The sequence below is a fragment of the Amborella trichopoda genome, chromosome 10 (assembly GCF_054954075.1).
Source record: "Amborella trichopoda isolate Santa Cruz 75 chromosome 10, AtrichopodaSantaCruz75HAP2 v2.0, whole genome shotgun sequence".
Lineage (NCBI taxonomy): Eukaryota > Viridiplantae > Streptophyta > Magnoliopsida > Amborellales > Amborellaceae > Amborella > Amborella trichopoda.
The window spans coordinates 40,110,962-40,166,278 of NC_142345.1; the positions used below are offsets into that span (position 1 = coordinate 40,110,962).

Here is a 55,317-nt window from a genome sequence, read left to right on the forward strand (position 1 = left end):
ATTTGTGTGACTCTTGATTTGGAAGATTCATAAGTGTATAGTGCATATAAACCTCTCAAACAATTTGTGTGACTCTTGATTTGGAATCACATGCATTTTGGCATTTTGGTCTGACAAGACTTTGGAATAACATACTTCTACTGTAATGAGTTTTTTTTTTACTTCTTTTTGTGCTACAAAAGCCTTTCAAGTATCTTTCTACAAAACTTCCAAGTAATTTGTAAAGCTAAAATCGAGAAAAGTGTGATTCGATTGGAAGATAAAATATATTAAGGTATTGGAGGAGACTGAATAGGCATATTCCTTTCAAAGTGATTTTTTTATTATTATTATATTGTATTGATCTTGTATCTTTATTTTGTATTTATCTTGTATTATTTAAATTTTTATTATATTATATTAGTAAAGAAATTTTATTTCTTTTGATGTTAAGTAAATTTAGAATTAGCAAAAAGAAAAATCACTAATTCGATTTTTTGGAAATTTCTTTATGTAGTCATATTTTGTAACTTGAAAATTTATGCTTTAGTAATTTTATGTGTTCTTTTCCCTCTCTTGGTGTCTTTTTTTTTTTTTTTTTATCATCTCACGATCCATATATCTCTCTCCCTCCAAATTCTACTCTCTCTATAGGATGTGGTTATATCTCTCTCCCTCCAAATTCTACTCTCTCTATAGAATGTGGTTTGCATGAGGTTGCAACCTTAAACAATCCAATTAAGGCGCACGCCATAATTTTATCATAAATATAATTTTGATATAAATTTTTTTTAGGATGGCTTATAATCTATTTTCATCTCTAGTTAAAACTTTTAAACTCTAAAAGTGGTTTAAATCAAGTAGATCTACAATCATATAAAAATCTTGAAAACAAACGGTCTAGATAATTGATTGCAAGATACACTATTTTGTGGGCTCCAAACCTTTTTTTTATTTCATATGTATACATCTCCATGTCGAGATGATCAATTAAAGGGTTTTCCAACTCCAAACAACCTTTTATGATGAATTTTTTTAAGTGCACCTTTAATTCTACATTTTAAGGTTGCAACCTTACATAAACTTTTACATATATGTATAGAGTAATGATCCTATAGGACCCTCCCCCACCCATGTATGTAAGACCCTAAAGGATCGTCATTAAAGTTAGCACGGATATTTAGAAAAGTTATCACATGGTGTGACTTTTTTATATATCTGTGCCAAATTTAATGGTGATCATTTGGGTTCCTACGCATATGGGTGGGGGGAGGTCCTATAAGATTATTTCTCATATATATATATATATATATATATGGATAATCTAAACTTTACAATCCTTCAAATTACAAAGGTTGAAGATAGGGAGAGTTGTGAACGGTTAACTCTATATATATATATATATATATATATATATATATATATATATATATATATATGAGTAATGATCCTATGAGACCCTCCCACACCCATGTGTATAGGATCACAGACGATCACCATTAAATTTGGCACTGATGTCTAGAAAAGTTATCATATGGGATATGACTTTTTTAAAGATCTGTGCCAAATTTAATAGTGATCCTTTGAGGTTCTACATACATGGGTGTGGGAGGGTCTCACAAAGTCATTTCCCTATATATGTATATATATGTTTAATTTCTATCTTATGTAATATGCAACTTTTTTTTAGAATTTACTGGAATTGACAATATCATCATCAATTTGGAAAGATTCCAATTCAAATCTTTCAAAATTCTCACCTTATTTTAAGGATGATAGACATCATTTCAACGATGATAAAGCACATCATAAAACGTTCACCAAGAAGACATGCAAACCTTGAAATGTTATCATTGAAAAGAATGATGAAGCACCACTAAAGAAGATATGAAAAGTTGGGTCTACAACGGCTCTTTATTGTGTTAAGTGATAACCATTGTGTTAGGTGATATTGTGTTAAGTAATAACCATTGTGTTAAGTGATAACTATTGTGTTACATGATAATTACTATTTAGGGTACTATTTACAATTACTACGTATTACTATTTACATGGGTATTTTTGAAATTCTCGTATTATTTTAGGGATATTTTAGAGTCTTAAATGTTTATTTAGATCTTATTTTGAAATTGGATTTCATATACTTATAAAATATTAAATGTGATATTTTGTTTAGGAAATATATTATGAAGTTTCTTCCTCTTTTGGTTTGATTTACGGTCATGTTCTTTCTCTCGTTTTATATATAGTAGATAATTAAAAAAGCTTTATTTCACAATTTGCCTATCAAAGTCAACCCTCAATTCCATAATCATAATTAAACCCTCAATGCCATAATCATAATTAAAGTGCCATCTCACAATCGCCCATCAAAGCCAACCTCAATGCCATAATTATGTCAGAAGATATCAACTTTTGATGAAAAGTGAGAGATTTCTACAAGGACAAAACATTGCTTATCTATATCTTTTGCAAATAAGCAGTGTCCCAAACATTCAATACTTACCGGTCAAGTGGAAATATTGAGGAATTTCATTTCCATCAAACAAAAAAAAAGCCACATATTCAAATTTCATACTAAGCTCTCTTGTACCATCCAATAAAGCTGGACGGTTGTGATTAGAAAATAGTGATAGTGTAGAGGCAAGCCCGCACGCTAACCACATCCTTATCTAAATAGCTTTGAGAGAGAGACTAATGTACATTGTACCCATATCTTTTGATTTAATTTCATAATCCCCATAAAAAAAAACAGATGATCATGCGTTAGAAGAATTGTAAATGAGTAAAATATTAAATAATTCGTGGGTATTATAATAATTTTTCTTTTTTTAATTGCTTTTAATGATTTGTATATGTGTTTAAAATTTGGGGATCCAAATCGAAAATCACCTAACCTGGATTGAGGATCATCCTGATTGTTCCATATCCCGTAATATATTGGGATCGGGCCGTGTCCCCCATTGACTCGCTAGTCCGAACCTAACCGTACAGGATCTTTGACGGCTGGCTCTATATGATTCTATCAGTATCTATCTAGTTCTGTCAGTGTTTGACGGTTGGCTCTATGTGATTCTATCAGTGTCTATCTGGTTCTATCAGTGTTTAATTTTTTAATGGCTCTATCCGGTTTTGTCAGTGTTTAAGTTCTTATAAATGAAGGGTGGTGACCCACCCATTTTTTCAAAAGGGTAATGATCCTACGAGACCCTCCTATACGAGACCCTCCTACACCTATGTGTGTAGGACCCAAAGGATCACCATTAAATTTGGCACAGATCTCTAGAAAAATTATTACATCAATGTAAGACTTGACGTTATCAATCGGTGTGAGACTTGACTTTTCTAGAGATCTGTACCAAATTTAATGGTGATTCCTTGAGGTCTTACACAGTCTCACAAAGTCATTTTCCTTTTCAAAATCTTATAAAAGAACCACCTACTAATGGAACCCAACCACTATTGTATGACACACGTATCAAGACATTCACAAATGGGCCAATGTCACCCAAGAGCCTAAGCCCAATAAGTTAGGCATCAAGTGAAGGAGCTTGAGGGTTTTATCCACGCTTCTCCTCCTATCTATGTTCGATGTGTCATAAATTTTTCTCAGCTCACCTCACTACAATTGCCCCAATAGTCTCGTTTCTCTCTCTCCCCCTTCCCAACCTAGGCGTCTCTCTCTATTAACAACCTCTCTATCTCTCTCTACTAACAACCTCTCTATTTTCTCTGTTGACAACATCTCTCTCTTTATTCAGTAGTACAAATAAATAATTTCATTAAAATTCTATCTCTCTCTACTAACAAAACTATTAAATTAATATAATAATAAAATAAATCAATTGAGTTAGAGAGATTCATTTTATTTTCATGTTGCATTTTAAACTTCATTTTGATTATAAAATAAATTTAATAGATAATAAACACTCAACATGAGATAGGTTATCAGTATTTACATATTTTTTACACAATAATGAAAAACCATAATGCAATTGCTACTATTTCTTTTAGAAACAAAAAAATTAGATTTTGAGACATTATAATATTTTTTAAAATTTTTCTCTTATCCAAATTGCCAATCCACTTATTTGATACGGTTTTTAAAGTGATCGATTCGGGTCACCAATCTGTTTTTTTTTTAACCTTGATTTATGCTATATGATGATGCTTTGGCATGAAAGGCAATGTCATGAATTTAAGATTATGAGTCTTTCCCTCCATGAATGCATGCATGCATGCATGTACTTCTTTATATATGTATAATGTGAATGCTGATGTATGAGCTCAAGCACAGTTTGAACACATAGAGTGGGGTTATCGAGACAAGGGAAATATAAAAACAATGAAGCCTTAAATTCCTCAAATGAATCTCCAATATGGTTTCCGATGTGAAAGTTTCCTTTTGACTTTAAACACTCTTGTCCATTATTTACAATTTTGTACATACATCTCAACCCATCTTTGTAAAAAGAAATCCAGCTCTTCAACCCATGGCAAGCAAGAAAATTCCGTGTCCCTTCCTTCTTGGTTGTGGTACTTAAAAAAAAAGAAAAAAAAAAAAAAAAGAATGAAAGAATCAAGCAAGGTTTTAAAAATCAGTGATCTAGATCAAAATTGCTTGATTTGGATTGGGAATCGTTCAGGCCCATATGTATCCTGCTGAATATTGGCAAACGGCTAGTTTTCCCATGAGCTAGCCGATTTTGGCTAATTCTCTGACAAAACCGGATGCAGTCCCACTTATTTTTAAATAAATTGTAATCCTTTTTATTCCCTTTTTAAATAAATAAAAATTGTTCGCCAGTTCACTAGCCGGATCGTGGATTTCCTGATGTGGCCCGGTTTTCTGGAGGGGTGATCCATCGAACGTGTTTTTAAACATAAGAATGGAGTAATGGAAATAATGGATTTTTAAATAGGATGAGATTTTGGTGCGTGCACCAACTGCAGTATCTTTCTAAAAATTCCTTAAAATTGACTTTAAATTTAAAATATTACAAGTAAATGATTTGACAATTGACCGCTATGAATATGAATCTAAAAAAATAGGAAAACTTATATAGCAATCCCTTAAAAGTTGAACTATTTAACATTTTACTCCGCATAATTCGATAAGCTTTCAAACCCTTTCTCATGTTATTTGATAGGTTATTTAAAATTTAATAAAAGAATGATGGGCAAGTTGAAATTAGTTCGAAAAATATAGGTAAGACATTGAATAGCCTTAGGTGTAGTTTGATAATTTTTTCAAAACATTAAATTAAAAATGTCAACCATTTTTTATCATTTATCTTTATTATTCTAAAATAATTTACTGTAAAGTTTCAATTTATTTTTTTAAATTCACAAATATGGTGTCAAATTATCAAGCTGTCAAATTTTGAATGCAAAAATCATCTTTAAGATAGATTTTAGGAAAGACATTGAATTTCAATAGGGCCTCATTTAAACTTCTCTCTTTGGAATATGTTAACTCAAGTTTGCATAATAATATGTCATTTGGCTTTATGCACCCATAAAATCCATCACCTTGTAAGTTGATTGAAAATTTGTAATTTCAATTTGCGGATATTACAAGGTGTATGCATTTGTGGGTTAAAAAAACAACAGCCAAGGTTGCTAAATGGCCATTGTCTAAAATGTTACTCCAATTCATGGTTGGGGTTGGCGTAGAAAATGAGGCCTTATTCTATTGGTTGCGGTTTGTATAGAGCCGAGGCTCTAAATAATCAAAGTAAAGCACAACACTAAATAGTGTTGAGAAATGTGGTTTCAATATTGGAAATCTTTGTGACAGCCTTCAAATATATTTTCAACTTTAATTATGAAATTTAAAGCTTCAAAAATTAGTATAGATCGAGCAGATCTATGAAAACTTGAAAATTGATGATCCAAAAATACATTACAAGATGCACTATTTTCAAAACTTGAAATCCGATTTTTTCTCATGTCCGTACATCTTGACGTCGAGATGATCAATTTATGATATTTGAGCATCAAAACAACCTCTTCTAGTGGAATTTTTAAGGTGGGCTCTAATTTGATTGTTTAGAGCCTTGGTTCTATATAAATTTTTTCCTATTCTATTTGATTATTAACTGATTTTTTTTTTTAAAAAAAAAGGGGCCTATTAATGACTATATATTTTAGCATCTTTTTTCCCTCTTTTTAGATGTTCTTTTGAAAGGACTGAAATTCCATGAGAGATGTTGAGTTTAACAATGCACCTATTTGATTCATCTATAGAGTTCCATGGGAGACTAGCACAAGGTTTTAGGCTGGGGCTCAAGTAGTTTTTCAGGATTGGATTCGCCAACGAATCGGTAAAAAGCTTGGTCTAATGGTTAAATTGGTTAGACTAGATTTTAGGGAAAAAAAATATTCGATAAAAATATAAAAAACACCATACGGCCAATAGGTTAATAAATAAATAAATAAATGAAATAAAATAAAATGTGAGAGGAAACAGAAGACGTACAAGGGGCACATTTCAGTTTTCCTCCTCTACGGCAAAAACTTTCCAAACCCTTTAGAATTATTAGAGCCATGTTTAAAAAGCAATATCTTAATAATAAAAATCTATTTGGGATCTAAATATCAAACCAATGATGTTTGGAAATACATTTAAGTAAAGAAATCTACTTGAGATGTCAGTGGGGTTTGGAAGCACTCTATATTATCTTAATTATTTAAAGAAAAAATATACAAATAAATCGTTTATTTTTAGTACAAGAATGTCACAATCACTATTGTCTTATAGGATGTCACAATCATTATTGTCGTACACGTTTTAAATCTGGTGGATGTAAGTGTATCCTTAACTAGAATCAAAGTTCAAAAATAATAAATTTCTCGGACTTGGTGAGATACCCCAAGCCATCCAAATTGGCATCTAATGGCCCGGAGTAATTGTGACCTCCTTGTAACAATTGTAAATGATCTCATAGTACCCTTTACTTAAAGAGCAAGCTCTCTATAATTCCCCTATAGCATAAAACTTATATACTTCCCCTTATCCAACCGTCCATATTGAATGGAAAGCTAAGATTGCCTCAATTACAATGTCACGTCTCTACACTATTTTGTTTTTAATTTTTTTTCTATAAACTATTTTGACACCAAATTTTGGACATCCAATCTTCTATTAAATTTGCACTAGCGAAAAATATTCAAGGGTATTTTGGTCATTATATTTTATCGAAAATTTATTTTTTATAGGTGCACCCCAATGAGAAGATGGCACATACCAATTTTCATATTCATACGATTTGTATAAAAAAAACTAAAAATAAAATGTCGAATCTAAGATCAAACGGTGAGTGGCTCTCTTGATCAAAATTAGACGGCTAGATGGTAGGAGAAACATAGATCTTTTATGTTGTAGGAGAAGTATAAAAACCTTTCCCTTAACCTTTCCCTTACTTAAAAAGCCTTATGATACTATTTTAAAATATTGGACCTTTTTAAAATATATTGTTGAATTTAGCTCTCCTATCTTTTGTTGAGGGGTAGATTGAATGTTTTGAGTCTCTTTATCTCTCATTTTACACATTCCCCCGCCCCACACCAACCCCCCCCCCCCCCCCGCCCCCGTGTTGTTTCTTCCCTCTTTCTCTTTTTCACTCTCTAAAATTAAAATTTTTAAGTTTTTATCTGTCCTATGTTCTCTCTCAAAAAAAACCTAACACATTATTTTCTTCTTCGCGCATCTCTCTCTAAACACCAAATCCATTTTTCTTCACTTTCACATTCTCTCTGTAGAACCAACCTCTTGACGGCCTCCTCAAGTATTCTCTCTGTAAAACTAAAACAAAAAACAAAAAGATAGAAAAATTGAAAGGGAAGAGATATCAAAGAAGAGTGAGAAATCATATCCTTGGGGTTTCTAATGGCATGATAGAATTTCTTTTTCTTTGGTTTCTCTTTCTTCTTCCTTGACTTTGGTTTTAAAGAGTAGGAAAGAATGCAAGAATAGGCAACATTTTTACAGAGAATGTGAAAGAAGGATAAAATAGGCTCATTTTCAGAGATGAGATAAAGAAGGCTTCTCTTGAATCCCATCTAAAAAAGAGATGAGATAAAAGAAGGCTTTAAGATTTTATTTTTAAAAGAAGGCAAATTGGTCCATTCTCCCCTATATACAAAGTTGGAAAGCTATAATGGAAAATAAATCTCATAAAATCTAATTTCTTAAAAAGAAATTCATAGAAGACCTTTTTCTTTTGGGGTGCGGTTCGTATAGAGCCTACGCTCTAAATAATTAAATTAAAGCCTATCTTCAAATAGTGTCGAGAAATGTGGTTTCAATACTAGAAATATTTGTGATAGCCTTAAAATATATTTTCATCTTTGTTTATAAAGTTTAAAGCTTTAAAAATAAAATAGTGTAGATCGACAGTTCTATGAAAATTTGAAAATCTTGAAAATTGACGGTCAAAAAATGCATTAAAAAATACACTTATTTCCAAAACTTGAAATCCATTTTTTTCTCAATACTGACCAAAAAAAAAGACAGGTAATGAAAGGACTAGACAAGGCCGAGAAAGGATAGGAAAAGCCAAGGAAGCAGAGAAAAACTTGACATCACCTTCAACAGCGAAGCGAGGCGAGGACCTTAACTGCTAAGAATGATTCTCAGGCCAAGCAAAAGAAACCATCTGCAAATGAAAGAAAGCTTTATATGGACACCAAGAGACTGGTTAGTTCAGCACGGTTGTAGAAAAGATGGGATTGAAGAGAAGTCTAAATGACTATTCCTTGTTTGTCAAGCAATCCGCATCAGGTATCATTGTTCTATTTGTTTATGCTTTTGTACATGAAGATTAGGGGATTTTGTTGAGATGAAAGTTTCTGATTATATAGAAGGTTCATCATAATATTGGGTTCTTCTTTCAACCATATTAGCTCATCTTATTAGTATATGGAGTAAGGCCGATAGTTACACTATTTCCTTATAGCCTTGAAAAGATTTCTTAGTCTGGATTCACTCTACTAGTGTTCTATTTTTTACTAGGGAGGCTTGAGATTTTATTTGAGATAAAGGATCATCAAAGCCTGTTTTTATGAGTTATTTGGTCTTCTAAATGTCATCCCAGAGCCCAATTGTTTTATTGGCTGGCTCTTCACAATTGCTTACCAATTGCATCTCTTTTGCAGCAACATGGTGTTAATTTGGATTATTTATTCCCTTTTTGTAGGAATAGTGATGAGAACCTTTGTTACCTATTGCTTCACTATGTGTTCTCGTAGGGTATATAGAGGTTGGTCACATGACGGTGTGGTAAGCGTTTCACCCCTGCTATTTTTGTTCTTAATATATTGAGAAGTCTATCTTCTTCACAACAATTCGGTTCTTATGGACAGAGCGCAGTAGGAGAATCTTTTAGTCAAAATTTACAAAAAGGGAACAAATTATTTAGTGTATTTCTTCTCATATCAAGGAGTTGGCAGACACAAAAAAAAGAGCTTTTCATTTGTCAGAAAGAGTAATCATTGAAAAGTTCAAGATTACATGGCAAAAGCAGGAACCTAAATCCAATATTTTGGTGGCATGATCATTCCCTGAACCCCAACAGTTTCAAATTGAATATTGATGGAGCTTCTTTGCATAATCCAAGATTAGCAGATGGTGGTGGTGATATCAGAGATAGCCATGGTGCTCTTGTTGCTTCATTTGCTAAGCCATTTGACAATGCCTCAAACAATTATGCAGAGTTTTTTGCTCTTGAATAATATCTTCATATAGCTATCTAGATTAATTGCTTTTCTCTCCAAGTTGAAAGCGATTCATTTTTATTTGTAAATGTCATTCATAATCGTTGTCATGCCCCATGGAGGTTACATACGGTTGCAGTTAATTTGCTCTACTCGTATATGTTCAATTTCCCACATTTATCATGAGGTCAACATGGCAGTTGATGCTCTTACTAAGAAAGTCTCTTTCAATTCTAGAGCTACTATTTGGGGCTCTCGACTGCCAGACTTTATTTTCTTGATTTTACTTCATGATTTGACACAATTACTTTATTATAAAGTTGTAAAATAATGAATTGCCTCTTTTTTTTTTTTTATTAATAAAAAAAAATAGGTAGGGGGCCTTCTCCCCCATTGACTTATCCCAAAAAAAAACAGTAGGTCTTTTATTATAGCTGGTATAACCAAATTGAAAGCATTTTTACTTTAGATGTTAGTTAATGGAAGTATGTATGTTAACTTCCACAAATAAAACATAAATGCAAACCCACACTCAAGAGCATGTTTGAGGCATGGATATCTTACATGCCTCAATTACCTCAAGTTTTTACATGGCTGTGCCACTTAGCTCACCTCCAAACAAACGAAAGGCCCACTTATCTTGAACATATGTTGAAAGAAACACTTCTTGAACATATGCTGAAAGAAACACTCACCCAACATATGCCACCTATGCAAAAGCCACACAAGAAATGGTAAGTCACCTCTTGCAAAAGTGATGGCCTATATAGATGGAAATATATACATTATGAGTATTTACTTTTGGTACGAATAACTCACCGTTATTGTTAGATAGGGGGTGGCAATGGGTCAGGTCGGGTTCAATGTAGATTTGGACCTAGCCCGGACCTAACTTGGGACTTGAGTTTTGGACCCGAACCTGAATAATCAGGTCCAAAACTTGGGCTCAACCCAGTTCGGGTCCGGGTTTAGAACTTAACAAAAAAAAAGAAGAGAAAATTACATATATATATCCGTTATACTTTACGTTATTACGGTTACACCTAATAGTTTCCGTTATTACTCATATGTCCGTTTTATATCTTTCATAACGCCTTTTTTAAAAAAGATACTTTTGCCCTTTTTTCGGATGTTCAACATCCGAAAATAGGATTTAAAAAAAACTTTCACTTTTCAATTTTCGGATGTTGAACATCCGAAAATGTGGGATTTTCAGATGTTGAACATCCAAAAATTTGGGATTTTCGGATGTTGAACATCCGAAAAGAGCAAGATAGTGAGTAAACTTCGTCCACCCTATTTTCTGCGTTTTTTTCATTCTTTCATAGTGCATCTGTGTTTTTCTCATTCTTTGAGAGTGTGATTGATATTGTCTGCCTTATTGGTAAAGAATAGCAGTTAATTTTTTTATTTTGATTTTCAACAGTATTCGTCTTTGGCAGGCAGCATTTTTGGATTTTGAAGCAATTTCACATTGTGAAGGTATGTGGGTCAATTTTTTATTTAAATTGCCACCTGAATTTTGGTTAGGGTTATACTCAAGCATACTAATTGTTTGTTGTGATGTTGGTATAGATTAAATTAATTTGTGGCTCCTTTGTGATTGCATTAGATATTTATAATTTGGGGGTTTTGAGAACTTGGAATTTTGTAGTCTCTGTATAACTATAAATTACTTAAATTTTGGGGTTTATACTCTTAAATAGTCTTAAGCACATATTTGTGTTACATTTATTGAGAGTTTAGTAAATTGTTGATTTTTGTAGTTGATAGATTAAGTAGCTTAAAAAATAAAATCTGTATGTGATTTATGATTCAAGTACATATTTACTTTGAATATTTTGCAAAGTATTTAATGAGTGAATTTATTTGAATTATGATTTATGATTTATGATTCAAGTAACAATGACTACATTTATTTGAATATTTTGGATTTAATCTGTTGCTTATATTATAAGTAGCATTGTTCTCTGTTATTTGTTTGAAATTGTTGCTTGACATAAAATTGAATTTCTTCTTTTTGATGGAGCTGTTCGTCTATCTATAAATCGATTTCTTCAGTTTTTTATTAAACTGCGTTGTTTTTTAATAGATTGGTTACTGAGCTAACATGAATTCTTTGTTTTTTATGGGATGATTTAGTTGTTTATGAAAGTTGGATTCTTGTCTTTATAATGAAATGATTTGTTGCTTATCAATGTCAAATTCCGTTGAAATAATTTTGTTACTCATTAAAGTTGAATTCTTTAGTTTTTGGTCGAGGATGGTTACTTGGAAGGGGACTATTGTATTTTTTTTTGTTTATCTATCTAGGGTTTGGTTATTGTTTAGCTAAGTTTCATTGAATTGAACTTAGTGTAGTATTTCACGTGGTTTTGAAATTGTTACTGATAAAAAAAGTGGATGAGGATTGTGCATATCTGGTGAATTAAGGGGTATGAATAGTAGTTCTTCAATTGGATTTAAGAGCTAGATATGAGACTGTTTTTTCGCTGAAGCTAATTATAGAAGTTGTTTAGTGGTTTTTGAATAACTCTTTGAATTCTTTTTAGTTGTCTGTTTGACTCAAAGAATCAATTCTTTATTTGGCCACCATATTCATAGATTGATTTCGATTTTTAAGTATACGATCCTTAGTTGGACTAGCATAGCAATTTCATTTTACATTGTTCTTCTTTCATCAATGGATTGTAGCATTGTTCTTCTTTATCAATAGTATGTCATTATTATTATTTTTGTTATCCAGCTAATTTCTACATGTGTAGCCTTATGATTAACATGGTGACCATATGAGATTTCAATGAATATATATCGTTTACATCTCGATGGAGGATATCCAGGAGATCCTCATGACCCTAGTTTGTTGCAACTTCATCCAGAACATTGCTCATATTTCATATGGGAAAGACAGGTATATGCATATATTCATCTGCCCCATTCTATTTATTTGTTAATTTTCAATAAATGGTAGTCTGGTTCAAACATTCTATAGAAAGTACATGTATATATATTGATTCTAATATGTTGTCTATTTATTGTATTTCAGGAGAAAGAAGAAATTAGAATTGATGAGAATAGTTATCAATTAAATTATCAATTAAATGTATGGAAATTAACAAAAGAATAAGTTCAGTTAGTTCATGCTTCTGGGTTGGGTCCGTTGGCTATCATTCGGCCAGACCGAATTGATCATCCTTTGGTCGCAGCTAATATAGAGAGGTGGCGTTCTGAGACCAACACCTTTCATTTCAACATTCATATTGGTGAGATGTCACCAACACTTTTTGATGTATACGAAATATTAAGACTGGTTGTGGATGGCGACCCAGTCACATGTCGTCCTATCAAGGACCTGTGAAAGTTTATAGAAGATAATTTGGGTATAGTCTCTGATGGCAACTTGGCAATCTTAAGGCATACATGGCTGAAGGTGAATTTTAGGGAATTGCCACCTGATGCAACCCCAATTCAAGTTTATAGATATACTCGAGCATATCTGTTCTTCCTCATTATTGTAACCATATTCGCTGATGCATCAGTTTCTACAGTGCCAACAAGGTTCCTGCAGTTTTTCGAAGACATTGAGGGTGCCAACACATATGCTTGGGGTGCTGCAGCCATTGCATTCCTCTATCGCTCACTTGGAAAATTTTGTACTTTCAAGCGAATACATTTTAGCGGTTCAGCCACTCTCATGCAGGTAACCATTTGTTTTGGTATATGACATAAGGGTAATAGTTTAGACTGTTTTCTTAATATATTAAATATTTATCATACTCAATTTATTGCAGTGCTGGTCATATGAGCATATTATGCATATGAGGCCCAAAGCTCATAGTATCCCTCCAAATATTCTTAAGGCTAAAAGATAGGAGCCACCAAAGAAATATCATGGCAATCTACATAACTTAATGCCTCCCATCAGACAAGAAATTAATAACCTCCAACTTAATGAGGTTAATGTATAATTTAATATTGATTTATTTCAATAGTATTTAAGTATTTGTAATTATTTTTATTGACTGATTGCATATCATATAACAACTGATCTGGAATCCCTATTTCAACCCTGATGATGTCATTTCAGATGATAGGCAGCAGGCATTTCAAACTACAATGTGCCCTACAGTTTTGATATTTGACGATATTGCCAAGTCGTGCATGCTAGACCGAGTATGCCGACAATTTGGAGCAAAACAGGGCATTCTTAAGAATCCCTTGGTTGTTAGTAAGAAGGCACGCAGACAAGTTGGACAGCGAGACTGGCGAAACGTCAATGCAGATAAAATCACTAATTGGTTGTCTCGCCATGTCCGCATCATACCTGATATTCAACAAGATACAGATAATGGGTTGCCCTTAGAGGAGTACAAGACCTGGTACAACTTGGTGTCCCATCCTTTGATACATAATGTCGCTAACCCACCAAAAGACATATTGTAACCTCATATCTATGAATAAGAAGAAGTGGTTCCTGCTCATGAACCACAGTATATAATGAAACCTCGAGGTTATGAGGACCAAATGGTCGTTTATATTGACCTATAAATTCTTATAGGATTTTATTTACCTATTAGTTCTATTCAATTGTTTAAATATGCTAATTATGCATTCTTGTTGTGTAGGTTAGTGCAGTTAAGGCATCTACAGTTATGTTAGCAGAGGCACTTATACTTAGACAGAAGTGACACCCTGAAGTTCTTAATCGCATTAATAACGCGTTTGAAATATTGTCTAAGTTTGTGCCTGTGGATATGGGTGACGTAGAAGCCAAGATGGAGCATTTACAACGTCAATATAATGACGAAGCTGCACCTGACGAGGCCGGAGATGATGGAGTGGGTCAAAGTAGTCGGGCTGTAGAAGACCCAGCTCCCTCCATACAACCTGCAGTTGAGGAACCCAGAAGATATAACACACGAAATAAACAATATCGACCTAAGAGAAGGCGAGGCGTGTAATGGGTTATTTTGTAATGGGTCAATTTAAGGGTCATATAGAGCTAGCTTATTTTTTATGAAAAGTTATAGTATTTATATTATTACTGATCACTAAATATATTGCAGAATCTTCAGTATCACTCTTGATATCAATGTGTGATGTTGTGCTTATGAGCCATCTTGAAAAGACTTGGAGTCTTGGTGAAATTTGATTGTTAGTGGTTGCATATGTATATTGGGTTTGGCATCATATCACTGCCTAGAGCTATCCAGTATACATTCGATATAAATTAATGGGATTTATTGATTTAACATTATTTACATTACTTCTTGTGATTGATGGTGATGAAAATAACAACTACTGTGCATCCAAAATCATAAAATCAGCAATGGAAACATTTGTGATAGCCTTAAAATAAGAAAATAAAATTCATATTCATACATCCAGAAAAGAGTTATTCTCATGTCCATGCATCAAAAAATGATGTCCATTTTTTTATCATGTCAATGCATCTTGAAATCCATGATCAATGTGATGTCTAAACAATTTCGGATGTTCACTGTGAATATCCAAGAAGCTCCTGGATATTCACAGTGAGTTTTCGGATATTCAACATCCGAAAATCTCATATTTTCGGATGTTCAATGTTTGAAAACTTACTATGAATATCCAGGAAGTAAGTTTTCAGATGTTTAACATCCGAAAATATTACTTTTTCGGATGTTCAACATCCGAAAATGGTAATGTGAAAATCCAGGAAGCTCCTGAATATTCACAGTGAGTTTTCGGATGTTCATCATCCAAAAACTCATTGTGAAAATCCAAAAAGTAAGTTTTCGGATGTTCAACCTAAAAAACTATTACTTTTTCGTATGTTGAACATCCAAAAACTCATTGTAAAAATCCAGGACCTTCTTGGATTTTCACAGTACCATTTTTGGATGTTGAAAATCTGAAAATATATCAATTTAGACATCCTATTGATCATGGACATCAAGATGCATTGACATGATAAAAAAATGGACATCATTTATGGATGCATGGACATGAGAATAACTCGTTTCTGGATGTATGGATATGAATTTCATTTTTCTTATTTTAAGGCTATCACAAAGATTTCCAACATTGAAATCATCTATCTCGACACAAAGATTGGCAAATTCATCCATTAGAAGATTTATGACAACAAATAATTTTGATTGCACTGACACAAATTTGACAACAAAAACACAATATTCACTCAATTCATTAATTCATGAAAATCATAATTCCATACAAGAATACAATGTTAACATCAAGCTCACTCTATCGGTTCTCTGCATGTCTTCCTATTTTGACCCTCTGTGTCGTATCGTTTGCACTTCAAAGGCCTGGTGATTGGATGCTCTGTCTCGGATATTCTTCGTTGTTTTTTTGGCCTACTAAGAAGACGTGTAATCCTTAGTGGCAGCACTGTCCGATTGTAAATACTTGTCAACTCAATATCATCCGAGACAGGTGCAAAGGGAGTTTCAAATACCCTTCTAAAGTATTCCACTGTAAAATACTTAAGGCAGTACACAGTGGGATCCTTATGCATGTGGTTAATGGCCGCAATAGCATGGGCACACAGAATGCCATTGAGTTGTCATTTTCTACAACTGCATGTCCACTGCATTAAATCGACAGCATACTTATTCCCAATATAGTGGATCTCAAAAAGTGTGTCCATGGCAGATATAACTTTGTGCAAAAGTCAAGCCTTCATCTTTCGCACGTCAAGTAATTCTTGGGCCTTCGGTACTAACATGTCACTCCAAGTATTACGTAATTCATTATTTTCTTCAAACTTGGTCTTCAACTGTATCCTTATTTCTTCACACATTGTAATGGTCGGCTTCTTTCGAGCCGATAAAATCCAAGCATTGAAAGACTCGGCCATGTTTGATGTAAGATAATTGTATCCAGACCCAGAAAAATAGGCACTTGACCTGATCCATCGGGTCCAATACTTGGACACATATCCCAATCGGGTTGATGTACCAGGTTGTCAAGTTGCCAAATCAATTTAACCCAATTGCCACCCCTAAGGTGTGCCATTGATTGACCACAGATTTCAAAACAAAGTTTCTCAACTATGTGATACAATAGATTATTTGATTTCACATCCAGGCAAGGCTGATTGTGATCTCAATGTATGAACGTAAATAGTCTTATTGTATATAATCCTTGTATATATATGGACCCACCATGTATGAAAGTAAATAGTCTTATGGTATATAATAACTGTATATATATGGACCCAGATAATCTGTATACAAAAAGGGTGTGGTTGGTGCAAGAATCAGGCTTCAAAATAAAAAGTAAAGCCACAGCGTGTAACTCACAAAAAAATGTGAATGTGTAAAAAAATAAATAAAAAATTTACGAAGGCGGCTTCAAAATTTATTTTTGCCTTTAAATTTTCAAAAAGGGTGTTGTTTACATGAGGTTGCAACCTTGAACATTCAAATTAAGGTGCACCCCAAAAAAATATGTAAATGCAACATATTTGTGAACACTTGAAATCAAGAGGACGGATTTGATACACTGCTTCCAATTTATCCGAAAATTTCATTTTCATTTTTTTTTAATATGGATCATTGAGAAGGTGGCTTCCACAGTAAAGCCTTTTTGCCTTCCCTCCTCTGGTTTACCCGTAAGTTTTTTAGGATCCTCCAGAGGCGTTTATATCATACACATATTGTGTATGGAATCTAACATCTGACAGGAACTATTTTAATCTCAACTGTCCATCATGGCAACGACTGGTTTAGACTCCACAGGAAGTATTTCAATCTCAACTGTCCATCATGACAACGACCGGCTCCCTTGTTTGTACTGTGCACCACCACATCCTGTGCATGGTATTGCAGTATACACACCGAAAAATGTAGAAGAAGAACTCTTGCAAAAGCTAGGTGTGTTGGTACCCACCACTGAAACTAGGATTTTACAGTGGCTCTCTGTCTTATGATGAGCAGAACTCTGTAAGCGTAAACGCTAATTTTATTAACCCAAAAAAGAAAACCCTAATTCTGCGCTCTTTCGTTGAAAATCTACATTTTAGCTATTTTTAATCTAGTTGTTGATCTTCTGTAACAGGTTAAGAGTTCCTCTAGGTTTTCTCGCTGACTCCTTGTGCAACTATTCTAAGTATCCATTTGAAAAAGTATGAAATTTGATCACTTCAGCTGTTTTTTTATTTCGTTTTTTTATAAAATATTAATTCTTTTATTATTATTTTGCGTTATTTAGTGGAACCATCATAGATTTGCACAAACTGTCCACTTCATTATATGATTCTCGTTGATTTCTTTTGCTTGAGATTTTGTTTTACATTTTTATAATCAGTAAATTAATAGTCTTACTGTAATCTGGTCTGTTCAGGTTCTCAAGACTGTCACAATAAGGGGCCTCACTACTTTGGGAGGTAAACTTCATTATTTTGGAACCAAGTGTCTCTTTTTTTAATCAGTTGAATCTGAAATTGATGTGCTTTCTGCCTATATTGAAGATTAACCAATTAGGCACAACTTTTTTCTTCGTAATGGTTCAATTAGATGGTTAATTATGCTTTAGTGGGTGTTGTGTTTGTGATTGGCTGTGGTTTGGTACTGAATTTTGTTTGAGTAATTTCATGATGATACTTAAGCATACCTGTTTGTCATCGTTGATCCTATGGAAAAGGCGAAAAGTTTCATTTACTTAACAATATAAGGACCTTATTCATGATTTTGGATTGCGAGACTGTTGTCTTTCGTTGAATGTTGCGGGCCATAAGAATTTTACTCTTCTCATGGGTGAAACCCCAAACCTTCTTGATGGGGGATCAATGTTCTTCACATGCCGATAAGGAAAAATGGAAAAACCTAAGTCATTTACAAACCGTTTGATAGTCGAATGTAGTCATGTGATTTTTTTATCATAATTAATCAACATGCAATTTGGTGAATTGTCATTTCCTGTGTAGGGGTGTTCGATTGTTCTAATTTAAATCATGGTTCCTTGTTTTGTGGTTTTATGGTGGTGGTGGTGGTGGTGAGTAGTGACAATGTGATGGTGGTGGTGGTAGTGGTAGTTGTTGTAGAGCAGGTGGTAGTGGTGAGTAGTGACAATGTGATGGTGGTAGTGGTGGTTGTTGTGGAGCAGGTGGTGGTGGTGGTGATACTGGCTGTGCAATGGTGGTTATGGAGTGAGTGGTGGTGGAGGCTGTGGTGACTGTGAGATGGTGACAGTGCTGCTCAGCAATGGTGGTGGTGGTGGTGATACTGGTTGTGCAATGGTGGTCGTGGAGTGAGTGGTGTTGGTGACTGTGTGATGGTGGCAGTGGTGCTCAGCAATGGTGGTGGTGGTGGTTTTTCTTTTTGGAGAGAGAGAGAGAGAGAGAGAGAGAGAGAGAGAGAGAGAGAGAGAGAGAGAGAGAATTTTTCAGAAATCGCCTTCATGTGGTTTTGCCACTGATTGCAGTTGGGGTTCCAATGGCAATTGGCAGTTGGGAATCAAATGATATTTGTAAATCAAACACGTCTTGGGATCAGATTGTAATAAGATGATGAATTTCAATTTGGCCTGTAAAGTGGACGGTCCCTTCATTTGAATCATCTGATTGGAAAACATCACTTTTCATTGTCGTTGGCCTTATGAGACCATCAAAATTGATTAAACTTATATTCCTACTGTATGCCCCAACCTATTTTGGATTCACTTAATTTCATTACTAAGGTTGTTTTAATCTTTGATTAGTTGTTGTCACCATAACGTTAGAACCTTGAAATTTTAGTCAAAACAACTCAGTAGGATACTTGGCGACAAGTTGATGAATTTCATCATGCTACAACAGAGTGTTTCCTCGATGCCTGTTATGATTAGATTGTCCCCATTACGAGTTTCCAAAATAGGAGCACCTCCAATAAGATGTAAACCTTGATAAGTGATGGAAAGTGACCTACCTTACTTCTAAACATCCCATATGCATCTCTTCTAATTTCCTTCATTGGTTGGAGATAAAACTGCAAAGGCTCTTTCCAAAGTTCCTTTCGAGTGATGAAGGTTATGGACCCAATTTTCACTTGTTTATGGGAGGAGGTGTGCATACCAATGCAATGTAGCTTTTCCAAGATCAGAAAGCTGAACGTGGTGGATATGTTGTTGCAAGGAAAGTGACTGTAGAGATAGAATCTTTAGAAGGCAATTGCTCAAGAAAGTATGACTAGAGTTATGTGGTTACCTATGTTTAGTTGAAATTTGGCATAGGATGAAGTCCTATTGTTGGTGAGTTTGTCAAAGATTATAAGAGGTGAATTTTCTACCTTTTGGAATTGTGATGTGCCAAACTTAAGAGTTATGTGATAATTTTTGTCAGTTAGTTCTAGTCAGTTATTCATGATGGGACGGTTTCTGCAAAAATAGGAATTCTTCTTTTTCTAGACTTCTCATTCTGGACCAATCTGGAGTGTTAGCTGGTTCTTGATCAAATTCATCATGTGATATATCTAAGAACAATTTTCAATTTGGTGTAGTTTCTTTGCATGTTTTGCCTAAATACTTCAAATGTATTGGACGCTTAAACTTAAGGCTCAAGATCAATCGTAATTTGTTGGTTTCATATTTTTGTGAAATAGTGTATTGTGCTTGTTTTATATTTAAGTATTTGATTCAGATTTTCCCTGCGGGCAAATTTAGTGAGGTAAAAAATTTGGTTAAAACAAACTGATAGAAGATCATTCCAACTTGGCAAGATGGACTGAGTTTAACCTTGGAACTGTAAGACTGATTTCTATGGTGAGCAAGTTGACTTGCAATACGACTTGATGAGCTTTGAAACTATGGTAGAAGCATTGCTATGGAGATTCTGATAATGAATGTACTCATAATTTGAATAGCTTTCTTAACATGTAACTTTTTCATAGTATGCTGAGACATTCTGCTGATTTGCTTACTCCCATATACTGAATCATGTTCACTAAATGTGGGGCAGCATCAACTTTTCAATTCACCAAACAACAATGTCAAATAGAATTTCCTCTTTGATTCAACTTATCAGGGGAAAAAAAAATTTCCTTGTTGATATATGCAGTTAATAATCTTTCTGAGCATATCTATCATTCTCATTTGCAGGTTTTATTATGACATTAAATTTCTTGGATCTTTTATCTCCTGAAATTTGACTTACAATGTTTTCTGAAGAATTTAACTTCCAATTTTGTTTGTCCCTTTCTTGTAAGATAATTTTGTTAGAGCTGCATTCTATTACCTGGAAGTCTTATTTTTGGCCAAGTAATCATGGTGTGATGCATTCAGTCGCAGATTTCAGACCTAGATATGGAGCAGGTTCAATCAATAGGTATTTGCAAGTGCAAATTGTTGATTCTCTTCGCTCAGGGCAAAGACAAAGGGCCTCTGATCTCCTTTCACATCTTAGCTGTTGTCAAGAGTTTTCAACAGCTGATGATTTTGTCTATCTACTTGATTATTGTTCGAAAGTTCCAGATGCATTGGTGAGTGAAATCTGTACCTTCTGTAATTTTTTTATATTATTTATGGAGTTATTAGTTTCTTGTTGGTATCTTTTGGTCCTTAGCCTTTCATAAATATGTGTGATGGAGTGTTCATCTACTTGATTATGGTATAAGTCAATGTTTGCGCAGGATAAGATTGTCCTAGATAAATTGTATTCAGTTGTACCATATTTTTATAGGTTAGTTCATGTCTCATGCATTGTTTTGTTCTTCGAATGTCATCTTGATGTGTATGTGTATATAAATAGTTAAGCAATTGGGATTATTAAAGAAGCCTATTCCCTCCAAGCATTGGTGCCCTCCTTGTACTTCTCCTTCCTCTTTACCTTCTTGATTTAGGCTGCGTTTAAGAATGCTTCTGGATTGGACTTTCGATCGTAATGCGTGAGATGGTCTTGGCAGTCAATGTCAGGTGGGCAATATGTTGCTAATATGTGGCTTTTTACATTCTACGTGAAAATGAGTCGGGACCTCATTTTTTTCCTATTGTACAGCACCAATATGCTAACGCCTTACACCAATACCAACCCCAGATGAATAATTACTTTTCTTGATATCCAAATTTCAAAGTATTTAACAGGCTAGTAGTGTGTATATTTTTCTTAGGCCAAATAGGAGTAGCTGCAGAACTTTCTCAATTTGTTTCTTTTTCTTTTTGTGGCTAGACTTAAACTATCCTAAACCATTGGTTCATAGTTTGCAAAGCCGCACCAAGTCAATCAGACCTGCCGCTTCAGGGGTTAGACGTACCTGTGGCTCGGACCAACAGTGTGCTGGGTCTTGTTGGAAAACCTTGGGAAATGGTCGAGTCTCGACAGTTCCTAAGGTTACTGTGTTAAGTTCTCATATACTCAACCGAGTTGAACTGGCTGATTTGGGCTCAGCCCTGCGTGGTTCAGAGGCTATGTCCATGTTTTCATTCATTTCCTTTCACAGATAATATTTATAGATAAAATTTTAAGCAGTTCTATACTAGAATCAAGTAGATAGTATGTGAATAGTACATGCTTACATGTATCAACAAGTGAGGAATTGACGGAAGTGATGCTTGAGGCACAAATCAAATCATACTTTTCTTGTATGATCCAATGGTCGTATATGGAAGCAAACTTAGAACATTGCCACCAGTAATCTGATGGAGAAAATAAAAAAGAAAGTTTTGTTGACATTTTGTGGACTGCATTGTGATCCTTGGTAGGCGTCCTACCAGTCATGTCGGTCCCAAGCCTGGGTAAAGGAGCGTTGTCTTAGGTAGGCAGCCAGCTTAAAACTTTACCATAACTTTCTGTGAATCTTGAATCTACATTATCTACTCATGCTAGGGCGTTCCCCGTAAGCGATTATAGTCTTATTGAGGGTATGGCCCTTGATAGAGCAGATTGGCAAAACATGATTCGTATAGTTGACCCCAAATTATTGGGATAGGGCTTGAATGATGATGATGATGATTTCTCTTCCCTTTTTCTGCAGGGGTATTTTGAATATTTTCTATGTAATGATTTTATGGAATTTATAGAAAATCCAAATGGTTCCATTTAAGTTTTGAGCATGGGAAAAATTAGGAGGGAAAGGTTAGAATTTGAATTTTAAATTCTGCTTGGGAAGACGTATTGTGCATGGAGATAGAATCTATTAATACTCCTAGAAACTTTAGTTGTGCATGGGTTGGGAAAAGGTATTTGCATGACTTGGGAAGGGGTAGAGTCTGTTAATGTTCCTAGGAAAATTAAGAGAGCTTTTACTTAGAAGCCAAGCCAAGTCTATTGAAAGAGGGAGACTTTATGCTGCTGGAATGAATGTTTTTGCTGTAAAATCTCAGATATCAGGAACTTAGTTCCCATTTTGGGGTGTCTTTGGACCAGTGTTTTTGGACTTGGCTGATTTAATCGGCCTCGCCCTATGGATGCGGCCGAGTTTCCACAAGTACAAATGATCTCATAACCCTAAGTTTTTAGGGTTCTCGTTAGCAGGAAAAATAAAATTTCCACCAAAATCTTGATTTCTCTCTCATCTGTCAGTTATATTTTCTGATTTTTTACTCTTGTTGAAGCTCTTCGAATCCCCTACAAAAACCTTATATTTATCTTTAGTTTTCTTGCTCAAATCCGAGCATTTAGATGGCTAAACAGAGCCACCTTTGAGAAACCTGTAAAACCTGCCAAAATCTAGATCTCTCTCATTTCTTAGTTACTTTTTCTGATTTTTATTGTGGTTGAAGCTCTTCGAATCTCTTACAAAACCTCAAATCGATATTTAGTTTTCTTGCTCAAATCCGAGCATTTTGAAGCTAAACGAGGAACCTTTGATGAACATGTAAAATGGATTTCTCAAATTAATATATATATTTTAGAAGTGGTTAAAAATGGATTGTTCAAGGCACTTTTAGTGAATAATAAAAATTATTAAAATTAGTAAGATAATTTGTATAAAAAATTCCAAAAAATTAGTAATGGGGCTCATATGTACACATGCATCACCCTTTTAAAGTTCATTTTAAAGATGATTTTTTTATCCTTTTTTTTAGGAATTCATGATCTATGCCAAGGTGATCATGAATAAGAAAAGAGAATAATTTTTTTAAAATCTAATGTGTTCCTTTTTTTTTTAAGGTATAAAAGCTCAATTTGTGTAAGTTAACATTTCTTCCCTACAAAAAAAAAAAAAAAGCTCAATTAGTGTGAATATTTTTAAAACTAGTAACATATTTTTTATAAAAAATTATAAAAAATAAGTAATAGGACTCATATGTACACATCTGTCCCCTGTTTAAAGTTCATTTTAAAGATAAAATTTTTTATTCATATTTTTAGGAAATCATGATTTAGGCCAAGGTGATCATGAATATGAAAAAAATAAAATTTTAAAATCTCAAATGTACATTTTGGGTTTTTTTTTAGGTATAAAATGTCAATTAGTCTGAAAATCTTTAAAATTAGTAAGATATTTTGTATAAAAATTACCAAAAGTTAATAATAGGCCTCATAGGTACACATGTGTTCCCCTTTTACAATTCATTTTAAAGATGAATTCATGATCTAGGCCAAAGGTGATCATGAATATGAAATAAAATTAATTTTAAAAATGTACATTTTTGGGTTTTTTTTTTTTAAGGTATGAAAGGTCAATTAGTGTGAAAATGTTATATATATATATATATATATGGTTATGTTAGGGTGTTCATACTATAGAGTAATTTATAATTATACTCAATAATATTTGGACACTTATATACCCTAGTTTTGTACATGGAGCTTTTTTTTAGTAAGGGAGTGTGCTCCATGTGGGTGATGTCACATCCCATGTGGATGATGTCACACCCTTGCTAATGAAAAAAAATACCCTCATTAGAAAAATGTTACACTGTAATTTCTACTTGATTGTGAGCTATTTCTCTCTCTTTTCTCTCTGTTCTACATCATAATCCATAGACAAACTTTCATCTATAAAATTTTGAAGGATTTTTGTCCTCTCGAAGTTATTGAGGAATTAGATGATCCTTGGGGTTTAATTTTCAATACTTCATTTATCTTGAAGTATGAATATGATATATCTTTCAAAATAGAAAAATGAATATGATTACTTCTGTTGCCAATAAAAAAAAGGATAAATTCAGAAATTTTGTATTTGGTTAGTGGCACCTTGTTCCACGTTTTTCTTTTTTGTTGAAGTCAACAATGTTTTTTAGCAATCTTAATGATTGTCTATAAGTTTATCGGTTCACCGCTGCAGGATGCTCCCAACTGGCAGTCCTCAAATAGTAGATTTTACTTCAGGCCTTACCAGCTACTACTTGTGTTCTAATTGGTCTTGTCTTGTTGATTTGGAATGGGTCTTTGTTGGCTTGATTCACGTCCTTTTTGGGACTCATGGATTTTACTATGCGAGACTCACCTGGATACTTGATTGGGTAAGTAAAGTATTTTGTGGAGCCCCTTGTGTTCATGGGGAAGTTGCACTCTCCTCTCCATGATATGATTTTTGCTCAGTGCCTGAAGTTCTTCTTGTGAAAATAAAAAATAGATATTCCTCCACATGTATATCTCCTAGGTGTAATTCTGGGCATCATTTTCTTCCATGCTTCATGCATTATTCATCTTTTGTCAAGTTCTTTTATTTTGTGATCAGAGTTTGGGTTCTTGATTTGAATCAAAGTCTTACTGGATTCAATTAGGGTGCGCCATTTACTAAAGTCAAATCTGATCTCTCCCTTTCCTAACTCATGGTTTTGAGTGATGAGTAGTATGGGTTGTGGGAATGGGGGATTATAACACTTACTGCTCTTTGATTCTTTTAATTAAGTTTCAACCATTCATATGATGTTTATTATCTTGTTGGGTAAGCCATAGGAAGTTTCATTGGCCACTTATCACTATTTTAAATGCTGGGTCTGATTCATGGATAGAAAGGTACAGTGGATGAACAATTATTGATCTCTAAAGGCTCTCATGGATTACATCTTTATGTTTATTTTCTCTTCCGTTTTTAATGTTCCAAGTTTTATTCTGTGTCATATTTTTTATTTCGAATGTGGAAATATGCTTTCTTGTATTTTGATGGACTTGTCATCCTTTTATTGCAGTTTGTCATGGAAATATGTAGGCTCATGAAAGAAAAGAAGATCACCATTAATAAAAAAATCTGCATTTTTCTTGTCCGTGCGCTTACTAAAAGTGGCTATCTGGAAGAGGTATTTGGAATCCATTGTATGTTATGGTAATTAAGCATGCATTTTTCCATCTTCGATTTTGCTAGCTTCAATGTTGTTCCATGTCATAATTGGGTGTATCTTGTGTGTTTTTTGGTGTGGAGAGAATGTTCATGGTCACAGCCACCCATTCAAGAAGAGGGCTGTTTTGGAGTTCTCCCAAGAGCATTTCTGGGAGATCCTGGCTATTTCAGAAACAGCACTTGGTCCCCCTTATCTGGCTTTGGTTTGTCAAGTTTCAGGTAGGTGGCCCTGCTAAGGAAGCCTTACCTGCTCAGGGCGCATCGGACAGGATTTTGGTCGTTTGGGACCCTTTTTGCCTCTCAAAAGCCTCAGCTGATTGGTAGATTTTCTGTGTTGACCTTTTTCCTTAGGCTCTTTAGATACTTTTGATTGGAAGTGTGCTGCACCATCTGGACCTAATTGTCCCACTCTCAGGAATGATTTTTGGTTGGAACTAGATGAAAGCTCCCCACTCCCTGGTGCTTAGGAGGAGACTTCAATATTAGTAGATAGACATTTGAAAGAAATAGGAATAGTATGTCATCCTTCTCCAATTTTGTATTTAAGAATAATCAAAGGCCTACCTTTTAATGGTGACTCTTTCACTTGGTCAATGCACGCGGATGGTCCAATTCTGGCCAAACTAGATCTCTTCCTTATTCTCTGGATTGGGAAGACAAGTTCTCCTGAAGCTGAATTAGAGCATATCCCTATCATATTAAATACTGTAACAATCTCAACTTGTAAAAAACTGTTCAGGTTCAAGATGTTGTAGTTTGAGCATGGAGAGCTGCACAGATTTATCCCGTAGCGGTGCCATTCCTTTTTAGTAGAAGGGTTGGATGGGTCTAGGGTGGACTAGTGGAGACAAATTTCTTATTTATTTTGATGCTGTTAACTGTTCTATTGAAAAAGGAAGAAAGTACAAGGGTCCAGAGAGGGAGCCCACATAGCCTCTCGGCAAAAAATAAGCTAACCTTGGTCAAGTAAATAATTTTCTTATTTATTTTGAGAACTGTTCACTTAAGTTGGAGAAAAATTTGTAACTCTTAAAAGAATAATTGAAAAGGTTATTAGGCTATTTCCTTTGACACATCAAACATCCATCTTTAATATGGATTGCGAAAAAAAGGTGCCTCTCTCCAAAACTAAAATGAACAGTTTAAGGGAACTAAGGAAAAAAAACCATTTTTAAATTTTAATGTTTATTTATTTATTTTTCAGATCCATGTTTGAGATTATCAACCCTAAATTTTGGATCCTAAGTCCATCTCTAAGATGGATTTTGTAGGAGTTCATGTAAATAGATGAGTCGGCTGACTCACCAACACCGTATCCTAATTGAAAACCTGGAGTTGTTAGAACTTCCAGGATTTCCGGGGAAGGAAGGACCGAAGGAGGCCCTCCTTCAGGAGATCAGTGAACTTGATCTTGCGTAGCAGATGAGAGACCTATAGCCAGGAGAAAGGGGAAGAATGGCAGAGATGGGGTAGAATACCAACGGGCCCTAAAGCAAGAAGAAATGTTATGATACTTGAGATCCATAAAAGATGGTGACGAGAATATGGCTTTCTTCCGCGAAATAGCAAATAGTCGTAGAAGATCCAGCAACATAGTTCAAATCAAGGAAGGAGAGTAAATTTATGATGAGCCCATGTAAGTCGACATAGTAATTAGTCAGTACTTCCTGATATTGTTCTCTGGACACAGGCGAAGTACTTCCATTGAGTCCATTTCTATTAAGAAAGTAGGATGGACCCTGAGTCAGATATCCACAAGGCTATTTCGGACTTTGGTCATGAAAGGTGCCAGGACTGGTTGGGTTGTTGGTTGTCCTGGTCATCTATTTTGGGACAAGGTTGCCCCAGATGTCTTGGCGTTCTTCTTGAGTTATTTAACAGGGGTTGTCATTCATTGAGGCATGAATTCCACTTCCTTGCCTTGGTTACAAAAGTAGAGGAACTCAAGGACTTTAGCCCCATAAGCCTATTGCATTTATCTTGCAAGATCATGTCAAAAGTGTTAATTTCTCTGCTTCAGGAGGTTCCTGGTCAAGTAGTATCTCCAACACTGGGTATGTTCGTGAAGGATCGCCAATCTTGGATGAGACTCTAAGTCTCTGGGTTTGGTGTTCAAGTTCGATAGGGAGGAGCTTTATGACCGTACAGAATGGTCCATAATCATACAGAATGGGACATTATGGACCAGGTCATGTAGCTTATGGAGTTTGATTGGAGGTGAAGTTAAATCGTGGGTGCATTGCTTTCCCTTATCTCTTAGTGGTCATCAATGCCAGTCCTGTAGGGCACCTTCCATCATCGTGGGGCCTTCGACACTGTGACCCCCTTCCCTTTCCTCTTTTCCATTATGGGGGAATTCTTTAGCAACTTCATTTCCAATCTTTAAAATGAAAACCTCCCATGAGATTTCTCTCTTCATCAGTGGAGGGCGTCCTATATCCCACCTACAAGATGTTGATAACATACTGGACAAGTGGACAACTTATGGTTGTTTCTAAGGTGTTTTGAGCTATCAATAGGTGTCAAGTGAACCTCGCTAAGACTAAGATGATGGGGGTTTCGGCCACTCAAAACTGATGAAATGTCACTGGCTAGGAGACTCGGGTGTGGGTGGGAGTCCCTTCCAAACAAGCAATGTTCAAGAAAATGGAGGCGCACGCCCAAATATGACCTTCTTTTTGTTTTATTTGGTGGGTGGGGCGGCTGAGCATATATATATATATATATATATATATATATATATATATATATATATATATATATAGTATGTGTGTGTGAGACACTTGGAGGACATATACCTCTTTTTCATCTTTTTATATGTAGAGAGATATTAGATATGTTCATGAGAGGGGGGGCTCACATCTGACACTTGGAGGTTATCTTCTTCTTTTTCTTCGTTTTATATGCAGAGTGATACGAGAGCATGTGGGTCCATGTGTGTGTGCATGCGTGAGAGAGAGGCCTTGCATCGAACAATGGAAAGTACTTTCTTTTTCATCTTCTTCTGATTGGAGAGAGAGAGCACATGGGCCTGTGAGCGAGAGAAAGGGCCTTGATCCCTTAGCCATTCTTATAGGTCTTAACTTTTTGTCTTTTTGTTTCTTAAAGGGCGATGCCCCCCCCTCCTTCCCCCCACCCTTTTTTTTTATTTTTGTTGTTTTGTGGCACTTAGCGCATAGGGGTTTCTTTTCTGCCTCAGCCAAGTTGCACCAAGGCGCTGCATAGGAGTAAGCCCCCGCCTAGGGCATGCCTAGGCATTTTGGTGGCTAGGCCGCCAACTTTCTGAGCAATGCAAACAAGTATCTCACACTTCCTTTATGCTTTGGTAAACCCACAAAGGCTCAATGGGATGGGCTGGCATAAAACTTTGAGATAAAGTTGGCATCTTGGAAAGCCCAATTCTTTTTCGCTAGGTGGAAGGATCACATTTATATAAAAACCACCCTCTCCAATATCTCATCTTCCACATCTCTATTACGAAGTTTATGTCTATCCTTAAGAATCTGGAGAGGTTGAATGGGGAATTTCTTTGGTCTGGTTCGAAGGGTTGAAGAAATTTGAATTGGCAAAATGGGACTTGGTCTGCAAACCCAAGAGGGAAGGTGGTCTAGGCATTAGAAAACTGAGTGCAATATGGCCTTGGTTGGCAAATGGTGATGGTATTTGCCAACCCAAATGGTCTATGGCAGCAGGTGATTCAGTATAATTATGGCTTGAATGATTTGGGGTGGCTACTAAAGGGGCACTTCCTCAGCCTATGGAGATTTTATGAATTGGATTTGTTTCATGCAGAAATCTAGCAATCAAATAACATTGTGGCATGTTTAATGGGTGGGGGACATTGCTTTAGCAAGTCTGTTTCTGGTCTTATGATGTGCTGGGGGTTACTTGGGGGGCTCCAAGGATTCATAGGAATCTTGCATAGTTTTCTCCCCCTTCCCCATCTGCCTGAATTTTGCTGTGGCGAGCCACCATCATGGCCTCCATATGGTCTCTATGGCTGGAGTGTAACTCCAGTATTTTTGAGAGCTAGAAGACTGTGTCGGTTAGAAGCTTTGTTGGAGAAAATCAAGCTATAGTCATTCTTTGAGCCCAAAATCGAAGGCAATTCATTTGCTGGCCCACATTGGGTGTCTCACAAGAATGGGGAACAACTGAGGGGCTAGACTGTCGACCATATCCAACCGGTTGAAGCCACTGCCCCTATGGGTCACAAAATTGAACTTTGATGGTTGCTCTTTGGGCAACCAGGTCCCTCTGGCGTTAGTGGTATTTTTAGGAATCATTTGGCTGATTGCTTATTGATGTTCTCCAGCCTTATGGAATGCGTAAATTCCAAAAAAGCTGAGGCAATGGTCTTGTTTGAGGGTCTCAAACTATTTAAAAGCAATTGCAGCCCCTTCCTTGAGGTGGAAGGGGACTCAGCCCAATCTGACGGGCTTCTAGTCAGGCTCCTTGGCCCTGGTATTTGAAGCAGGCATGCAACTTACAATTCAAACACAAGCATGCTTTGTGAGACAAATTCGGTCGACAGCACCCTTGAAAATGAAGGGATTTCTGGCACTACTCTGGTGATCCATAGAAGCCAGTCCTAACAAGGATGTCTGTCATTTTTTATTCTTTTCTTGTACACAGGGAGTTTTTTTGCTTGATTTTTATGGGGTTCTCAGTGGTGCACATATATGACTGTACTGATTTTTTTTACTTGTGAGATCTTGGCCTTCCTGTGTTGCACAGTTACAGCTATATGCGAGATGTAATCTTTTACTATTATCAATGCCAAAAGTTAGCTTTATCAAGAAAAAAATAATAATAAAACGAACATGTAGTTAAGTTGTTATCATGTCGATTTCTTTTGGTACAACAATAGGTCGTGATAACATTCGTTTACTATAAAATATGGACATTCATTGAAAAAGAAATTTGGAAAAGGAGGTTACCCTTGTGAATATACAAGGCATGCTAATCTGGAAAGTTAAATGCCTTCATGGTTTACTTCTGCACCTGAATGACTGCAAGCACTTTATTTAACTCTACGCAAAGAATCATAAATGAATATTTCAATAACCTTAACCCATTGTTCTATAATACCATTAAACACATCACTCCAGAGTCCAGACTAATCTTCCAGGCATTTCAATGGAATGATTTTGATTCAACTGCACCTTCTGAGCTCATTTACAAGGGATAAGGTTTACATATTTTTATCTACACGACAGTCTAACAATTTTTTTTTTTAAAAAAAAGAGTACATATTTTTTCCTGTTATATTCTGCTTAAGTGTTGATTAGTCTACTTTCACCGTTTATAGGTAGTGGTTTCACACATGTCTCTACTATGGTTTTGATTTTGGTTCTCTTGAAACTTAAGTTGAATAAAATGTGGAAGTATTGGTGTCCTGACTTTGATTATATTTCTAAAAGTTCATTAGTTATCTTGAATGGGTTCTAGTAAAACGATTTTTAGCTTGCTAGTTACTCTCAAATGAACTTAGGTGATGTAGACAGCAAAATATATTACAGAACCATTTTTAGCATAGTTCCTTCCTTTTTCTTCATGTGGTTCCTTATAATTTCTATAAATACTTCTTTCTACGAAGTTAGTTTCATCTGAGCTCCAGCAAAGCCAATCCTGTTGGTTTTGGCCGATCAGTGAATAGTTTTGTGATGGATAAATATTATTTACGAACTGTGCTTATATGATTGAAAGGAGAAAATAAAAGTTGGCTTCTATTATTATCTCTGTGTGTTTTCCCCCCTTGTTCAATTCCTATGGATTTTTGACCTGATATAAATTTGGTTATTACGGTGTTCTTACTTCAGGCTTGCAATTGGTTGACATTTCTTGGAGATAATGGTCGGATGAAGCCTTCTTTACCCATTTACAATATTTTCTTAAATGGATGTGTGAAGATGCAAAATCCAGTCCTTGCCGGTTACTGTTTACAATTGATGGAGATTAGGTCCATTGGGAAGTCTGAAGTTACATATTGTGAGCTACTCAAGGTTTGTAACCTTGCAATGCCTCGTATTGCTTTCAGAACAACAAAAATTGCAGTGATGTCTTTAACAAATGTTCTTTCCGTTAGTATTTGTGGTTTCCCATGTGCGCTGGCTTGTCAAGGTCTAGCATTATCTTCTACAACAATATTCATGCTCATTGTTTGTTGAAGTATTACAGCTATTTCCTTTTACTTTGCTACAGAAATAAGTAACTACAAATATTTTAAAACAATACTTATTTCCTTATTTCTGTGGCAGTAAACCTTCCTTTTATTGATTGTTAACTGTTTTTTGTTAGCATAAGGTATTGAAGGTACAAGTAAGTTTTCATCTACAAAGTAGAATCTATGAACAGCAGACTCCAAGAATGGACCGACTACGTTTTAAACAAAGGAACTACTGAAATTGTTTTTGAGATCCCTTCCCTTGCAAGGACATCCAGCTTTTTGTTGGACTCTCCTCATGAGTTTTGTAGGGTTGTATGCAACCTGCTAGGGCATGCCATATCTCTCCAAAAACATTATGCAGTCACAAAGGACAGTTATTGTCCCAATTAGCCCAATTTGTTACATGACTGGAATAATCCTCTATGATCAACGATTTCCATTTTGGGTCTAAACTCGAAGTCTGGTCAGCAAAGGCCATACCTCATTGAACTCTCATGTGTATAAAGGGCTTTAGTAGGTCATCATCATTGGCCCACATTGGTCCTTCAAAATTTCCCCAACACCTATCTGCAGGTCCAGGGTTCCCTCTTGAGCTCCAGCAAAGTTCAATTTCACTAACCTCTCAAGGGATGGGTGGCGCTTGTAGGCCTGGTATCTCTCGTTGTTCTTGTTTTCACAACCAAGCATCCCCAAAAATCTTTCCATGATGTGGCCCAAGATGTGATTGTGGCCCTGAGATGCTGGATGAGGCCAACCTTTGACAGTGGTGGGATGAAACATTGAACAAATAGTGAACCTGTGGAAGGAGGCTCTGGCCATATTGGATTAAACAGATTTAATACAAAACAAATAAAGACCGTGCCAGACCATACAATTGACTGTTTCTGGATCATTTTTGCACATTGAATGTATGTTGGGGATGGGCATACCTCTGCTAGTCAGGTGGTCAACAGAACACTTGTCTAATGCTGCTTCCCACACAAAAGCTTGAAGTTTCAGTGGTCTTTGAATGGACCATACTTTACAGTCATCGTTGTTTCCTTGGTAGGCAGGTTATGATTCGATAGATGGGCTTCACCAAGAATTCACCTTGTGTATCTGGAGCCAAAATCAGGCTATATGTTTTATTGGAGCTAAAAAAGAAGATACGTAGTCTGCCAAGCATGTTCCTGTAGATGCAGTGAGGATGGAAAAAGCAAATAAACTTCAGAAAAATAAAAGAACTGAGATATGGATGTTGAGCTGTTTGGATAAGCTCAAGATTTCTAGATTAAAAGTTAAAAAACTTTGCTACCAAGGCAAAAGACATCTGAGCAAATTTGTCAGACTTGAAAATTTCAGATGACAACAGTTCCACCTTTTCACGGAGTCCCCTGCGGACCTAATCTGGGCCTCTCTTACCTGCCCAGCCCAATGCTCTCTCTTTCTCTTTCTCCCTTCTTTCTGATCACCACTGGACTCAAAAGGTTGAAGAAGACAGAAAGAAGTAGAGGCAGCAAAACATGGGGTTGATGAAGAGAGACAAGAGAGGAGAAGAAGCGGAAGTGGGGTGAAGTTCATGAGATAGATCAACCAAAGAGGATTATATATAGTATAGGAAGCTAAAATAGTGTGAGGACAGAAACCCAAAACCGAATGAAGAGATTGGTAGGGATACACAGATATTCCTGGTGAGGAGGATACAAAAACACCCAGTAAAGAAGAGCCGAAATGAAGCTTATAGTGATGGAAGCAGGCTAGAAGCCTAGAAACAAAACTTCATTTAGAGAGTTTGAAGTTCATCTTGCAGATAAGTAGGAGGAAACAGGGACAACTGCAATTTAGAGCGAGAAGACCAGGCTCGCATTGAGGAGAAACTTGAAGAAAACCCAGAAAATCCCAAGTTAGTGAGAGGAGATGGGGCTCGTCTGATGAGAAGAGGGTGAATAACCATGAAAATGCCCAATTTAGAGAGAGGAGATGCCCACTCTCATGAGAGACAAGTGGAAAATGTAGAAACCCCAATTTGAAGAGAGGAGATGAAGTTCCTTAGAAGAATTTACCATATCAAGAGTAAACTGCAAAGACTGTAATTCTTTAAAATCTAGGATTTTTGTCTTGAACACAGACCATTGTTCGTGATTAGGATTTTTGGGGTTTAGTGAGTGACAATTTGACTGATCAATGATTGGAGTATTATAGAGAAGAGAGAGTATGAGAGAGAGAGAGAGAGAGAGAGAGAGAGAGAGAGAGAGAGAGAGAGAGAGAGAGAGAGAGAGAGAGACTTTCTATTTTCCTGAAATGGATATCGGAATGAAACATTGAGATTGAGAAGTTCCATCTTAGTGAGACTTATGCGAACAAAGAGCACCCAGGTGGGTCCTTCCCTCAAAACAACCTTATTGAAGTTGACCCAAACAGGTCCTCTCTCTCTCTCTCTCTCTCTCTCTCTCGTTTTTAATATTTTATTTTGATATCTACCTTTTAGCATTTGGTATCCCTTTTAAATTTAGTGCTATAAGTCAGAACACCCAAACTACTTTGCAACAATAGAAAAAAAGCTCCAAATTTTTTTTAACGTGCATTTGAAAGCTTGTAATTTTTTTAAATGATGGCCTTCTTTTATTTGACATTCAAACTAGCTGTAAGAAAAACTAATAGTCTTCTCTACATATTTATAAAAAAACTCTTAAATGCTAAATTGCTCTATAAGAAACCCTTATCGTTATTAAAAACCATAGCTCTTCACTTTCGCAAAATTAAACTTCAAATTCCACCCTCAACTCTAACCTAAGATAATTAAAAAAGTTGAAAAATCAGAATCAAGCCTAAATTTAATTTTCCAAAAAACACAAATAAAAAAATAAAATAAAAGACCTTGACATTCATTATTCAGTTAAGGTTGGAAGAAGCTTGACCTCAAGCTACTTGTGTTTTTCACATTCTTTAGAGGCCTTTTCAATAAATTGGTGATGGAGTCCCTCCCACCATTCACTTAGATACTTCTTCCACTTAAGTAAACCAATAGATTAAATACTTAATTTGAACTTGTAGTGGAACTCTAGGATATCGCACGTTATCTTGACTTCTCTTTCGAGCTCAAAGGTTGTATTCTCTTCACAAAAAAGAATGTTTTTTTAATTGTTCTAACTGCAGATTTAGTTCTCCAATCTATCCTTGAAGGTCACTAGTTTGTCCTGGAAGCTTTCTGATCTCTCCTAAAATGCTGCTTATGGCTTGATCATGTAGAGACCATGAGTTGTTGCAACGTAGTCATGGGAGTTGACTTCATGGAAGGTGACTTTGGCAGTATTACTGTGGGGATTTTGAGGTTGTAATATCACTTGATGGAATACAGGAGAAAACAAATCAACTTAAAAAAATTTACAGATTGACAGATTATGCAAAAGGTGGTTAGGCAGCTGCATTGATGCAGGATGGTTACGTAAGCACCTCGCTTAGGTTTATGTGGGGCTCCCAAGCAGCCTAAGCACTTTCCCATGGTTTCCTCCCTTTTTCTTTTCTTGTTTTTGTTTTGGGGGAGGGGCGGGAGGACTGTGTCTTCAAATGCTGCTTGAACCATCTCTAACCCTATTGAGAGTGAAAAATGAAATATTGAAGATTTTTCAAAAAATTTTGAGATTTAAAAAAAATCAAGAAGTTTGATAAATCTTCTCAAATCCAATTCTTCTGGTTAGGATTCATTCTACTATCAAGAGATTTGGGGTGGCAACGGGTCGGGTTGGCTCCTGGTCGATCCAATCCGGTTCCCAACCCTACAAGGCCTAACTTGGACCCATACCCAACTTGGACCTAGGACGGATCCAAGTCCTTTGGACGTTGGATGTTGACTCGACCCACTTGGTTGATCGGGTCCAGGTCTGGAATTATAAAAATAAAAAAATTATGTTTTATATTTTATAATATGTAGTTAATATTGTTGAACTTATATAGCATTTTATACTCATATATACTGGGTAGGATCGGGTTAACCACCGATTTGGGCCTGACCTGACCCCACCTGATAGGGTCCAAGCTAGACCCGGACCTGAGCCCCCAGGTCCATCACCTAGACCCGGATCCAGACCTGTTTTTGGTCGATCAGCCAACCTTGTAAGTTGACTGACCCGATTGCCACCCCTACAAGAGAGGTTATTAGAGGATATTTTTGGTGATATAGAGCTAGATGTTCATCCTAAACATTGACAATGGAAGACCAGGCAACAAACATTACATATATATGAACATATTGACATATATGTGCCAAAAATGTTTTTTGGAATGTATATATATGTGTAAAGTGTTCATTTATATCTAGCTATGTCTCCTTGGAGTGCACATATATATGTGTGTGTGTGTGTGTAGGGCACCTTGAAATTGAGGCGCTTGCCAAGGCACCCACATCATGCTTAGGGGCTCTGCCTGCTTTGGCGGCTTCGGCTTGCATCTTGCTTTGTGTGTGTTTGTGCATGTATGTGTGTAGGGCACCTCGAAATTGAGGTGCCTGCCTAGGAACCCACATCATGCTTAGGTGTTCTGCCTGCTCTGGCAGCCCGGGTTTGCATCGTGCTTTTTTCAACATTGGACATAAATGCCCGTGCCCCAAGATAACTCAAAAAATAAAAGACCAAATAACTCGAGTTTCAATCTTGTAAAAACGTATAATAAAATGCAAATAAAAGTCCTACATTGCATCAAAGAAGACTTGGAGCTCTTCATTCTTCAATGAATGTCTAAGGCATGACCTTCATGGGGTTTGATTCCTGAGATCATGCACTTATTCTGCCATTAAAGCCTTTGGTTGTTGTTGACAAAGCAAACAAATCTGGGTAGTTTTCCCTCTAGGATTGTTCTCCAAGCCCTTTGTCTGACTGGAATCTTGTGTTTGGTCCCATTGCCCACCGGATGTTAATATTACTAATGAAACTTGACCAACTATTAGTTCCATTCCAAGCCCCTGAGAACCTAGTTTCACCTTGATGTGGCTTCACAAACCAACCTGATTGATCCTTCCTGTATTTTCTTGCTGCGATCTGCTTCCATCGGTGGTCTGACTGCATCCCTGATCTCCACTGTCTTTGGGCTTGGAGCGCTGATTTTGTTCCTCTTGTTTTCCTCACCCCTAGCCTCCTTTACTTTTTGGTCTATTATAGCCAAGTGAAACCTATGATTCTCTGAAGGTCCTACTGGAAATCCCCCCCAAGTTTTTTGATTTCCTTTGCAACTGGAGGGAATTTGGGAAAAGAGACTTGTAGATGGGCTGATTTGAGTTGGTGGGTTTGATGAGCGTAGTCTCCCATCCATGGACAAGAATCTCATCTTGCAAGAGTTCAACTTCTTGAACCTTTCCTTGAGCACCCCCTGGCATTGCCTTCGCTGGTTTACTGATACATAGGGGCAAACTGAGGTTCCATATCCAACACATTTGCAAGGGGTGCAATCTATCTTCAGAGACACAGAGGCCCAATAAATTGGTTTTTGACATTTTTACTCTTATGCTTGAGGCCTTTGCAAAGCACCTCAAGAACGGGTATAGGTTCTTCATCTGTGTTGTACCTGCATCACATAATATAACAGTCTCATTAGTTCATTCAAAATGGGTCAGTACAAGATCCCTATATGAAGCTTGTCAACGCCCATAACAAAAACACCACTCAACATACAGCTACAAAAGTCTTTGCCAGAACAAAAAACCACGAAGGGCACAAATGGTCTCTGTCTTAGACCTCAGAGCATGGGAAGTATCTTTTTGAAGCCCATCTAAATATGATTGATAAGTGGTTAATCACCTAACATCCTGACATCCAGTTTCACCAAATAAATATACATATACTTTTGATGATTATAGATAACTGAACACTGGATCTCTCTCCCCAGTGACTTAAAAAAGGCGCGGGCTACAATCTAGGGCACTTATGGTATTGTGTTTATTTCTGGGAGTTATTATATATAAAGTACTCAACAGTGTAATACACCAATTTGGTTGAACCTTCAGTCCAAATAGACTCGTGGCTAGCACAATTTTTGGTGACTTCACTGATTCACTGCATGTAGGGACAATCCTAGAGCCTTTAGGGTACACATTTCTTTTCAATGTCTGAAGTTCCTATGGAATTTGCTTTAGTAAACACATAGGTGGAATAACCTCTAAGCAGGTTGCCCTAGGCTCATAATCCTGTTTATCTATGATCCTTCAAGATTTCCAAATTCAAATTCTTCCGTAGGAGACTTGAAGCACCCACATAAATTCTTCCATAGGAGACTTGAAGAACCCACATAATGCTGTCTTCGCTAATCTCAAACAATTTCGTGATTATCCAAGTTTTTCATCAATGAATATGCTTGTCTCTTAGAGTCCTTTTTAACATACAGGAGTGCAACTTCTGTAAAGAGAATCACTATGGTTCCGCCAAATGCCCCCAAATTTCTGTGTGCCTGTGGAGGTGTGGGTGTGTATCCATGCATGCTTTTTGTATGGGGAGAAATGTTTCGAACTTTTGATGCTTCGGCCAAAAGGGGAACACTTCCGTTTTAAAGAAAATATATAACAAAAAAATTAAATACGTATAACTTGGTTTATTTCTAAGAATTTTCTGTTTTGTCTAATATTCCCCCTATATTTTTTAACTATTGGTGATATTTTCCTGATATTTTAATAATATCCTGATATTTTCAAAATATTGGTGATATTTGCCTTATTTTTTTAAAATATGAGTGGGGTTCACTTCTCTTTGATTTGGAGTTCAAAGCTGAAGACTTCGGCCAAAGCAAAGCGATTCTCGGAACACTACATTAGTAACTATTCTTTTTATACCAAACATTGCTCATCTGGTTTGAGTTATTTTTCCTAAGTCATTGTTTCAGTATCTGATTGTACAAGTTTTAACAATGAGCATATTTGTTCATCCATGACATAGATTTTATCAATACTCAAGTGCATGTATTTCTTTAAATAAAAAAAGTACATAGCTTCCTTTCAGGAAGCAAATTTTTGTACTTGATTTCCTTTAATAAATAAAATACAGTCAACATTTTCAAAAAATGTCTCTATGCAACCTTCTTGACCTCTTGTCCTATCTAGATTCTGTTTGCATTATAACAAAATTTTATCTTTATATTCTGCAGCTTGCAGTTTGGCAGAGAAATCTCTCTGCAGTCAAAGAGATTTGGGTGGAATGCACCAAATATTACAGTCCAAGCATCACCACTCTCCAAAAATTTGTCTGGTCCTTTTCAAAATTATGGGATATAGGATCAGCTTTTGTGATCTTGCAGCAAATGGTGGCCCAATTGTTTAGAGCAAACGATTCCGCTGTTAGATCAGTGGATGGACGATTCCATTCATCAAGGCTAGACATCCCCATTCCCTCTTGTGTTCATAAATTGCACTCGAAGAGTGGTAGTGTAAACAACGATGAACTTGAAGACAGGTTCATGGATGCAAGAGAGGACACAGCCTTGATAAGTAACTGCAATTATGAATCAAGTGGACCTGGCTTGGGGCAAAATCTTAGCTCCAGAAGTCATCTAATGGATCTGGGAGTTATACCTATTGAACCAAGATTCTTTCCCTCAACAATATTTGAAAATGGGGTCTCTCCTATCAACTATAGGGAGAGTTTTGGAGGGTCTAACCCTCTTATTACCTCTGCCTCTGGCTTCTGTGGACAGCACATGGTGGCAGCACATGATAAGTATACCGACTTTGAGGAGTTGAGTAGACAAATGGAAGTTGGGGCAAACGATATGCAGGATGAAATTTCAACCTTATCAATGAGGAAGATCTTGACGGTGTCTTTCAGTGATGTAATTCATGGATGTGCTCATACTCAAAATTGTGAACTGGCTGAGAAGTTGTTTCTGCAGGTAGACCCTTGTGTTTAATTTGTTTCCTTTGAATAATTATTTGTTTATAATATGCCTACAGACATTCATATGCAAATACACTCATGCATTCTGGATACAAATGCACATACACACACATATGGGTAAAGATATTGTATGATATGCCTCCATCAACATTCTATCTGTTAATGCCTAATTAATAGGATTTATCTTCTAATGAAATATCCTCCTAGGAAATATTGATCTTAGTCATGTTATATTTGCAAATATGTGTCATGAGTCCTATTCAGCCAACACTTCTGCAGTATTCCCCATTGATCTTTCGATTTCTGTTGAATTTTGCGCTAGAGCACTTACATGGTTATATGTCGAATAGCACTTCTAAAATTTCAATAATAGACCTTTAACTTATTGATTACTCTAAGCATCAAAAAAAACTTATTGATTACTCTGTCCAATTGCATTTGTATGTCGATTTGATGGCATTTATAGGGGATAACTCAGTGATCCTATATTTTGCTTTTAACGATGTATGAAATTTGATGTTCCACATGAGGTGCATTATTTCATTTTCGCAGTAATTACTTGAAGTCTATTTTCTTTGAGTGGGCTATCAATAGTTGAAGTCTGATATTTCTCATTAACCAGAAGTTGAAGCTTTTGAGATGAAATTGTATATAATTAGTTATTCAACTTGGTATTATAACATGTTTTATGCATTCTCTCTGGAAACTTATTCTTTGTATTTCTGTATCTCTAGATGCTTCAGCTGGGATTGGAGCCCTCGCTGCAAACCTATAATGGATTCTTAAAGGCTGTCATAAATGAGAGAGGTGTAATACCTGGTATGAAAGTGGTAAGCCGCTGTTTGAAACTAAGGCCCCTTCGATGGTAAATATGCTAGTGCAATATTTTGTTTTTTCTTTTTCCTTGTTATATTTGATCTCTAATGGTGGGGTGTCATTTCTTGACATATTAGTTCACTGACTCGCATTTTTGCTTCTTCTAAATAGTGGTTTATCTTTAGGATGATGTGCACTTGTGGAGTATTAATCTTTTTCCTTTCTCTGAATTCGCAGGTTAAAGCAATGGAAAAGAGAAATTTAGAGCCCAATACTGCTACTCTTCTAACCCTAGCTGAGGGTTTTAGCAAAAACTTGGATCTGGATTTAGCTGAAGTTATGCTTGATAAAATAGTTCAGATTCCACCAAACAGAATCCGTCCCTTCAATACTCTGCTAACTGCATGTGATGTTATGGTAAGCCATCTTTCATGGCATTTAAAAGCTTTTGGGCTGTTTATTGGCAGACCTATTTGTGAAATGCTATTTTCATGTGTAGTTCCAACCACTGTTGGACCAAATCGATCTCACAAAATTTTCACCCAAAAGAAATGACAAAGGCACCTTTTTTGTGACCCTGAATATTGTTTGCTTTATTTTATAAATGAAGGGGCTTATCCCTGCTGTTGTACTGAACCCGTGAATCGCTAAGGTGGTTGATTGGGTGGAGGCTTCTAAAGGTTGCTTGCAAGATTATGTCAAAAGACTTAATGGGAGGAATCAGAATAACGCTTTTGAGTAATTTAGTAGAAAAATAAGTCAATAAATAAAGTTAGGCAATTGGTTGCTGTTGTATATCATGGTCCTTTCATGATCAGTTTCTTTTCTCCTGGGAGGGTATGGTTTGGTGCTGAACTTTGACATGCACTCGGAGTGTGAAACTTGTCTGCAATGGGGGAGCCTTGTCGATTTATTGAGTTCCTTGATGATTGGGTCGTAATAGAGGTCTTCTGAAGTCATTGTATCATGGGGTTTTCCAAATATTTTACATGCTTATACCCATTGTTGTTCATCCTATAATACGGTCACCTCATTTTTCATGGTTAGACTTATCTTTTGTTCAAGTCAGATAGCTGTATTTTGTAACACAAAAGATAGACAACACCTCTTGGGGTTGGTGTGGTCCAGAAACCAATTCCACTTTATGCCCTAACCCATGCTACCAAAATGTTCACTACACTCTTTCTCAGAGACCATTTTGGTGATTTCAGTTTTTTTTTTTTTGAAGCAGGTAACAGATGGTTATAGATACTTAATAAATGCCATAATCTCCTCCCATGTGTTTTTACTTATATACATGCATATATATAGATATAGGCGAAGCATCAAAAAAAAAAATATAGATATAGGCGTATGTGTATAACTATGGATGTTGATACATAGTTATCTACATAGATAGAGTTATATGTGTAATTGTGTACATATAGCTATGCATGTGCAATGTGCATATATATAGATATAGGCGAAGCATCAAAACAAAAGAAATAGATATAGGCGTATGTGTCTTACTATGTATGTTCATACATAGTTATCTATATAGATAGAGTTATATGTGTAATTGTGTACATATAACTATGCATGTGTAATGTGTATGTGTATATATTCTGGGATATGCATTTGCATACATGGTATCTGTTGGTCTGTGTATATCTATATGAAGCAGATCCCTTGTATATATATTTGATTAGTTTGGTTAGCTCATTATATTTTTTTATATATATCTGTAACTCGTATATTGTAAACTATCAGTATAATTTTAAACTATTTGAAATGCTATCATATTTGAGAAATTGTAGTTCTTTAGAAACATCGTCTATTTTGCCCAAGAATTCTTTTTTCTTTTTGGAAACGATTAACATTTGTATTCTATTGAGTAAAGGAGAAGGACTACAAGAAGTCAAAATTAGGCTACCCATATGCCGGGAGCTCTATAAATGAAATCCCACCATGTAGGAGTGTTACACAAAAGTAAAGAAATGAGACTACCCCTTGACCGGGATAGCCCTATACAAGACTTTTTGTAAGTACAGGTGAGAAACTATGATGTGGCAGAAAATCTCCCAAAAAATGGGCTATACAGAGTGGGGAAGGTTGGGGAGGGCTGTGGAAGCAACGTCTTTAGAGAGTGAGTCAGCTTCTTGGTTGGCCTTCCGCTAAGCATGCTTCCATGAGATTTCCAAGTCCCTGCTTAACGGAGTAATTTCAATAAAAATATGGGCCAGCGACCAAGGTCGGGTAGAGGAATTGGAGCCCATCGAATGATATTCAATGAGTCCCCCTCGACCACTAGCGAGCTACTCCACTTTGGGTTAAAGATTTTGAGTTCTTCAAGAAGCTCAAGGGCCTCCGCTGTATGGGAGTCTGAGTGTATGCAAGAGTGCGCCATCATGATTCCTGAAGAGTCCAACGGTCCCAGATGGACCCGGGTTGGCTAGAGAGCAGCCATCAAAATTTAATTTGGTTTGTCCTAGGATTGGAGGCCTTCCTCCCTCGAAACTGTCTAGAGAAAGCAGTAGCCAGCCAGTGTTGGAAGAAGGCTGAATGAGGAAAGTCTTTGCCCAAGCATTCTTTTCATCTATAATTACTGAAAGAAAAAGAAATTACAGGAGAAATTATATGTTCCAAAAATATTTGTCTTTCTTTCAATTTACTCTACTTTTAACTGCACTGCTATTTGACTAGTTCGATGGGTGGTCCTCTGATGACAAATTTGCTTGTGGTTATAATGTCTCCATAGGCAAGTGGGGATTCTTATGGAGAGAGCGAAAATGGTATTGACTTCATCAATCAATAATTTCAAGGACATTTACTAATTTAGTATGCTCTCTATCGATGGCCTAGATGCTTGTTTGATGCCATGTAAATCTTTTCTTGCCTTAGTTGGCTTGGTTGCAAGAAGTTGAAAAGTTGTGGTATGAGTTTCATGTAGACTTCCTTGGTAAGTTCAAAAATCTAGTTAATATGAATTCTAGCTTTGTGAAGTCTAAGGGTGAAGGGCGTCAATGGCTGTCATCTTTTCTCTTCCCTGAGATTTAGCTATAAAGCATTGATTCATTGTAAATGGTGTTAATTTGACCTCATAACTTAGTGGTTACAGTGTAACAGCTGCAAAAAATGTTCAGGGTTTGGATCCATTCTTACCTAGCCAAGGAAGAAGTTTGTCATCTTGACCACTACTTTCGATGTCCAGTCATAATTGGTCATATTTTCTTGGCCACTGCCATTGATGTGTACCTTGTTATGGTCTTACAACATCTTGCGATTAGGCTTGATCTCATTTATCTGTTTTGCATTCAGTGACAATCCTAGCATGTTGTGGAGGGAATGGTTCCTATTTATTGTTCTGTTGGACATAGCGCTTCTTGTATGGAACTCTTTGGACAAAGTAAACGTGATTCTTCATGAAAACTTATGGAAAATACATAGGGGAAAGCACAAGGGGCATATTAAATGGAGTGCTTAATTGGTTTTTTAATTCCTTTATATCAGTGGCGTAGTGGTACTTGAAGTCTTTTTTTCTATGAATGGATAGGAAGATGTAGAACACGAAGTTGACGGGGTGGATAGAAGTATTGAGCTGGTCGTGCCACTTGGGCATGTCCCTTTTACTGAAAATCAAAACCAAATTTTGTTTTTACACTAAAAACTACGCTCTATAATATTTAAAGTTCATACGAGAATGATGAAAAGCCAGTTATTGTTGAAGAGAGCAGAAATTGATTCCTATTGAGGTTTTGGTTTCTGTGAGGTGTCCTGAACAGTTACATAAAATTGAAGAAAATGGATTCTGTGTTCATTTTTATTATTTTGTATCTTTTGCAGGATGAACCTGAACGTGGGATCCGGGTATTGGCAAAAATGAAGAAATTGAACATCAAATCAGATATTAGGACTTATGAATTGCTATTTTCCTTGTTTGGTAATGTCAATGCACCATACGAAGAAGGAAATTTGTTGTCGAGGGCAGATGTTTGGAGAAGGATTAGGACTGTAGAGGCTGATATGGTGAAGAATGGAGTTCACCACAGCCCAAGATCGATGCATAACTTGGTATGTATTTCCCATCTCTTGTACTCTCTAGTTTTTAAAATTATGGATGCTCAGGAGGGCATGTTGGGGAGAATATATCAACGCATCATATACTGTGGATGTTATTTTTATTCTTTTAGCAGAAGTTGTTGGTTCTTGTACTCTGTTTAACTGTAGTTGCAGTTTATCATAAATTGCTTCCATATCTTTAGCAGGTCAAATCTACTCATGGGTCTCTTTGGAATTGCTTTTCCACCTGCTAATTTAGGGAGTTAGCACAAAAAATTGGCATTTCATTGGGTTATTATTGTAAGAATTTTATCAGTGCATGTAAGGATTTTTTCTTTTTTTTGGTCGGCAACATGCTTTGGTCAAAGTTTGCCTTTAACACCTGACACATTTATGAGAAATTTAGCATATTGATTTCCTTCCCATGCTTCACCAGCGCATGAAAGGGGAGTAGGATGCAAAAGAATAGGGAGTTCTAGCAGAAGCTTGGAGTCTAGGGATTTTCTTGTGATGAGTTTAGTCATAGTCATGCCGTTGGTGGGTTTGGTCTCTGCAATGGGTATGCTTTCTCCAAGAGATATTGTCATGGATTTGATACTTGAATAATGCCAATGTATTGATGAAAATTTTGATCGTGTTCAAACATCGTAGCATGTTGGAGTTGGAAGTGGAAGTACATTTTTTTTGTATGGTCATGTGTTATAAAAATTCATGCTTCAAATTACATTTCTGCCTTCAGTTTGTAAAAATTCAATGTTGAGAAGATTTATTAATTAATATGAGATAAATTCTGAGGTTTATTTGGTCTTGTTTCAGCTGAGAGCTCTTGGAGATGAAGGCATGCTACAAGAGATGATTAAATATTTGCAAGTAGCAGAAAATAACTTTCATCATGTAGATCCTTATCAAATAACACTGATGTACAATACTGTTCTTCATTCACTGGTTGAGATCAATGAAGTAAGCTTTAGATATCACGTTAGAAATGTCTCTTATTTCTTTTTATGAAAATTACTATTTCTGTAGTTAATGTGCAAATTTCTTTTCTATTGTCTTTTGAAAACCCTAGCTATTCAGAGAATGTTGATGTGCTGAATTTATGGCCCAATTGCAGTGGAACATGGCAATCAAAATTTTTGGAAGGATGAAATCATTAGACTTACCATCTGATGGTGCCACCTATGACATAATGATTGATTGCTGCAGTCGTACAAACTGTTTTACGTCTGCATGCATATTAGTGGCTCGGATGATCCAGGATGGTTTCTTACTCCAGACTTGCACGTATACAACACTCATTAAGGTATCTGGCTTTAGCATTTCACTTTGCATTTGGTATTGCTGTTGCTTTGTAAGCCATGTGTATAGTATTGAATAGTATCTATGTGTGCTATACCACATACAGATGCTATACACATCCTAAGTACGGTATACAATACATAGGATGTGTATTGCATGCAATCTCATTTGATATGCATCAGTCTTTTTCATTATAACAGAATGTGATTTGAGGGCTTACTTAAATGACTCCTTGTACACCCATAAAATGTCAACATTCTCAATATATTCTGGTTTTAACTGAAAGCCATTGAGCTAATGTGCTGTGGAAGCAAACATGAAGAAGAATTGAACAAACAGATAATAGGGAGTACATTGCTTCTGGCAATTTTGTTCTGTACAGCCATTTCGATAAATATTTACATCAACAAATGATAAATCTGAATAAGGGATTCATATCTACTTGAAAATTTTTACCAATGAACTTGTCCAGATACTAAAAATGAATTCTGGCTTTCAAGTTGCCTTGACAGGGTTTATTTTTTGGCAAGAGGCCTGGTATGTGGGTTTCCTCTTTGCACGATGTACTCACTCTTTATCTATACTACAGTTTACAATATAAAAAAAAAGGTGTTTGACAGGGTCGTTTGGCATAATCTTATTCAGCAGTTGTAAGTTTTGCAGTATTTCTTTATGATGAGTCTGGTGGTTTGAATTCTGAATTGGGCATCTCAAATCAAAGCCTGATGCCTCTGTAAGCTGTTTGTTAAATGTCTTTTTTTGCTAGTTTTATGGTATCAGGCAAGGGACCCTCTGACCGCTATTCTTTTTTGTTACAGAAGCTTCAAGCATATACTTTAGGATGGAATGATCAATCGTCTTTTGAGCATATCTGTAGTTATCATTATTTACCATTGCTTCATAGCAGTATGTCTCATGAGTGGTTCTTACTCCCTATGCCAAGATGCCATACCCTGGGATATCTCTCTCCTGATTTCTAGATGATAGAAACAAGAGCACATTTATGTTTTTCATTTTATTTGCGACATGTGTTCTTCTTATTTCTTTCTGAACTATATATTGCTTTATAATTTGCTGGCTGAGACTTATAATTTTTGTATCACTGTGACATTGTGTCAGTATCTAGCTGCTAAGAACTCAATATGAACTTGATGTGTTGATACCTTTTATTCATATTGTCTTTGCATGGCATCTCTGTGTTCTTAGTGCTTATATAAGCCATGCACTGGTTTTCTAGGGTATCATAATTCTGTAAATTGTTATATATTTACTTTTAATTTGCTAGCTTATAGATTTAAGCCTTGGTAATATTTTCTTTTGCAGATAGTTTTGGACATGGAGGGCTTCGATGACGCTTTAAATCTTTTGTACCAGGCAAGCCTTGAAGGAGTTGTACTTGATGTCCTATTATTTAACACCATCCTTGACACTGCATCATGGAAGGTCTTCCCAAGCCATTACTTTTTAATTCCTCGCTCCCTCCCTCTCTCTCTCTCTCTCTCTCTCTCTCTCTCTCATACACACACATTCTTCTAAATTTGTGTATATTGAATTGACAAATCCAGAGGAGGTTCGACATAATTGAGTTTATCATCGAATACATGCACCGGGAGAGAGTTCAACCCGATCCCACAACCTGTTATTATGTGTTCATTGCATACATGAAACAGAATTACATAAAAACAGCCATGGAAGCACTTCAAGTGCTAAGCATCAGAATGATCTCAGAAGATGAAACCATTCAGAGGGAGAAAATTGCTTCTTTTGAGAACCTTATCCTTGCTGATGAAGACCCAGAAGCCGAGAAATGTATAGTGCAACTATTTAAGGACTCAGAAGAGCACCTTGCTGCTGCTCTTTTGAATCTAAGATGGTGTGCTATTTCTGGGGCCTCAATCTCATGGTTGCCCAGTCAAAGTCCATGGGCTAGAAGGCTTTCGAAACCATGACCTAAACAAGTGAGAATCAAGAACTAACAGCACCATTTAGAATCATGTTGGTTTTGAGCTTCCTTGGTGTTTGACATTGTGCACAAGAAGCAGGACAAAAAAGATTTGTATGGATGTTCAGGGTCAGGGCACGGTTGCTTACAATGAGGTGCGGTAATGAAGGTGTTTTCCTTTCATTATAATGAGTTTAACAGAGGTAGCCGACTTGAAATAGTTGGGATAAGGCCCGGATGATCATGATGAATGAGTTTGGCAAAGGAGCGAGAATGATCCATCGGTGAAAAAGGTAATGTGGGTGGGGGTCAGTGACACAGGGGATTCAATAACCTGCCTCGTCATATCTTCAAAATTTTCAGTAGATGCCAAGAGTACAAAACGGGCTAAAGAAATCTGAACCCATCAATAAAAGAAGCATTATGGGTGCCCTATTAAGAGTGTTTCCAAAGATCATGCTCTTGATGTTCTTCGAATTTTCCTAGTTGTGATTATATGGCTGGAAAATGGAGGAATGGAATTGTATTTCTGATTTATGTATTTCAAAAAGTAGTGGAACACATGGAAAAGGTGTCTTATATTATCAGGTTACTGTGAAGAACCTGCAGAAGCAGCTGAATTCGCATTATCTGTAATTGCTCGAAATTTTTGCTCTTGTAATAAGCAGTTCGAGAAGATAAGTTATCAAAGTTCTGCTAGTGATTCTCATGTGGCCTTATATTTATGGGAATGTCTGTATGAGGGAGGCTGATGGGTCTGAGTTAAAATGTTTTAGATCTTCTTGCCTCAAAGCCCCCAAATTAATGTTATGAGATTAGCTTCACTTCAGCTGAATCAGTTGAAGTCTTCAATTTCAGCTGCAAGACTAAAGTGATGTGAATCACTCATCATCACTATGGTATTTTTTCAATTAATTGGGGTTGGCTACATGAATCTTGATATGTCATTCTACTCTATTTAAGGTCATATCATATCTTTTCGGACTATTTTCAACCGTGTCTTTTTGGGTTTATTTTTTGTCCTTTTTAATTCTTCAACTTGAATTATTTTACACCTCTTAAAAAGAGTTTTATTGGGCCAACGGCACATATGGTTAGCCCCTTTAATTCTACTCTCTCATCGTATTGCCTGTTGATGCTACACTAAAACCTTCCCGATGTGAATTGATAGTACTAATACTAATAATATTTTAAAAACTGCCTTATTATATTCATACTTTTGGAAAAGATTTTGTACCATTAAAATTTTGGGAACATGCTCTATGACATTCAACATTGTGGAAATTATACCTCATGTAAGGATCTTTAAAAAAATAGGAAAAAGGCTTAGTTATACAAAAAATCCCGCTCAGTAATTTTTTAAAAAACTAAATGCATAGTTATCCTTCATATGTTCCAGCTTTGACCAGAAATCATTTTCCTTAGAGGAATTTGTCTCAGTTCAAAAGCCAAGACCTTTGGCTATCGGGTGTGGTTTGTATGAGTTTGCGACCTCCAAACTATCACAAGGTGTAATTTTGATATTGAAAATTTTTAAGGTGGTCCTAGAATATATTTTCATCTTTAATTATTAATTTTTAAACTTCAAAAATAGTTCAAATCAAGTAGATCTATAAATATATGAAGATTTTGAAAATGGACGGTCTACATAATCTGTTGTAAGATGTATTATTTTAAAAAAGAAAAATTATGTTCATGTCTTGATGTCAAAATGATCAATTCGATGGTTTTTCAACATAAATACCTTTAGATTTTTGAAGTGCAACTTAATTCTATGGTATTAGGTGTAATCTTATAAAATATTTATTCCTCTTCGTATCTTTTTTTATTCTCTCTCTTCAATTTTCCTAACAAAGAGAAACTCTTTCTCTTGGGGCTCAACTGAGCTTTCCAATGCTCCTTTTCGTCATGCATAAATTAACCAACGATTGGGTAAAAGCATCTATAAATACGGATATGCTCAATACATCGAAACTCATGACCATGGATAAAGACAAACGGTTTCCAATGCTCCTTTTCGCCATGCATAAATTGGCCAACGGTTGGGATAAGCATGAAAATGAAAGCTTCTATAAATATGGATACGCCCAATACATCGAAATTCATGGCCCATGGATAAAGAAAAATTGTTTCGACATAAAAAACAACAAAGCCCAATACATAGAAACTCATCGCCATATATAAAGAAAAATTGTTTTAACATCAAAAACGACAAAAACTTAAAGCAAACATGCATGATTCAAAATTATATCAAAAGAAAAACGGTTTCGACATCAAAAGTAACAAAAACTAGAGCAAACATGTAATAGCGGATTTGGAATTGTATCAAAGTAGTGGATTCGGAATTGTATCAAAGCATCCCTTATTGATTCTATACCTTATTCATAACTAGATACCTTTTTTTGGTCCTTGACTAAACGGGCTAAAATTCTGAAAATTAGAAATGCCAAAATAAAAATAACACTTGATATCATTAAAAATGCCCAAAAAATACGATATTCGCCAAGCATAAACATAGATGTACTCCTATGAATGTAAAATATTAGGAATTACTCTTTTCTCTTGGGCCTCAACTGTGGAATCCCTCTCCACGCGTGTCGTATTTCTCCCTCAGAAACCTAACCTTCTCTCTCAAGCCATTGAGGAGTTAACAGTAAAAAATTTTAATTTCCAAGGTTTTTGTCAGTTAAGGATTTCAATCTAAGCTCTAGCCATTGCAGATTGATACATTAAACCCCTTTGTTTACGCTAATCTTCAAAATTCGTTGTAAATTCAAAAGCTAATCAGTTTCTGCTTGTCTGTTTCTCCAGCAAAAATATCAGCTATTTAAGAAGAAGCACAATCTGCAACTTAGTTTCTACCTTGTTTTTTTCTTTTTTTTTTTTGAAAATTAGTCTGCCATTTTTCTTCTTTTTGTGTGAAGATGGGGTTTAGAGAGAGAGTGATTTTATGTAGAGATGAGGTTTAGAGAGAGAGGAAAAAGAGAGATTTTCATGTAGAGATGGGTTTAGAGAGATATTTTTATGTAGAGAGAGATTATCGTGTAGAGATGGGGTTTAGAGAGATTTTCACGTAGAGATGGGGTTTAGAGAGAGTCAGAGGGTAGAGATTTACCGAAAAAAGCTTGAAAGGAGAAAGGGTGTCGATGTTTTTTTGAAAAGTATTTGGTGAGTCGGCCGATTTAGCTTTCTTGTGCAATCTTCCGCCGAAATATATATTCATGATCTCCATTTAGAGATTACATGGAGATTATACGTCCTCATGATCTCCATTTAGAGATTACATGGAGATTATACGTCCTTAACGATTAGGAAAAATTACATAGATATCCATTTTAGTTAACGTTATTGTCAAAATACCGGATACTTTTTAGTATTACTGATATGTTCGTTTTTTAGACTTCATAACATATTTTTTTAAAAAAGATGGAACTGCCCATGGTTTTTCAAAAACTGAAATCATGTCAATTTCTGCAATTGGAGAGTTTGTAGCAGGTGATCGAGATTCTTATATGTAATTGGTTGAAAGCATTCGCCAATTCCCTTCGCAAGTAATATTTTAATGGCCCCCTCTAGACCACAGAGATTTTAGCAACTTTGAAAGTTGACTCTCCACTGCTCATTATGCCCAAATTTTATGCTTTTCTCTCATCACGCCAATTTTATGCTCTTCTCTCTCTCTCTCTCTCTTTCTCTCTCTCTCTCTATGCTGGAACCCTCTTACGCATCTCTTTTACTAGGAAACTCATAAAAAAATCTAACTTTACATAAGGACAGAAAAAAGTACTACCATACATATCTTCAGTTTCTTAAGTTTAGAAATTCATGACTTTTCTTTGCAAAACCCATTACCATCCCTCTAGAACTTGATTGGTGATCAAAGAATCACTCAGCAAGAAAACCCACCACTATAAAGGATGAATGGAGGAATAAAGTAAAAGGAATCCTAAAAGAATCTTTCAGTTTCTTGAGAAGTTTTGAATTGAAGTCGATTACTTTTGTTTAAGAGAGAAGAAAAAAAGAGGTAAAAAGTGGAGAGAGAAACCTTCAATATATGAACTTTATGAAGAATACAACCAAAAGTCTCTTCGTTATGCTCACGTTATGTGGAGTTTTAGAAAGAGACGAGTAGAATGATCCATTCTTGTGTATTTTCTCTCTCTAGACTTCGGTTTTTTTTTTTACCTTTTTTTCTATGGGTAATTATAAGAGAAAGAGGGATTGCTAATGAGGAGGAGATAGGGGGGTTGAGCAATAAGGATAAATCTTTTTCTCTTGGACACTTTCTTCTCTGTGGGTAATAATAGGAGGGAGAGAGATTGCTAATGAGGAGATAAGGGGTTGAGCGACATGGATGAATCTTCTTCTCTTTGGTCCAAGAGTCCAATAATGGTGTAGAGGGAGAGATGGAAGTTATGGCTTTGAATCTTCCCTGTTCTCATTGTCTTCGGGTCTTGTTCGAAATCCTTGCGTAATGCAAAGAGAGAGAGGTGTAGAGAGAATACACAGAGGACTGAATGTAAAGAGAGAGAGGTACAGAGAGAATACGCAAAGGACTCACAGAGAGAAAAATTGAAATTTTTTGTTCTTCAAAAGCTGAAATTTGCCTGATTTCGGTTTTGAAAAACAAAAAATAGGTAGTTTCGTTTTTTTTTTAAAAAAATGTTATGAAGTCCAAAAAATGGAAATATCAATAATAACAAAATGTATTTGGTATTTTGGTACTAACAAAAACGAAAACGGATATTTACATAATTTTTCCTAAAAATTAAGTCCAAAAATCCATCTAAAAAATAGATTTATTATGAGGCCCGCATTTCTACTTATGTGGGCTTGGCCGCATAGAAACCGGGTCCATTTTTTATTGGGTTCGATAATCTCAACCATGACAATGATCTAACTTTGGATTTTTTTAAAAAAAATATGAATATTGTTTTGTTTTTCCATCGTTCATTTTAACTTTTAGTGGATGTAACATTTTTTATTTTTTTTTGAATGGTAACGTATGACTTATTATTAATTCATATGTAAAATACAAGATGTTCAAGCAATGACGCAATATTACAAAAAAGGAGTAACCAACTAAGAGGGAGTGTGGATTCCTCCTTTAGCAAGAACATCGGCATTTTCATTCACCTCTTTATAACAATATTGGACCGTTGCCATAAAGGTTGACAAAATATTCCAAATTCGATGAAAATAGTCCTTAATCTCCAAGTGATTTTAGCCATTCTCGTACTCCAGGCAATGACATTTACCGAGTCTCCTTCAATAATCATGTCCCGTTCCAAAGTGCATAGCAATTTCAAACCTTCTAATAAACCTCGTGCTTCCGCCTCATTTGTTGTTGTGATACCACAATGACCCGAGTAAGAAAAAATAATGTGACCCAAATTATTTTTGATGAGTCTGCCATAGCCGGTTGACCCTAGATTGTCAAGTGAACTTCTATCAGAATTAAGTTTGAAGGAATTTTCTGGTGGTGGTATCCAAACAATCTCACTGCGAGTGTTGATGATAACACACATAGTCGCCACTGCAGAACGATTGCTAATGATTAGACTTTTAGGAATGAAGCTACTATCCTTATATGCAAGGAACCAATCAGCTGCAACTGCCAAAATATTCGATTTTAATGTAGACAGATATGTATTTATAATATCAAAGACTCTTTTAGTTCTTTCATTCCAAAGAAGGCTAACCCAATAAATCTCCAAAGAGTAGTTCCCATATTTGAAATATCGGGTGTGATCCATTGGTCAAGAAGAGCTCTGACATTTTGGGATAAAGGTAATGACAGATTGCGACACTAGCGAGCCCAATCCCAAAGATAAGTAACAAAAGGGCATAAGAGGAAAATGTGTTGCGAAGTTTCATCATTGGCTTTGCACATGATACATACATTGGTGATAATAAACCCATTCTTTCTCAAGTTATCAACAGTTGCTGATTTATCTTGACATATGATCCATAGGAATAACTGCACTTTAAGAGGCACATGTAATTTCTTAATATTGAATAAACTAACATCTAATTCTCTCTACCGATCAGAAAATAATAGGTTGTAGTTTGACTTAACCGAAAAGTCTACCGAAGGGGTAAGATCCCAAATAGAGCTCTTATCCATATTTGGAGTCAAATATGTGTCATTCAATACTTTCAACAATGTCTAATACTCAATGAATCTATATGTATCTCTTACATACCTACAAGGAATGGACCAAACAATATTACTATGAACACCCCCACTAGCCTCCTTGACAAATGCTAGCGTGTTTAAAGCTTTTGAGAAAACCTCGGGGAAAAGGTATCTCAACAGTTCATCTCCAATCCATTTGTCAAATCAAAAGAGAGTGGATTCTCCATTCCCCACTATTTTTCGAAATTGCCGTAGATATACAAATATCTCATAGTCAATACTTCTCCAAACATGAGGACAAACTTATCTTGTTTCTTGGACTTTTAATGAGGCCAAAGTTCAAATCTGTTCCATAGTTTTCTCTCAAAGCAAGCACCCAGAAAGACTTAGGTTGTGTATGGATCATCTACCACCATTTTACTAAAAGAGCCGAGGTCATATATGTTAGTTTCCTAACACCCAATCCCCCATCCTTCATTGATTTACAAACTTTTTTCCAACTCACCAGATAAAATATCTTCCTTCTTATGTCATCTCCCCACAAGAAATGTCTCATAATTCTCTCCAGTTGTTTTCAACTTCTTTTGGCATCTTAAATAAAGACATAAAATATACTAGGAGGTTAGACAAAGTGGATTTAATCAACATATATTTTCCCCCTATAGAAAGAGTTTTAGTTTTCTAAGTGTCCAGTTTCTTCTCAAATCTCTCCACCATCGGATCCCAAATTGATCTTGAAGGCCTTGAATCCACTAGGGAAATTCCTAAATAAGTACAAGGTAAAGACTCAACACCACAACCTACTAAATGTGTCATTCTTGATACTACCATTTGCAGGCATCTAGTACCAATGAGCTTGGTTGTGCTCAAATTAACTTTAAATCCAGTTGAGAGTTCCACGCTTTTCAAAAAAATCCATAGGCAAGAGATTTCAGTAATCATGGGATCACAGAATATGATTGTATCATCTGCATACTGTAAATGTAATACTATAAGACCATTATTACCAATATTAATATCTGATATGATCATTTGCACTGTCAATCTATTAAGCATGATACTAAAGCTTTCGGCTACCAAAGTATATAAAAAAGATCATCCCCTTGTCTCAATCCTCTTGATGCTTTGAAGAAACCAGTTGCTTTGCCATTAACAAGAAC

At 35.8% G+C, this 55,317-nt stretch overlaps 1 protein-coding gene across 5 annotated transcripts; it reads left to right on the forward strand.

The window, feature by feature from the left end:
- The first annotated feature begins 17,569 nt into the window (after positions 1–17,569).
- On the forward strand, positions 17,570–48,717 carry LOC18434005 (Tetratricopeptide repeat (TPR)-like superfamily protein). 5 transcript variants are annotated; one of them, XR_016042103.1, is made up of 15 exons: positions 17,570–17,645; positions 17,761–17,827; positions 18,046–18,088; positions 20,959–21,155; positions 25,756–25,863; positions 31,727–31,909; positions 39,178–39,918; positions 40,658–40,753; positions 40,977–41,156; positions 44,562–44,789; positions 45,214–45,336; positions 45,594–45,737; positions 45,892–46,080; positions 47,400–47,519; positions 47,642–48,717. XR_016042103.1 is itself a non-coding variant. In XM_011624960.3 (14 exons), exons 1-14 carry the CDS (start codon positions 17,629–17,631, stop codon positions 48,023–48,025), a joined length of 2,697 nt encoding a protein of 898 aa, XP_011623262.1. In that variant the 5' UTR covers positions 17,570–17,628; the 3' UTR covers positions 48,026–48,717. The 5 variants fall into 5 exon arrangements, 3 of the variants coding, with proteins under 3 accessions (XP_011623262.1, XP_088704999.1, XP_020522667.1); XR_016042104.1 differs by lacking the exon at positions 25,756–25,863; XM_011624960.3 differs by lacking the exon at positions 45,214–45,336.
- Positions 48,718–55,317: the final 6,600 nt, after the last annotated feature.

Bases quoted from the DNA above. Each gene is read 5' to 3' on its own strand.
- LOC18434005 (XM_011624960.3), top strand. The intron at 18,089-20,958 runs GTAAACTTCATT...TGATGCATTCAG, and splicing joins GGGCCTCACTACTTTGGGAG to TCGCAGATTTCAGACCTAGA. The intron at 31,910-39,177 runs GTTTGTAACCTT...TATATTCTGCAG, and splicing joins CATATTGTGAGCTACTCAAG to CTTGCAGTTTGGCAGAGAAA.